Here is a 60948-nt window from a genome sequence, read left to right as displayed (position 1 = left end):
GAAGCGGTAGTGACTTCAGACACTATCTTCAGATGGCCCGCCCACTGAAAACAAGGTGCCTGTGTGCATGATTGATGGTGCTGTTTTCATGTGATGCGACCAACACGTGAGAGGAAGCAGTCATCTCACCGCTGACGCGCCAATACTGGAGGTGCTGACGGATTCGGCACATAAAAAAAAACACATGATAATGAATAATGTGGTGGCAGAATGGGAAGTGATGTACGATCACATCATTATAGTCACGGTCATGTGGCTGGGCAGAGAAGATCACATGGACAGCAGTCATATGATCAGTTCTTCACAATACAGATGGACAATGACCCAAACATAGTGCGAAAGCAACTCTGGAGTTTTTTACTGTAAAGCAGTGAAATATTCTGTGATGGCGCAATGGTCACGTCAGTAACCAGATCTCGACCCCATCGAGCTGCATTTCACAGGCTGAAGACAAAACATAAGGGAGAAAGACCCACAAACAACCAACAACTGAAGTCACTGCAGTAAAGGCGGCAAAGCCTCACAAAGGAGGAAACCCAGCGTTTAGTGACGTCCATGGCTTCCAGACTTCAGGCCGTCACAGCTGCAAAGGATTCTCTACAAAGTATTAATGAGCATTTTATTTATGGTAAAGTTAATTTCTCCAATTACTTTTCAGCCCCTGAAATGAGGAGGCTTCGTAGAAAAATGGTCGTAATTCCTAAACGTTTCACAGGAGATTTTTGTTTAATCCTTTTAATTAAACCTGAAAGTCTCCGCTTCAATTACATCTCAGTTGTTTCATTTTAAAATCCAAATTAGTGGCCTGCAGAGCTGAAATCACAAAGATTCACTGTCCAAATATTTCTGGACCGAACTGTATTCATATATTTACACTATATGGACAAATATTGCATCTCTTGCCCCCAAAACAAAACCCAAAATGTTCTCCTGCCCCTTTTCCTAACTCCTAATCCCCAAATAGACAAGGACATTCGGAGTTTCCAATCCTCCCTCTTTGGCCACGGCCCCACTATCAGTATTCGGTCAGTATTTTTTCTCAGGAGTGGGAGCCAAAACCAGGTGAGGAACAATCAGAGAAAAGGTATAATAGAAACAAGTCACCAATTCTGCATTTATCACCCACTCCTGAGAAAAAATACTGACCAAATACTGATAGTGGGGCCTTTTGTAGCTAAAGCATCTTCAGCCTCGGCTCTTTACCTCCTACAGACAAAATGGTGGGAAAACGAAACACTTTTTATTAATCCGTTATATTTTATTACAGGGAAATTACAATAAAATGTCCCCAATCCCTTTTCCCTTCTCCCGATCCATAATGCTGGGGTAAGATTATCTCTACAGAGACCCCTGTACAGGAATATTAGGGCTCCAGCGACATCACATCTATTATACAGAGAATAGCGCTATCTCCATAGCTCTGTACACAAGGACATAGAGATCAGACAAGGTCCTCATATTCAGGCAGCTTCTATTTTACTCCAACCCTCTTTATAAGAACAAGATCAGAGTCTCATTATACCGAGCAGAGAAGCTCCAGGGACAAAGACCCCGTCTGCTCCTAACACGCTGGGGGTCCGGAGTATCCAGCCACGGGGCCCGGATTCTCTCATTTGTGGCTCCAGCGTTTCTTGTAGAATAAATCCCTTTCTCATCCAGTCCTGTAGTAATGACTTTGTTATCAGGTTTTGTAGGAGGGTTCGTCTGACTCCATCTTATGTTATCAATATCTGTGCGAGAAACAAGAGACGTCCGAGCGCAGTTTTACCGAGTGTCCAGTGTCAGTTCTTCTACAGTCTGATAAAGAGCCGCGGTGTCTGCAACCGAACTTGGGGAGTATACAGCTGTATACAGCGTACACACACGGCTCTGTACACACACGGCACTGTACACACACGGCTCCGTACACACATGGCTCCGTACACACACGGCTCCGTACACCTCGTACACGCGCGACTCCGCCCCGTACACCTCGAACGAGCGGCTCCGCTCCGTACGCCTCGTACACGCGTGGCTCCGCTCCGTACGCCTCGTACACGCGCGGCTCCGTACGCCTCGTACACGCGCGGCTCCGCTCCGTACGCCTCGTACACGCGCGGCTCCGCTCCGTACGCCTCGTACACGCGCGGCTCCGCTCCGTACGCCTCGTACACGCGCGGCTCCGCTCCGCACGCCTCGTACACGCGCGGCTCCGCTCCGTACGCCTCGTACACGCGCGGCTCCGCACGCCTCGTACACGCGCGGCTCCGCTCCGTACACCTCGTACACGCGCGGCTCCGCTCCGTACACGCGCGGCTCCGCTCCGTACGCCTCGTACACGCGCGGCTCCGCTCCGTACGCCTCGTACACGCGCGGCTCCGCTCCGTACGCCTCGTACACGCGCGGCTCCGCTCCGCACGCCTCGTACACGCGCGGCTCCGCTCCGCACGCCTCGTACACGCGCGGCTCCGCTCCGTACGCCTCGTACACGCGCGGCTCCGCACGCCTCGTACACGCGCGGCTCCGCTCCGTACACCTCGTACACGCGCGGCTCCGCTCCGTACACCTCGTACACACGCGGCTCTGCTCCGTACACCTCGTACACATGCGGCTCTGCTCCGTACACCTCGTACACACGCGGCTCTGCTCCGTACACCTCGTACACACACGGCTCTGCTCCGTACACCTCGTACACACGCGGCTCTGCTATATCCACACTGTAAACCCCTCCTGACCCCACACATAAACTTCAGCTCATCCAGCACCATGACAACCAGCACAGCAGAGTCCTGCATCCACTGAGGCCCCTGATCATGTGACCCCTGACTCCTCCCCTCCTGTGACCTCATCACAGCTCCTGTGCGCACAGAGCAGCCATATATGTTGTGGCGGCTCTGCAGGTGGAGGTATGTGGAGACCCCCATTACTGGGCGCAGGGGGCATTAACCCCTTCAGCACGGAGACTCTTTTGGGGTCTTGTGTTGCCCCTTTATAAGAATCATAAGGTTTCTGTTCTGTTTCCTGTAATAGATACATACGACCCAACTATGGAGACAGGAAGGGAGGAAACGTATTGTTCTCATAGTACAGGACCCCTTTACTGCCCCACAGTGTAATGCCCCCATTATGCCCCTTATGCAGGATGTATGATGCCCCCACACAGTGTAATGCCCCCATTATGACCCTTATGCAGGATGTATGATGCCCCCCCACAGTGTAATGCCCCCATTATGCCCCTTATGCAGGATGTATGATGCCCCCCACAGTGTAATGCCCCTTATGCAGGATGTATGATGCCCCCACACAGTGTAATGCCCCCATTATGCCCCTTATGCAGGATGTATGATGCCCCCACACAGTGTAATGCCCCCGTTATGCCCCTTATGCAGGATGTATGATGCCCCCACACAGTGTAATGCCCCCGTTATGCCCCTTATGCAGGATGTATGATGCCCCCATACAGTGTAATGCCCCCATTATGCCCCTTATGCAGGATGTATGATGCCCCCACACAGTGTAATGCCCCCATTATGCCCCTTATGCAGGATGTATGATGCCCCCACACAGTGTAATGCCCCCATTATGCCCCTTATGCAGGATATATGATGCCCCCACAGTGTAATGCCCCCATTATGCCCCTTATGCAGGATGTATGATGCCCCCACACAGTGTAATGCCCCCATTATGCCCCTTATGCAGGATGTATGATGCCCCCACACAGTGTAATGCCCCCATTATGCCCTGTAATCAGGTGACTGGATACAACGCACAGACATACACAATGTGGGAGTAACAAATATAATTATTTATGTCCCTGATATGGGGGAATTGTGATAACTATAGCAACAGTGAATAATGCAGAACAGGGAGATTACAAGGTGAAATCTAGAATATCAGATATACAATGAAATCTCCGGCTCACTCTAACTGTAAACGCAGCCTCTGACCGTATGTTACTTTAGCTATTGACAAGGGTGATGGTCCCGACAAATATATATATATATATATATATATATATATATATATATATATTTACACACACACACTGGGTATGGAAAGTATTCAGACCCCTTTAAATTTTTCTTTCTTTGTTTTATTGCAGCCATTTGGTAAATTCTAAAAAGTTCATTTTTTCTCATTAAAGTACACTCTGCACCCCATCTTGACTGAAAAAAAGACAGAAATGTAGAAATTTTTGCAAATTTATTAAAAAAGAAAAACTGAAATATCACATGGTCATAAGTATTCAGACCCTTTTCTCAGTATTGAGTAGAAGCACCCTTTTGAGCTAGTACAGCCATGACTCTTCTTGGGATTGATGCAACAAGTTTTTCACACCTGGATTTGGGGATCCTCGGCCATTCTTCCTTACAGATCCTCTCCAGTTCCGTCAGGTTGGATGGTGAACATTGGTGGACATCCATTTTCAGGTCTCTCCAGAGATGCTCGATTGGGTTTAGGTCAGGGCTCTGGCTGGGCCAGTCAAGAATGGTCGCAGAGTTGTTCTGAAGCCACTGCTTTGTTGTTTTAGCTGTGTGCTTAGGGTCATTGTCTTGTTGGAAAGTGAACCTTCGGCTAAGTCTGAGGTCCAGAGCACTCTGGAAGAGGTTTTCATCCAGGATATCTCTGTACTTGACTGCATTCATGTTTCCTTCAATTGCAACCAGCTATCCTGTCCCTGCAGCTGAAAAACACCCCCATAGCATGATGCTGCCACCACCATGTTTCACTGTTGGGATTGTATTGGGCAGGTGATGAGCAGTGCCTGGTTTTCTCCACACATACCTCTTAGAATTTTCACCAAAAAGTTCTATCTTCGTCTCAGACCAGAGAATCTTATTTCTCATAGTCTGGGAGTCCTTCATGTGTTTTTGAGCAAACTCTATGCGGGCTTTCATATGTCTTACACTGAGGAGAGGATCCGTCGGGCCACTCTGCCATAAAGGCCCTACTGGTGGAGGGCTGCATTGATAGACTTTGTGGAACTTTTTCCCATCTCCCTACTGCATCCCTGAAACTCAGCACAGTGATCTTGGGGTTCTTCTTTACCTCTCTCACCAAGGCTCAGTTTGGCTGGATGGCAAGGTCTAGGAAGACTTCTGGTGGTCCCAAACTTCTTCCATTTAAGGAATATGGAGGCCACTGTTTTCTTAGGAACCTTGAGTATTGCATAAATTCTTTTGTAACCTTGGCCAGGTCTGTGCCTTGCCACAATTCTGTCTCTGAGCTCCTTGGGCAGTTCCTTTGAGCTCATGATTCTCATTTGGTCTGACATGCACTGTGAGGTCTTATATAGACAGGTGTGTGCCTTTCCAAATCAAGTCCTATCAGTTTAATTAAACACATTTGGACTCCATTGAAGGAGTAGAACCATCTCAAGGAGGATCACAAGGAAATGGACAGCATGTGACTTAAATATGATTGTCTGAGCAAAGGGTCTGAATACTTATGACCATGTCATATTTCAGTTTTTCTTTTTTAATAAATTTGCAAAAATTTCTACATTTTTTTTTTTTCAGTCAAGATGGGGTGAAGAGTGTACTTTATTCAGAAAAAAAATAAACTTTTTTAGAATTTACCAAATAGCTGCAATGAAACAAAGAGTGAAAAATTTAAAGGGGTCTGAATACTTTCTGTACCCACTGTATATAATATTTTCCCTAGCGGGGGTTTCCGGTTCTTCCCCGTAGGATGCAAGTCCTCCTGACAAAGTTTATCAAGGCTCGCTGGGCCGCCATCACTTCAACCAGCCTTGCCCTGCTTGTTGTAGTAGCCTGGACCAACCCCTGTAGCATACGTCAGTGCTGGAAGCAGCAGCCTGGCTCACTTGCGCCTCCCACTCTTAACTGTAGCCGTATACTCCCGAGAGGAATCTCCTCGCGGATCTTCAGTGCTTATCCAACTGTGGGCATTTCTCATACCCGAAGTACTGGGGTCTAGTTCTCTGGCCTTGACTGGCGTAGCTGCGACTTCGGCTCTTGACCGGCGCAGGTCTGGTTCTTGGGCTTTAGCTAGCATAGACTGGATTCTGGGACTCATCTGGCACCGGCCGGGTTCTGCTTCCCGGCGCACCACAACGCGCTGCCTTGGGTTTTACCACGGCCTGGTTCCTCGGCTTCAGATTCCCCTGCACATATCGTGCTCGATTCTTTGCTTGGCAACAAATCTGCTCCCATTTTGGGGAGCTGGCCTTTTATGTCAAGAAACTGTGTCATCAAAGTCACCTTACCCGGTGAACCATCTAGACTCCTTCCTGAAACTCGACCTCTTCCCATTGGTTCTGGAGGGTTCCGCTTGGACGACAGATGGCAATCTTCTTATACAAATGCTGCACAACACTGAGGATTTTCTCTTTTTATGGCGCACAATCTTACACTCCTTATGCAGTATGTATGATGCCCCTCACACAGTATAATGTTCCTACAGTACTGCCATCTCTCATACAAAAGATAATATTTCCATAGTTCCACCATCCGCCCCACACACAGTATAATGTTTCCACTGTACCACCATCCCTCACACACATTATAATATTCCCACTGTACCACCATTCCCACCACACACAGTATAATGTTCCCACAGTACTAGCATTCCCCTAGCACAAAGTTTAATGTTCCCACAATACCACCATCCTTCCATGCACATTATAATGTTTCCAGAGGACTGCCATCCCCCACTAACAGTATAATGTTCCCACAGTACCACCATTCCCACCACACACAGTATAATGTTCCCACAGTACCACCATCCTTCCATGCACATTATAATGTTTCCAGAGGACTGCCATCCCCCACTAACAGTGTAATGTTCCCACAGTACTGCCACCTCCCCACACACAGTAAAATTTTCCCACAGTACTGCCTCCTACATACACAATATGGTACTATCTACCCCACGGCTAATTAATAAATACTTACTTAGCCCCATTCTTGGTGCAAATGCTAATAAACCCAGGACCTATGAGATATTTGCGTATTACCAAATTACTGTAGGGGTAAATAAACCCTAAATAAAGGATTAAAAGCATTAAAACATGATTTATCTTTAAAAGTGGTAGATCAATTTAAAATTTCGCCATATCTCCACTATGACTGCAGGAAGAAAGAGCAATAAGCTGTTAAGATTTTGGACATAGAAGTGGCCAATTTATTGGTACCTATTGGACCTATGGTGCTAAAGCAAAGGCTTTAAAAGGTAAGTGACTCCATTTTTTATTGCATTATAACTAGTGTTGAGCGATACCTTCCTATATCGGGAAATATCGGATCGGATTGGATCGGACCGATACCCAAAAAGTATCGGATATCGCCGATTCCGATACCGGAAACCAATGCAAGTCAATGGGACAGAAATATCGGAATGAAAAGAAAACCCTTTCTTTCCTTGTAGGTTAATTCTACATGAAGGAAAACAACTAAGAATAATGTAGAATGTATTGGGGGAGGTGGGGGAGACAATAAAGGCATAGAGGTTTAGCCCAATCAAATGGAATAGCAGGAATTAATATATTTTTTAAGACGTTCTGAGTTACGAAATATTGACTATGTTAAGTATTTTTAAATTTTGTCAGATATTTATGTTTCATTACTTCCATGCTCTTCACCTTCTTTTTTAGTTCTCCCACACTCTCTCCTTCATCATCCTCAGCATCAGCATCTTTTTCATCTTCTTCTTCTTCACCTTCTTCATCTTCTTCTTCTTCACCTTCTTTTTATTATTCTTTTTTTTTACATTCTTCATATTCTTCTTATTCAACTATTAATCTTCTTCATATTCTACTTCTTCATCTTCATCATATTCTTATTTGTGACAGGCATTCCTGTAGTTGTTATCTATAAAAGTTTGAACATTACACCTTTCGTTCTGCTTGTCACAAAAGATTTACAACAGGATTTGTCTGCGTTCAGTTTGGCCTGCAGCAGCAGGTCTTTTCCAGGGGCACCACGAGGAGGAACGGACTCACCCCCATACACTGCTTAGTCATCTTCTGCTTATAATTTAGATATTATCTTTTGCTCTGATTTTTTGTCTTATGCTTAATGTTCTTCCGCTTTTTGTTCTGCAGCTTCTTGTACTTCTGCTTCTTGGTTTTCTGTCTCTTGTTCTTCTGTATCTTGGTGGTTGTCTTCTTCTTCTTTATCCTCTTGGTCAACTTCTTCAGGGTCATCTTCTTGGTCTTCTTCGGAGTGGTCTTCAGGGTCGTCGTCTTCGGGATCCTCGTCTTCAGGGTCGTCGTCTTCGGGGTCCTCGTCTTCTTCGGGTTGGTCTTCAGGGTCCTCGTGTTCAGGGTTGTCGTCTTCGGGGTCCTCGTCTTCTTCGGGGTCGTCTTCAGGATCCTCGTCTTCAGGGTTGTCGTCTTCGGGGTCCTCGTCTTCTTCGGGTTGGTCTTCAGGGTCCTCGTCTTCAGGGTCCTCGTCTTCAGGGTCCTCGTCTTCAGGGTCCTCGTCTTCAGGGTCCTCGTCTTCAGGGTCCTCGTCTTCTTCGGGTTGGTCTTCAAGGTCCTCGTCTTCGGGGTCCTCGTCTTCTTCGGGTTGGTCTTCAGGGTCCTCGTTTTCAGGGTCCTTGTCTTCGGGGTCCTCGTCTTCTTCGGGGTGGTCTTCAGGGTCCTCATCTTCAGGGTCCTCGTCAGGGAGATCCAGAGTGATTACCAAGAACCATTTCAAAAAGCTTGAACTTGGAAATGTAGCAGAAGGTACAGCTACCGAGGACCAGCTGACGGTACTGGAATTCAGTTACTAAGCAGGAGGTACCTGTGCCAGAAAGCACTACCAAGGGCCAGCAGACGTTGGTGGAACTTGGATACCGAGAAGGAGGCACCTAAGCCAAAGGCACTGCCGAGAACCAGCTGACGGTACTGGAACCCGGATGGGTAGTAGAAGGTACAAGAGCAAATGGAACTAACGAGGACCAGCTGACGGTACTGGAACCCGGATGGGTAGCAGAAGGTACAAGAGCCAATGGAACTACCGAAGACCAGCTGACGGTACTGGAACTCGGTTACTAAGCAGGAGGTACCTGTGCCAGAAAGCAGTACCAAGGACCAGCAGACGTTGGTGGAACTTGGATACCGAGAAGGAGGCACCTAAGCCAAAGGCACTGCCAAGAACCAGCTGACGGTACTGGAACCCGGAGGGGTAGCAGAAGGTACCCATGTAAAAAAAAGTTTCAAGGCCGCAAGCCGGCCGCAGTTACCAAAACCCACAGTCCTACAGGGGGTGCTTGTCCTATTGGCACTATGGAACCAGCCTTCATTGCCAGATCCCGCAGCCCACATAGGAGTCACCTAAACTGCAGGCACCATAGAGTCGGCTAACCCGACCGCAACACGACAGGACAATGCATTGGAGGCAAAGTGACGTTGACACTACCCGGAAACAGCTGGCGTGCTGGAACCAGGCTGGGCAGGAGGGAGTACCCGTGCCAAAGACACTGCTGGGAAACAGCTGGAACCCAGGGTAAATAATAAAAACAGAGTGGAGCCAGAGGCGTAATTGGAGCAACTTTAAAATCTGTAGTAGCGTGAATGTGGACCGAGCAGGAGAAATTGCCGGACACACAGCTGGGGATCAGCTGACGTTACTGAACCCCAATAACACTGGAGCAAGCGTTGACTGTGCAGACGGCACTTCTGAGCAGCAACTAGCGGTATTGGAGCCCAGGGTAAATACTAAAAACAGAGGAGCCAAAGGTGTAATTGGAGCTAGTTTTAAATCAGTAGTACAGTGGATGTGGACAAAGCAGGAGAATTTGCCGGACACACAGCTGGGGATCAGCTGAAGTTACTGAACCCCCAATAACACTGGAGCAAGCGTTGACTGTGCAGACGGCACTTCGGAGCAGCAACTAGCGGTATTGGAGCCCAGGGTAAATACTAAAAACAGAGGAGCCAGAGGTGTAATTGGAGCTAGTTTTAAATCAGTAGTACAGTGGATGTGGACAAAGCAGGAGAATTTGCCGGACACACAGCTGGGGATCAGCTGACGTTACTGAACCCCAATAACACTGGAGCAAGTGTTGACTGTGCATACGGCACTTCTGAGCAGCAACTAGCGGTATTGGAGCCCAGGGTAAATACTAAAAACAGAGGAGCCAGAGGTGTAATTGGAGCAAGTTTTAAATCAGTAGTAGAGTGGATGTGGACAAAGCAGGAGAATTTGCCGGACACACAGCTGGGGATCAGCTGACGTTACTGAACCCCAATAACACTGGAGCAAGCGTTGACTGTGCAGACGGCACTTCTGAGCAGCAACTAGCGGTATTGGAGCCCAGGGTAAATACTAAAAACAGAGGAGCCAGAGGTGTAATTGGAGCAAGTTTTAAATCAGTAGTACAGTGGATGTGGACAAAGCAGGAGAATTTGCCGGACACACAGCAGGGGAACAGCTGACGTTACTGAACCCCAATAACACGGCAGCAAGTGTTGACTGTGCAGACAGCACTTCCGAGCGCCAACTGGCAGTGTTGGAGCTCAGGGATAATACTGAAAACAGAGGAGCCAGAGGTGTAATTGGAGCAACTTTAAAATTTGTAGTAGTGTGAATGAGGACAGAGCAGGAGAAATTGCCGTCCGCACAGCAGGGGTACAGCTGACGTTACTGAACCCCAATAACCCGGCAGCAAGTGTTGACTGTGCAGACGGCACTTCTGAGCGCCAACTGGCGGTGTTGGAGCTCAGGGATTACAGTTCAGGTGGTAGAAACATGAACACAACAGGAGACCTGGATACTGTTGCCAACCAATTACTTATTCTGGAAGAGGACTGGCAAATTCATGAGAGATCCAGGCCTTGTTCATTTTGAGAAAAGTAAGCCGGTCAACGTTATCGGAGGATAGTCGCATACGACGGTCTGTTAGTACACCACCTGCGGCACTAAAGACGCGTTCCGATAATACACTAGCAGCAGGGCAAGCTAGCACCTCCAATGCATACTGACTAAGCTCTGGCCATGTATCCAGCTTACAGACCCAAAACTTGAAGGGAGAAGAGCCGTCTGGGAGTACACTGAGAGGGCAAGACATGTAGTCTGTCACCATCTGACGAAAACGTTGCCTCCTGCTGACTGGAGCCGTCTGTGATGGTGTAGACATTTGTGGCGGTGGGGACACAAAACTTTGCCACATTTGGGCCATACTGGTCTTGCCTTGTGCTGAGGCTCTGCTTCTGCTCCCTCTTTGTGCAGAGCTTCCTCCACTGCCTCGATGCACTGAGCTGCTTTGTAAAGCACTAGCAGCACTGCTCTCGGTTGAAATGGAGAACATGATGGAATGCACCAGTGCGTCTTGGTACTCCCGCATTTTACGCTCCCGGTTCAGTGGTGTTATGAGGCTTTGTAAGTTGTCCCGGTAGCGAGGATCTAGGAGGGTGGACACCCAATAATCAGCCGTGTTGAGAATGTGGGCGATGCGGCGGTCGTTTCTCAGGCACTGCAGCATGAAATCAACCATGTGCTGCAGACTGCCAACTGGCCAAGAAACGCTGTCCCCTGCTTGAGGCGTGATCTCTGCCTGCTCTGCATCACCCCACCCTCGCTCTAGATACTGACTACTAGAGCATTGTGTACCTCCCTCCTCTGGACAGATGTCTTCCTCATCCATTGACTCCTCCTCATCCTCCTCACAAAGTGTCCCCTGCCTAGGTCTTTGTGAGGAACCACGTTGCGCAGACTGTAGAGAATCAGATGGCATTTGTGACTCCTCATCCTCCACCTCTTCCAAAACCTTGTCCCTTAGTGCTTGCAGTGTTTTTTCAAGCAGGCAGATAAGGGGGATAGTCATGCTGACTAGTGCATCATCTGCACTCGCCATCCTTTTGGAATAATCGAAGGCATGCAAAACGTGGCAAATGTCCTTCATAGAGGCCCACTCAGTGGTGGTGAAGTGTGAACGGCGCGCACTGCGACTTTTTTGCGCCTGCTGCAGCTGGTACTCCATTACTGCTGCCTGCTGCTCACACAACCTCTCCAACATATGTAACGTTGAATTCCACCTGGTGGGTAGGTCACATATGATGCGATGTTCCGGAAGACGTAATCGGCGCTGCAGAGCTGCAATGCGTGATCTTGCGTTGCTGGAATGCCGCAAGTGAGCGCACTCTATGCGGACCTTGTGAAGCAGTGCATCAAGATCCGGATAGTCCCTCAAAAAACTCTGCACAACCAAGTTGAGCACATGTGCCCGACATGGGATGTGAGAGAAGTTGCCTAGGCCCAGAGCTGCCACCAGATTTCGGCCATTGTCACACGCTACCATGCCTGGCTGGAGATTCGCTGGCACAAACCACACGTCGCTCTACTGCTTGATGGCATTCCAGAGCTCCTGCGCTGTGTGGCTTCGATTCCCCAAAGAAATTAATTTTAATACGGCCTGTTGACGTTTGGCCACGGCTGTGCTCATATCGGTCATCATAACAGGTAACCGTTCACGGGTCGATGTGGAGGTAGACCGTGACGGCTCCTGCAGCGCTGATTCAGAGGAACTGGAGTATGAGGAGGAGTCAATGTGTACAGACTGGATTCCTGCAGTCCTTGGAGTTGGCAGAACACGTACAGCGCCACTCTCAAGATCTGTACCCGGCTCCACAACATTTACCCAATGGGCAGTGAGGGAAAGGTATCGTCCCTGTCCATGCTTACTGGTCCACGCATCGGTGGTCAGGTGGACCTTGCTACTGACGGCGTTTTGTAGCGCATGTTTAATTTTTCCCTCCACATGATGTTGCAGGGCAGGGACGGCTTGCCTGCTGAAATAAAAGCGGCTGGGCACGTTGTATTGTGGGACTGCCAATGCCATAAAGTTACGGAAGGTGTCAGTCTCCACCAGCCTGAATGATAGCATTTCAATGGCCAGTAGTTTAGCAATGCCAGCATTCAGAGCCTGTGCTCGGGGTTGGTTTGCCGAGTATGGGCGCCTTTTCTCCCATGCCTGTGCTAACGATGGCTGTAGACTGGCCTGGGAGTGTGAGGATGACTGGGAAAGTGGTGCTGTGGGTGGAATTACACTGTGTCTCTGTACAACAGTGCCAGAGATTCTTCCATGGCGATCCTGTGAGGAAGCCGAACCAGCTGTGTGTGAGCTGGAGGAAGAGGCTACAACACGAGCTGAAGAGGTGTTAGGTGGCGCTGTAGGTTGGCCTAGGTCTTCAGTGTGTTTTTGTAACTCCACCACGTGCTTGGTCCGCACATGTTTCCACATATTTGTGGTATTGAGGTTACTGACACTTTTCCCTCTTTTCACCTTCTGATTACACTGCTTGCATTTGACAAAGCAAATGTCATCTGCAACTGTGTCAAAAAAGGACCAGGCACTGCAAGTCTTGGGAGCGTCCGCTTTGGATTTTGGAAGAGCCATGCTCCTAATGGGTGCCTAAGTGGAGGCTACAGGCAACCAAGTCTGCCCCCTCCCTATCCCTCCTTTTTGGGCTGTTTGGGGAATCTCTTCCTCAGAGCTGCTCCCACCACCTTCCTGTCCCTCACACCATGATGGGTCAAGGACCTCATCATCTACACCACCCTCTTCAAACAACTGCTTCTCCTGGGTAGTCTCGACAGCACAGTACGCACCAGAAAGAGGCACCTGAGTCTCATCATCAGATGCATACTGAGGTGTGCTGCTGACCATAGGCACTGGCCCACCCGCCTCTTCAGATTCAGAGAGACAAAACGGTTGCGCATCACTGCATACTACCTCTTCTTCAAATTCTCGAATTCTGCTTGGCTGACCCCCTCTTTCCAAGCCAAGAGATTCAGAGAACAGAAGTAGAGCTGGCTCCTGTCCAGGGCTCTCTGACTGCCTGGGCAATTTGGCAGGTGGTGAAGAGACAGATGGGTGCTCTTCAGTGCTCTGGACCTGAGAGGATCTGGAACTAATTGAAGTCGATGCGTTAGCTGCAATCCATCCGACAACGGCTTCAATTTGGTCCTCTCGCAGTAGTGGGGTACGGCTAGCTCCTACAAAGCTGCGCATAAAGGACTGTTCCCTGGTAAAACTGGGGGATGCTGAGTCACTGGTGCCCGCAGCAGGCACAGAATCCCCACGTCCTCTCCCTGCAGGCACAGAATCCTCACGTCCTCTCCCTGCAGAAACTCCACGACCACGACCACATGCCTTACTCCCTGCCTACTTCATCTTGGTAGTCTGATAAAGATAGGCAGAAAAGTACTAAGGCCTTAGTATGCTTATTCCTGAACAGCTGCTAACATGTATAAGAAACACTAATTTTATAAAGTATGGACTAGACTTTAATATGAGCTAATGTGGCCTACACAACTGTAAAGTGGAGTGTTTGGTGAACTTTATTTACGTTTTTTTGTCACAAAAAGACACTGGATGTGCCCAAAGATGTAATACCGATAGTATCACAAACTTTTTGTAGCTATTACAATGTAGGAAGGTAACCTACAATGCAATAGATGAGGCTACAAAAAATAGGCTAATACTAATCTGGCTGGGGCTGCAGGGCGCAATGCTGCAGAAAGGCTCCTCTAACTACTCCTATATAGTGTGTTTGGAACCAATTTAGCTGAATACGGATGGAACCACCACACTAATAGGAGATATCTGGAAAAATTATGAATTGTCAAAAAAGGACAATGTATGAGGCAGTGACACACACTGAGTGCACTACAACCAGACGTGGCTGAAGCACACACTGCAGGGTGAGCTGCACTCACACACACACAGACCTTGCAGACAGCCGTGAACAGCGCAGAGAACTGTGCACTAGCGCTGCAAGGCACAGCGATTTATAAAGTAGCTTGGGTAAAGCAGAATAGACCAAATAGGTAGCTAAAACTGTCCCTCAGAACAGCAGCGTCCTATGCCTAACTGAATTCACAGCAGAGTGAGCTCAAAATGGCGGCGGCGGCTTTTATAGTGCATCATGACATCATTTCAGCAGCCAATCACAGCCATGCCATTAGTTAAGATGCCTACATGCCTAACAGGATGTGCCCACACTTCTTAGGATCCTCATTGGCTGAATAAAATGAAACTGGCTCATTGCATTATGGGAACTTCCGATTCCGGTATACGATATTGTAAAAGTATCGGAATTAAGTATCGGAATTCCGATACCGCGAATATCGGCCGATACCCGATATTTCAGTATCGGAATGCTCAACACTAATTATAACCCCAGCCCCTGAGGAAGCCAGTCATCGAATGGACATAGAGAGTACTACTAAGAAGTTGTACCGATGGACCTCAGCCAGTGAGGTCCTCACAAATCAACTGGGAGCTTAGAGTAGCTCTCAGGGGCCGTAGTGACACAGGGGATGATGGGCCTTCCCATAATGGTTTGCTGGACTGTTGTGGCTTGTAACAAAAGTTATGTACTGCTACATGTAACCAGAAAGTTCCAGACTGCTTCTTCTGCATTATGCATTCATACGCTGCATTCAATCACGCAGTTAAATCTGCATGTGTTCATTGAACAATGCGGATTTACCACATCTAATACATTCTATTGTGGAAATTTCTGTTTGCGGAGACTAGTGTCTCCACAACAGAAATTAACATGCTGTGGCTCGTAAACCCGCACCACCGGTGAGTTTATGCAACGTCAAATAGAAGCACAGTGGGCATGGGATTTCTATAAATCCCATCTACTGTGCTTGTAATGTGGAATGTATCAAAATGCAGCAACGGGGATAATAGAAACAACTACACAAAAGTAGATATAGATACCAGCAGGTGTAGTTCTATAGAAACTTAAAACTTAACGTTTAATACCATTAGATAAAATATATGCCAAATGCAAGGACCTAAAAACACACAGTTTGACTGCCTGTGGTATATAATAACCAAGAGAACTTCCATATTTTGTTACTTCCAGAGATATAGATATATGTCATATAAGCATATTATATCTCTAACACAAGCCAAGGAAGGAATGGCAAATAGGAAAAAAGATAATGAAGCCCACAGTACACTATATCAACTTATTGTACCCCAATATGTGGGAACATGAAGACATTCACCCTGAGATATGGGAACATGAAAACACTCGCCCCATCAATGGTGACCATTTAACTCTGCTATATAGAAATGGAACATCCTCACCAATTTTGATGACTGTCCATGCTCTCGGATCCCAGAGGGGGCTCCATATGATGGTGGTGAACCGAAATTCATAAGGTCACCAACCAAATACCGCTCCCCAGATGCCGCTCCCGACGCGTTTCTTAGCCTTAGCTATTCATCAGGGGAAAGAAAAAAGAGGACATGCGGTATGCACGCTGCCCAAAGTCGCGCAGCTCATTCACCAGACAGCGCTACTTCATGCTCTATTAGATCCTCTTTTGAATCCTAATCGCGCTCTGTTCATAATCGTGTCACTTCCGGTTCCGGTCACCTGACATCCGGTATGTGGAACGCAGATGCCGGCCGTGACACGCAGACGTCCCTTCCGGTATGCGCGTCATAGACAAGGAAAAATCGCACATAACGGAGCGATAGCTAGGGGACACGCAGGATCACCAGCCGGCATCCTGCTTTGGATGTCACCATAAAAGGGGTCTCATCCATGAATATCCCAAGCCATGGAAAGTGTCCAGAACATATAATAACTGGCACTTATCCTGGCAACATACCATATGTACCGCGGTATATATAAAACACGCGTTCATTTTACCCCAGTGGTTAGAAAGCTGGAAATGCTTCATAGGTCCAGAATCGCACAGTGAAGCTACGGCCCAGCCCCAGGAGCGCACTTTAAACCCAAAATAGTGATGAAAGAAAAATGACAAAAACAGAAACAAAAAAATATATAAAAATAGGAAGGAGAGGGGTATGAAGGGATATGAGGGAACATAAGGGAAGAATGGAGAGGGACCGCACCTCATAGAGTTGGAGAGTTAGAGGAATGTATGTAGGGAACCAGGGGACCTATAAACATCCCTATTCAGCACCTGAAGTAATATCCCTACCTGACAGTGGAGGTTGGCACCCTATAAACCTGCGCAAATGGCGCCCCCACTCCTCGACGGCTGTCCCTACACTCCTCTCCCTAATTCACCCTATATCTATAGGAACGGCCTTCTGCAGACTCATCACTACTTTCACTAATCAGTCGTATACAGTCCGTAGGATATTACAAAAACATTGGCCGATTCTATTAATGGACGAGGATATTGGTAACATGGTCGACTCAAGACCTATGATTACATATAAAAAGGGCAGATCCCTTAGGGACAGATTGGTCCACAGTCACTATATGGGCCATATGGGGAACAAAAAGCTGAAAAGCTCCATAACTGGCTGTTTTAGATGTAGTGGATGCGTATCATGTAAAGTTATTACGCAAGGGAAAAACTTCATAAGTAATGTCACCGGAAAAACATTTGTTGTCAAACATTTCATTAATTGTAGATCGAAGGGAATTATCTATATGGCTAAATGTGTCTGCGGAATGGAATATATAGGGAAGACAAAGAGAGAATTGAGAAGAAGAGTAGGAGAGCACCAAAGAGATATCGCCCTGAAAAGAGATACCCCCCTGGCAAAACACGTGAATAACGTACATCCGAACAGTAGGGATATAATACGCTACATGGGAATTGACAAAGTTACGGCCCCACCAAGAGGGGGCGACTGGGACAACTCTCCAACTCTATGAGGTGCGGTCCCTCTCCATTCTTCCCTTATGTTCCCTCATATCCCTTCATACCCCTCTCCTTCCTATTTTTATATATTTTTTTGTTTCTGTTTTTGTCATTTTTCTTTCATCACTATTTTGGGTTTAAAGTGCGCTCCTGGGGCTGGGCCGTAGCTTCACTGTGCGATTCTGGACCTATGAAGCATTTCCAGCTTTCTAACCACTGGGGTAAAATGAACGCGTGTTTTATATATACCGCGGTACATATGGTATGTTGCCAGGATAAGTGCCAGTTATTATATGTTCTGGACACTTTCCATGGCTTGGGATATTCATGGATGAGACCCCTTTTATGGTGACATCCAAAGCAGGATGCCGGCTGGTGATCCTGCGTGTCCCCTAGCTATCGCTCCGTTATGTGCGATTTTTCCTTGTCTATGACGCGCATACCGGAAGTGACGTCTGCGTGTCACGGCCGGCATCTGCGTTCCACATACCGGATGTCAGGTGACCGGAACCGGAAGTGACACGATTATGAACAGAGCGCGATTAGGATTCAAAAGAGGATCTAATAGAGCATGAAGTAGCGCTGTCTGGTGAATGAGCTGCGCGACTTTGGGCAGCGTGCATACCGCATGTCCTCTTTTTTCTTTCCCCTGATGAATAGCTAAGGCTAAGAAACGCGTCGGGAGCGGCATCTGGGGAGCGGTATTTGGTTGGTGACCTTATGAATTTCGGTTCACCACCATCATATGGAGCCCCCTCTGGGATCCGAGAGCATGGACAGTCATCAAAATTGGTGAGGATGTTCCATTTCTATATAGCAGAGTTAAATGGTCACCATTGATGGGGCGAGTGTTTTCATGTTCCCATATCTCAGGGTGAATGTCTTCATGTTCCCACATATTGGGGTACAATAAGTTGATATAGTGTACTGTGGGCTTCATTATCTTTTTTCCTATTTGCCATTCCTTCCTTGGTTTGTGTTAGAGATGTAATATGCTTATATGACATATATCTATATCTCTGGAAGTAACAATATATGGAAGTTCTCTTGGTTATTATATACCACAGGCAGTCAAACTGTGTGTTTTTAGGTCCTTGCATTTGGCATATATTTTATCTAATGGTATTAAACGTTAAGTTTTAAGTTTCTATAGAACTACACCTGCTGGTACCTAATGTGGAATGTAGCGTTTTATACGCAGCGCAGATGAGCTGCATCCAAAACTCTGCTATTCCTGATCGTGGGCACGTACCCTTGGACATTGTTCTTCCTCATTCATCTCCACATCATCTGGTCCAGGCTTGCAGAGTCAGGAGATATGAGTTCTCTCTATATATATATATATATATATATATATATATATATATATATATATTTTTTTTTTTTTTTTTTCCTTTTGAGGTTGGGGGGTCCACTTATAGCTATTGTTGTTATGGACGTGACTTACCTAACATTGCGCAGTGAATCTGTTTTCACTATAGTGACTGATATTTCTTGTTGATAAAACTGTAATATTTTTTTCACTTTAAACCTTTTTTTAAACAACACTGATTAGTGCGATCATACAACATGCAAGACTCTGATTGCTCAGTGATGCACTGTACTACTGTAGTGCCGTGTATTATCCCTGCCTGTTAGTGTAATACTAACGACTCCATACACATGAGATAAGTGTTGGCAGACGGCTATCTCTCCCGACTCCCCCATACACACAAATATTCCATCTTTCCTGTGGTCTGTATGAGAGAGTCACCTCCGGACTCCTATAGCGGAGGATTATCTACAGGAAGAACAAACGGAATAGCCTCTGAAATTCAGGATGCCAGATCCTTCTCTGCCCTGACATTATATGTCGGTAGGCCCCAAATACATTGTATAGTCGACTAAACCCCACTGAAATCAGTGCTTTAATGCAACTTTAGTCTAATGTGTTTGGGGGTGTTAAAAGGTAACTTATTACTATTGAGTACTTGGGTGAGGAGGGGAATTGAGCCAAACTTTGTCAAACCTTCATAGATGCCATGTTTCCTTTTGACAGCAGCAAGTGGTTAAACTGCCAAGGTTTCTGTTGCAGCCGCACTTGTGCCATCCCTGCGGTGTACATCTATGTTCTGGTGCCCAAAAGAGTTATTTTTTTAAAAAAACAAATGTTTAACTTCTTAAGAAATAACAATGGGCCTAATACGTTTTGCAATTTCTTTCTTTTTACAAGAATTGTTGGTGCCAGTTTTCTTTTGAAACATTTTAATATCTGATTTTTTTTCTGGTGTATTTCTTGTAATATAGGAAAGCCTAAGGCCATAAATAAACCCCATAAAAAACTGTATATGGAGACTTTGGTATCAAATAATTTCTGTCTGCGGTGTTTGTGCAAACAAAAAAGCTTTTATAAAAGCCTCAAACTTCTGTGTGTGAATCAGTGATGAGATCCAACATGGTAGAGCCCGGGGAAGACGGGAAACATTCATATAGACGGCTGGTGGTGATGTAGTCAGTGACAGACTTTGGCCAAAAATGTTTCTAGAGCTGTAGTAGAAATGAATATGTCGTCCTCACCATGAAGTAATTATTTCTCATGTCACGTGTAATGAATATCTCCTGCAGTATTACTAATGCTGATTCCAGTGTCGGTAAATGAGACGACAATTAGTGTTATGGAAGATGAGTCTATGAGAAACATATTCAACTGGAGAGGAAGAAACTGCTTGTTTTCTGTGGCATAAAATATATACAGTAGGTTTTATTAGTAGATGTGAAGAAGAAAACTGAATACTGTAAAATAATAAATCTCCTCATATGTTTCCCTTATTATCTCCAGTAATTGTATTATTACACAGGATTTTTATGTTACATTGTCTCATCTTCTTATTCAGGTTTCTACAATATCGGATCCTCTCAGTGAAGATCTTCTAGATAAGAGAATTTTCCTGATTTACCCATCAAAGATGGATATGGACAGAGACAAGATGGCGGAGAGGATATTACACCTCACCCTAGACATCCTCTTCCGTCTTACTGGAGAGGTGAGAGATTCTGATGACGTCACATTACATCATTCTTATCTATGGGAATAACAGATGGACAGAACTGGATAGGTGAGGACTCTGGAAATGTCTGTAGTGAGATTTATTAATGAGTTTCTCCATTACCAGGATTACATAGTAGTGAAGACCTCTAGTGAGCGCTGTCAGGACCCTGTGTCTGAGGGATGGGGAAGACCCCTGAGCCCAATCACAGGGCCTCCACCTTACACCCTGATGCATGAGGACATCAATGACCAGAAGATCCTAGAACTCACCTACAAGATGATTGAGCTGCTGACTGGAGAGGTGACACTGCTGGGAATTCTGGGACATTATACAGTAATGCTATGAAGGGATCGGGGGGGTGACGGTATCATTGTATGTGTCAGGTTCCTATAAGGTGTCAGAATGTCGCTGTCTATTTCTCCATGGAGGAGTGGGAGTATTTAGAAGGACACAAAGATCTGTACAAGGACGTCATGATGGAGGTTCCCCAGTGCCTCACATCGCCAGGTAATAAACAGGACTAAATACACATGGCCTATAATTATCTGTATATAAAGGATGAATTCAGTCCCTGTATGTGTTTCCTCCAGATCGATCCAGTAAGAGGACAACACCAGAGAGATGTCCCCATCCTCTTCTTTCACAAGACTGTAAACAGGAAGACCCCAATGTTCCTCAGGATCATCAGGTAGATGGAGAGAAGGTGTCATGAGATCTCCCCTATGATGTGTAGACGGCTGTGAAGGTCTTGTGCTCAGTCTTGTTTTATCCACCAGGATTATATGTTTTATAATGAGAACGGTTGAGATGGCAGGATTAAAGCTGATCATAGATGGGACTTCTCCATCTGTCTGTGACTTTTACAATATTTGTTTCAGGGTGAAGATCTGACCCATATTAATACTACAGAGACATATGTGAGGGGTGATGAGCGGTGTAAAGAGGAGATTCCTACAGATAACCATCCAGGTGAGTAGTAACCACTAAATGCAGAGAAGTCACAGAGTCTTCTCAGTCACCAGCTGTGGCTGCTCTATTGGTAGTGCAGTCCGGTAGTATCACAATCGTGTGATCACCATTTTGCCGCTAGAGCATAACATTCTCCTCCATCCGAAAATGTTCAAATTACTTTGTGAATTGGGAAAGACCTTTTCTAGAGAACTTACAACCTGGAGGATCCACCTACCTCCTGGGATTAGGAGACTCTGTCCGTTACCTGCCCAGATCTGTAACAAAGCCAAATGACCGCGTACGTAGAATGTGCTGACACGTTAGAAAATCACTTGAAGAAAAATATTATGCTGGGCCTGTAAGAGAAAGCGGAGGGTAATGATGGTGTTGGCTTCCTAGATCCCTGATATCTTATTGGATGAATCTACCTTCTCTCCCTTCTGTGCTGCTGAATGTGCTCATATGGTTCCTACAAGACCAGGTCCAGTCTTTCTGGACAAACTTCGCTTTTATGATCAACATTAAATGTGCATTGAGGCCAAGTGTGAATTTCTGTACAATAACAACAGAGTTTCCCTTTATCTTGACTTTTCAAACCAATTAACTTCAAACAGGATCGTGATAAACTACATAAAAACATTACACCTGTGCCATGATATATCTCTAAGCTGTGCTTGGCTGAAGGCTGTAATATACATATATTCACGCCTGCAGAAGATGTGTTGGCATGGCTCGAGCCCTGGTTTCATGGATTCACTCCACATCATAAATTCCATTATGTTTTCAATCCTAGGGAATTCAGATTACTGCACAATCTCTCCTGAAATGGGGAGCTGTCACGAAAACACCAATTGGTCAGACCTTGCAGCTCTCTGGTGCCCCCTTATCCTGCTGATCAAACACGGTATTGACCGAGGATAAGCACGGGCGCAGCTGCTCTAATTTATGTCGACTATTGCGGCACGTGATGTAACAGGACGTATATATATACCACCAGTTCCTTCCAGGAATGTATATATACCTCCGACCAGCCACCCTCAAACCACATTATCACATAAATACTGGTATACTGCCACCACCAATCGCTTAACAGGTGGATCGGGTACCCATTAGGTAACGTGAATTAGCGGGTGCTCGACATAGGACAAGAAGAACGAAGCTGGTAAATAATAATGATTTACTCCCGAAAGTGGGCAGTATTTACAAAAGATATTATAAAAGAGACAATGTACATATATGCATAAACAGTTATTAAAATAAAAGGGATAAGTAATAGCAAAACCTGTGCCACGTGGTGATGGTCTCAGATTCTGTGGGGGGGACGGGTCCCCGGAAATTAGATGCGATTCTTCAACGCAGCGTGGTGTGCATGCATCTGACGTCCCGGGGCAAGAATGACTTAAAAAATGGCCGTTCTGGTTTTTAGTAAAGGGGCCAAAACATTAGGAGACACCCATGGTGCTTACCTCACACGGGGGCTCGGCTTTGTGAACCCACCCAGCTGCAGAAGACCTAAAACTCCTTCAGATTTCATATCTTGGTGTGGGGGGGTCCCACATCCAAGATGGAGACATCATGTTTGCCCTCAACACTATTCATGAAGATGGATATCAAATATGAAATCTCTATGATGCTCAGAACCCATTTCCCGGGCTTCCGGTGGTCTCCTAGTTGAGATAGTCTCCAAGTTGACGATCTCAAAAATGTGGTCCCTGTGTTTGTGACAGTCATGTGCATTATTAAAATCGACATTAAACGTTTGTACAGCTAAACAATAGGATTGGAGGGAAAAATCCAGGGTATACCAGTGCTTTTTCTGAGCTGAGGCTTTATGACGCTCTTAAAAATTCCTGAGGTTTGGGGGAAAAGCAACAGTGACTTCTATGTAAAACTCTTACAAATGGACAGGGGGGGTGGAGATTTGAGACAGCTCTCATTTTTTAAAACTATGACCAAAAATACATTTTGCCTGACAGGAGCACCAATACTTTCTCTACTCTTCTCATCAGGACTCATAGTAGCTCCAATGGTCCACCATAAATGACTGCAATTCCGGTTTAGTGTTGTAGTTCTCCCCTGATACATATATTGTTGTTGGGGATGTAACATATCTTTTATTGTGTCTTTTTTTACAGGTTCATTTTGTATGATAGTTTGAGTGTAGTGGAATCGGCCTGACTCACTTATGTGACTCTGTAACTCCCTCGTTGTCTTTAAAAGAAGGTCTCCATTATGTCTTCCCAATGCCCGAGGTCTAAATTTAAGACACCTCAGCTCTGCACTATTATGAAAAGTTCTCTTTAAATGTCTAATATTTCTTCTTGAAACTCATCTGACAGAAAATATTGTCCCTTACGATAGTTTAGATTGCTAAGAGCCACCGAGCCCCATACTCTTAATTACCCCAGAGAGGTTTCACCACTAGTTACTCGTTTTTAACTGATGGAGACTGTTGAGTTTGATCATTTCAGTAGATGTGTTATTGTCTATAGTCACAGTTTTTGACTTCAGTGATCCTCTGATTTAACCTCTTCCTGCAGCCAGTTTTATGTTTCTAGTCAGGCTCCATTTTCAAATCTGACATGTGTCACTTTATGTGGAGATAACTTTGGAATTCTTCACAAAGGATAATAGGAAACAAATGGACCTTACAAATTATTTTCCAACTTCTCTTGAATTTGACAATACCCTATATACAGCTGTACACTACTGTCTGGGCACATGGCAGGTTAAGAAGGGAAGGAGCGACATTTAGCTATTAGGAATGCAGATCTTGCTGGAATAGTTCCCAGACACAATGTATTGGGGGCACTGTATGAACTGTATGGTCACCTGGCAGTTCAAAAGATGGCCACCACGAACAGGCTTGGTGCTATATAATCCATTTATCACCAGAGGAGATGGGACACACCATTTACAGATGCCTTAATATAATAAAATGACAGAAAACCAGAGCAGTAGAAATCACCATAAAGTAACTTCATTTTGAAAATTATAACCCTCAGTGAATTAACTATTGGTGCAGTGAATATTTTGACTCCACAATCACTTTCCAGAAATTAACACGCAGTGGATGTTGGAGAGTGAAAATTACGCATTTGCCATTTTATTACCCAACACATAGTGCCCAGATTGTGCTCCAGGAGACACACACTGTAGATTAAGTGGGTTCTTCTCACTATAGTAATGCCAAATACATGGTTGCTAAATATTGTTTAGGCACACTTCAAGGCTTAGAAGGAAGGGGGAGATTTGACTTTGGGAGACCGGATTTTGCTGCATTGGTTTATGGATGAGAAGACGTTTTTATTGATATTATTTTTGTCTACATAACATTGTTTAGTGGCTTCTTATTCCATATTTTGGAGACAGAATGAACAAACAGTTCAACACCACGCTCTACTGGTTCATCCTGTGAGGTTTTCACGTTTCACTGTCATTCTGTCAATAACTTGCCATTTCTACAGACATTTAAGTAGAAATGTTCAAAAATATAAATTCAAGGATATTTCATTCAAAATTATTAATTGTTTTTTTTCTTGGCAGATGACTGTACCAGGAGATCGGAGGGACAGGAGATTTTTAAATTGAATGATCTTGAGATCTTACAGGATACAATTGAAGTGAATGCCATTTCTCCGGATATACCATCATCCCTTCAAAGCAAAGATCTATCATCTAAGCCTATGGAACAGGTCCTGTCTTCTGATTCATTACCGACTATGAAGGAAAAAAATCAAAATAAAAAAATAAGCATTAAAAAACGAACTGCTCCTAAAGGAAAGAGGTCATTTTCACGTTCAGAAAATGGAAATAGTTTTACCCTCGAAAAATCTATTCTTAAGCATCAAAAAATACACACAGCAGACAATAGATTGCTTTGTTCCAAATGTGGCAGAAGTTTTAACCAGAAATCAGATTTTGTTGCGCACCAGCGAACTCACACAGCGGAGAAGCGTTTTTCATGTTCAGAATGTGGGAAATGTTTTAACCGGAAATCACTTCTTAATATCCACAAGAGAACTCACACGGGGGAGAAGCCTTTTTCATGTTCAGAATGTGGGAAATGTTTTAACTGGAAATCAGCTTTTGTTAGACACCAGAGAACTCACAGTAAGGAGAAGCCTTTTTCCTGTTCAGAATGTGGGAAATATTTCAACCAGAAATCACTTCTTAATATCCACAAGAGAACTCACACGGGGGAGAAGCCTTTTTCATGTTCAGAATGTGGCAAATGTTTTAACCAGAAATCAGATTTGATTAAGCACCAGAGAACCCACACAGGGGAGAAGCCTTTTTCATGTTCAGAATGTGGGAAATGTTTTAACCGGAAATCCACTTTGGTTGATCACCAGAGAACTCACACAGGAGAGAAGCCTTTTTCATGTTCAGAATGTGGCAAATGTTTTAACCAGAAATCAGCTTTGATTAAGCACCAGAGAACCCACACAGGGGAGAAGCCTTTTTCGTGTTCAGAATGTGGGAAATGTTTTAACCATAAATCAGATTTTGTTAGTCACCAGAGAACTCACACAGGGGAGAAGCCTTTTTCGTGTTCAGAATGTGGGAAATGTTTTAACCATAAATCAGCTTTGATTAAGCACCAGAGAACCCACACAGGGGAGAAGCCTTTTTCGTGTTCAGAATGTGGGAAAGGTTTTAACCAGAAATCAGCTTTGGATAGACACATGAGAACTCACACAGGGGAGAAGCCTTTTTCCTAATCTTTTTTTTTTTAATCCAATAAATTTTTATAGTTATTTTTTTATTAGATTTTTTCTACAAACCAAGAAACCAGTACATACAGTAATAAAATAACATACCATAGGGATGACATACATGCATCTCTCCTATATATCCTTTCAGCTTGCCCATTACCGTCTGATAACTTGCAGTCACTATATCTTACAATTAACATTCCACATTCTTGAAATTTCTTATATAACCATAATATTGTAAAACACATTATAATCCTATACACTTCTAGGTGTGCTATATTACTGTTAAATATGAATTATGGATATTCATTTTTTAATCTGAATTCTATATAGATCAGCCTCGAGCTAGGTTTTGCTGACAAGACATTCAGGCTATTCTTGTCTTTTTAGCTCAGTGTAAGTTAGTGCCATAAGCAGAAGAACAGGTGCTGTGAGGGGCCAATATAACCCATACAGGGTGGGAGGCTCGGGGTCTCTTTTCCATTCTACATTACATGGCTCAGTGCTAGGATCTAAGAGCTGAAGAGGCAGCTGACATGTAGGCCCTGACACACGTGCTGGACACAGACAGACGCAACCTACCATTCAGGATCCCAGGAAAAGATGGGTGAATCTCAACTAATAGGCTAATTATGGACAAATGGAAAATCATTTTGTAACTATTTCACCTATTTTATGTAACTGCTGGAATTATTATTTTTAATGGACAACCCAAAAATAAAAAATATATTCTTTGAACAATCGCATCTGATAAACAGTCCTATCTACCGTATATTCCGGCGTATAAGACGACCTGGTGTATAAGACGACCCCCCCTACTTTCCTGTTAAAATATAGAGTTTAGGATATATTCACCGTATAAGACTACCCCTTTTCCAACGCATACCAAACACCGGTAAAAATTAAAAAAAAACAGATTTGAATTTAACATGGTCCTTTTTTTAATTTAAATTCTTATGACATGCAGGTATATAGCAGGAAAACTGTCACTCATAAACATATTAAAATAGGGGGGACCCCACGTCATTTTTTGGGGGGGTCCCCCATTCTAATAGCTAGTAAAGGCTAGGTATTCAGCTGGGGGCTGATATTAGTAGCCTGGGAAGCTCCGTGGGTATTACCCCCTTCCCAGGCTTCAAACATCTGCCCCAGCCGTCTGCTTAACCTCCGCTAGAGACTATAATGATGGTGGATCCCACGCCAATTTTCTTTTTAAAAAATCCTTTATTTTAACACTAAATGACAATTGAGGGGTTAATAAAGATGCAGTCCCTAAATTATTATTAATTTTGTAATTAATTTTTCCCAAAAATGTTGACGTGGGCTTCGCCATATTTTTGTGTCCAGCCAGGTACAGCAGGCAGGAACGGGCTGCCCCCAACCACCAGCTGCCTATTTGTACCTGGCCGGACACAACAATATAGGGAAGCCCTTTTTTTTTAAATTATTTCATGAAATAATTAAAAAAAAAAAGACGTGGGGCTTCGCCCTATTTTTGTGTCCAGCCAGGTACAACTAGGCAGCTGGGGGCTGGAATCTGCAGCGCAGGGAGGCCCAAGCTTTCTGGGCCCCCCCGCTGCAAATTGCAGTCCGCAGCCACCCCGGAAAATGGCGCGTTCATAGAAGCGCCATCTTCTGGCGCTGTACCCAACTCATCCAGGGCCCTGGTGCGGTGGCTCACTGGGTAATAAAGGGGTTAAGGCCAGCTTGGCATTATCAGCTGGCCCTAAGCCCGAAATTCATGGGGTCACGCCAATATTAGACATGACCGCCATGAATTTCTAGTAAAGTAATTAAAAAAAACACAAACACCCAGAATAAAGTCCTTTAATTGAAATAAAGACACAATTTTTTAATGTTCTAAATTAAACCATACTTACCGTCACGCCCATTCCAGCTGAAGCCAACGATCTCCTGCAATAAAAGTAAAATAATAAAGCAACCTCATCCTTACCTCTCCATGGTTCCCAGGACCGGTCCAGCTCTGCTACATTCACATGACAGGCTGGACCGCAGCAGAACGCTGCCGTTCAGCTTGCCATGCGGCAGACACTGAGAAGCGCAGGCATGCTTGTGCTCCTCAGTGTCTGACTGTGACGGCATCCAGATGAGCCGAGATCATGTCCAATGAACTCGGCTCACCTCATGCACGTCACTGACAGCGTGGGAAAATTCTCCTGCTCCCCGCATGCGCAGTAGAAGTTTCCCACGCTGTCAGTGACGGACGTCCAGGAGGTGAGCTGAGTTCATTGTCGGCTCATCTGGATGCCGTCACAGCCAGACACTGCAGAGCGCAAGCATGCCTGCGCTTCTCAGTGTCTGCGGGATGACAGGCTGGATGGCAGCGTTCTGCTGCGGTCCAGCCTGTCATGTGAATGTAGCAGAGCTGGATCGGTCCTGGGAACCATGGAGAGGTAAGGATGAGGTTGCTTTATTATTTTACTTTTATTGCAGGAGATCGTTGGCTTCAGCTGGAATGGGCGTGATGGTAAGTATGGTTTAATTTAGAACAATAAAGAATTGTGTGTTTATTTCAATTAAAGGACTTTATTCTGTGTGTTTGTGTTTTTTTTAACTTTGACTATGGGGTTAGTAATGGGGGTGTCTTATAGACGCCTCTCCATTACTAACCTGGGCTTGATGTCAGCTGGCATTATAAGCTGACATCAACCCCAGCCCTATTACCCCCTGCCACCGCACCAGGGCAGCGTGGAAGAGCGAGGCTAAGTGCCAGAATTGGCGCATCCTATGAATGCGCCATTTCTGGGGCGGCTGACGGCTGGTGTTTCTAGCCTGGGAGGGGGCCAATATTCATGGCTCCCTTCCTGGGCTATTAATATCAGCCCCCAGCTGTCTGCCTAGCCTTTGCTAGCTATTAAATTAGGGGGGACCCCACGTCATTTTTTTGGGGGGGTCCCCCATTTTAATAGCTAGTAAAGGCTAGGTATTCAGCTGGGGGCTGATATTAGTAGCCTGGGAAGCTCCGTGGGTATTACCCCCTTCCCAGGCTTCAAACATCTGCCCCAGCTGTCTGCTTAACCTCCGCTAGAGACTAAAATTACGGGGAACCCCACGCCAATTTTTTTTTAAATAAATCCGTTTTTTTAACACTAGATGACAAGTACAGTAACCAGCACTGTCACTGTACTTCATATATATGTGACTGACATGTTTCTATCTATCTAATCTATGTGTGATGCTCTATCTTTCTGTTATAAATTGTCGGGTACAGATGCTGAATTGCCGGCCGGCTTTTTTAAAGAGACGGTGCATGAAAACACTAATATTTGTTTTAATAAATCCTTTACACTAAATGACAAGTACAGTAAGCAATACTGTCACTGTACTTCATATATATGTGACTGACATGTTTCTATCTATCTAATCTATGTGTGATGCTCTATTCTTTCTATTCTAAATTGTCGGGTGCCGGCTTATGCCGCTGCTGAATTGCCGGCTTTTCATATATTGTCACAGAAGCGATGCGAACTTCCCTGCTCCGGACACAGCGCAGCGCTTCTGTGACAAGTGAAAGCTGTCGGCACAGAAGTCCTGCGCTGTGTCCGGAGCTGGGAATACGCAGCGATGTGTCAGTTTCAGCACAGAAGCGCTGACTGTCTGGACCTACCGCCGCCGTATTTTAACTCCCTCCACCTTATATTAACTCCGACATGGCAGGGATACGGCCACGGCAGCTTATTAACACCCCCAGAGTATCTCCGCATGTCAATTTCTGAAAGTTCAAAAGCATTACCGGCGTATAAGACGACCCCAGACTAGACAGAAGATTTTTCAGTCTTCAAAAGTCGTCTTATACGCCGGAATATACGGTATATATAAATATATGAAAATAAGTATATTTAACATTTTGGCGAGCCCCCATTCCTGATTTTTTTGTGCTTTCAAGTGGCTTCCTTCTCCTTGAACAAGGTGGGGGAGAGGAGGAAAGCTTTTGCTGAACACCTGTTGTCCAAGTGTCGGGAAATCCACTAACTTTGTCACAAGAATCAGAAAGAACCTACAGAAGATTGAGGACTGATATATTCTCAAGATGGATTGACAGGCACCAGAAGTACTACAAGGATCAGACGTACACTGATGACCAAACCCCAGTGTTAAGGAGAATCTGAGAAATCTGAAGTTAAGGAAAAATATGGATATTATTTCTTCTTTTCTAAGCAAAGTAAACTAAAATTTAAGGCTACTGACGAGACTGACTTAGACGTTTTTGTGGCTTAGCTTATGCGCAGAATGTGAAATGGAGAATTTAAAAATAGATTCTAAGCTGGTGTCCTTTTATAGAGACAAAGAAGTTGAAAAATATTTTACAATTCATTGACGTATTTCACAAACTTGTGTCAGAAAAGTCTAAGCATGACTGTAATAGTGTCAGAAAAGTCTAAGCATGACTGTGTAATAGTGTCAGAAAAGTCTAAGCATGACTGTGTAATAGTGTCAGAGGATACTAATGATGTTACTGATTCTGACTGTAATGTGGAAATTGAACAAGATGACAGCTACTGAAGGTGACCTTGTGTCTATTGACAAAGAGACTGACATGGGAACGGATGAACGAGAAACTGACATAATAAGTGATGTAGGAGACATGATAATTGACTTAAGTAATGTAGGAGGAGCTTATGTACAAAGACCATTAAAATTAGAAGAAAACTTAAAAGCTACACATTAAAGTTTGGAAAAATTTGTTAAAATGATAAAAAATCATTCCAAAAATCCATGTCTGTAGAAATTCCGAGATATTTGAGAGCTTTGGTGATAAGTTTAATTTAACTAATGAGGAGAGGAATCAATTATTTAAAATGTGGATTCCTGTGACATTTTCCAGACGTCTGGTGTTAATGTTCTGTGAACATGACTCTCCTAATCAATGGATAAATGATTCGGACAAATTAAAATATTTGATTTACTGTTCAACCAAGAGTTTCCCAGACATAGATGATCTTCAAAAATTAAGGATTGGTAGGAAAGAATGTAAGTTTACATTCATGTCCATATTTAAATGGTTGTACAATACTCATCAAAAATGGAAAATGACAACAAATGCTAACAAATTTTGTACAAAAATTCAAATTCTTAAATCCAGCATCTCGAGTTATTGCTTCACAATAAGAATCTTTATTTAACCCTGCTGTTCTGTTCGGTCAAAAATGACCAAAGTTGAAATTTGATATTTTTTAAAATATTCATTATGCGGTTCTGAAACTTGTGGTTAATTGACGTTTCCTCATTTGAGGGGTTTCTTACTGTGGGTAGTAGGTTTTTTTTTTTTTTTTTTACTTCTTGCTCCAGGTTTTTTTTTACACTTGTACTGTTTGGTCAAAAATGGCCGATAGCCTTTTATACTAATCTTCAGCCATTTTTTGAGTAAAATAAAGGAGTTATAATCTCATTTTGGACTATATGTATATTGCATCTACTACTGTTTATCGACTTATCTAGGTCCTTTTGGTCCATGCTGATTTACACGTACATACATTTTCAAATTACGATACAGCAGATGGATTCGCTTCCAGTATAGTTATGTGCAAAATTTTTGCTGTATCTTATTTATGGGTAGAGATTCTACCAACATTTTATAATACTGGTGAAAATGTGACTGTAGATGAACAACTGGTGTCATTCAGAGGTAGGTGCCCATTCACACAGTATATTCCAAGTAAGCCTGCAAAGTACGGCATCAAAATATGGACTCTGTGCGACAGCAAAAGTTCATACGCTCTAAACTCTCAGGTATACATAGGGAAAAACACTGGAGAAAGAGCTGAAAAAAATCAAGGCATGCGAGTAGTTTTGGATTTGACACACGGACTCAAAGGACAAAATGTTATATTTTTTCACATCATATCAACTGGGGGAGATGTTGCTGAACAGAAAAATGACCATGCTGGGTACTGTTAGAAAAAATAAGCCAGAACTGCCACAAGGTATCCTCAGTAAGAGAGACATTTATAGTTCTATGTGTTATTTTTACTAACGATACCACAGTAGATTCTTACGTTCCCAAAAAACACAAACAGTCATTCTGATGAGCACGATGCACCATGATAGTGCAATCAGTAATCGAGAGGACAGAAAGCCGGACATGATTTTACATTACAATGCCACAAAAGGGGCAGTTGATACTCTAGATCAGGGGTCTCAAACACGCAGCCCGAGGGCCCGCAAGCATTGGAGCACCAGTAATGACTGCGGCCTAGTCCTGAGGGCAGCCGAAGTCAGTGATTCTTTTCAGTTGAATGTTCTGCAAGTTAGGGACCAGCATTGGCCACTACTACAAGATGGGTTACCAGGATAGAGGACATTACTACTATATGGGGACCAGGATGGGGAACATTACTACAAGATGGGGACCAGGATGGAGAACATTATTACAAGATGGGGACATTACTACAAGATGGGGATCAGGATGGGGGGACATTACTACAAGATGTGGACCAGGATGGGCACATTACTACAAGATGAGGACAAGGATGGGCACATTACTACAAGATGGGGACCAGGATGGGCACATTACTACAAGATGGGGCCCTGAAGGGCACATTACTACAAGATGGGGACCAGGATGGAGAACATTACTGAAAGATGGGGACCAGGATGGATAAAATTACTACAAGAGGCGGACCAGGATGGAGAACATTACTACAAGATGGGAACATTACTCTAAGAAGTTGATCAGAATTACTATATGGTGCTAATTGTAAGAAGAAAAAAAATCACTGTATGTCGCCAATTAGTGGACACAAAAAGGAAATAAAAATTGTAAAAAAAATTCAAAACTGTACCATAGCCCATAAAATGAGTGTCATTGTAAAGAATAAAATAAAACAGCCAAAAATGTTGAAAAAATTATCCAAAATGTGTATAGAAAAAAACAATATGGTATCATTAAAAATATCATATCCTGCAAAGAATGTGGCCCTTCAAATTTGCATTCTTTCTATGTGCGGCTCATATACTTAGCCGAGTTTGAGACCCCTGCTCTAGATCAACTCATAGGCACTTACACCTGTAAACGCAAAACAAATAGGTGGCCAAGAGTTGTCTTTTACAACATTCTTGATGTGTCGGCATACAATGCATTCGTGTTATGGCGTGAAATACACCCAAATTGGAACAAAAATAGACTATATAAAAGAAGAATTTTTATAGAGGAGTTGGGAGAATCACTGGTTAGCCCATATATCGAAGAAAGAAAAGTAACACCGAGAAATGATGGAGCAGTAGCCATTGTCCACAGGATCCAACAGCATGCTAAGAAAAGTGAACCAACAGCTTCCACTGGCACTGCTACGATACCCACGGCCTCAACCAGCCTAAAACTGAAACAATGCGCCTTCTGACCAACATCAAGTAATCACAAAACAAATGTGATATGTTGCAGTTGTGCAAAGTACTTATGCAAAAGACTTGTAAATTATACTTGTGACGAATGCAAACCGTAAATTCAGCACCGTGAACCTTATTTACCATTTTATATAGAAAAAAATGAACTTATTTTTTAATTTTTAAAAAAATATATATACAGTACAGATCAAAAGTTTGGACACACCTTCTCATTTAAAGATTTTTCTGCATTTTCTTGACTATGAAAATTGTACATTCACACTGAAGGCATCAAAACTATGAATTAACACATGTGGAATTATATACTTAACAAAAAAGTGTGAGACGACTGAAAATATGTGTTATATTCTAGGTTCTTCAAAGTAGCCACCTTTTGCTTTGATGACTGCTTTGCACACTCTTGGCATTCTCTTGATGAGCTTCAAAAGGAGGCACCAGAACTGGTCTTCCAACAATCTTGAAGGAGTTCCCAGAGATGCTTAGCACTTGATGGCCCTTTTGCCTTCACTTCACTACAGCTCACCCCAAACCATCTCGATTGGGTTCAGGTCTGGTGACTATGGAGGCCAGGTCATCTGGCGTAGCACCCCATCACTCTCCATCTTGGTCAAATAGCCCTTACACAGCCTGGAGGTGTGTTTGGGGTCATTTTCCTGTTGAAAAATAAATGATGGTTCAACTAAATGCAAACCAGATGGAATAGCATGCCGCTGCAAGATGCTGTGGTAGCCATGCTGGTTCAGTATGCCTTCAATTTTGAATAAATCCCCAACAGTGTCACCAGCAAAGTACCCCCACACCATCACACCTCCTCCATGCTTCACGGTGGGAACCAGGCATGTAGAGTCCATCCGTTCACCTTTTCTGCGTTGCACAAAGACACGGTGGTTGGAACCAAAGATCTCAAATTTGGACTCATCAGACCAAAGCACAGATTTCCACTGGTCTAATGTCCATTCCTTGCATTCTTTAGCCCAAACAAGTCTCTTCTGCGTATTGCCTGTCCTTAGCAGTGGTTTCCTAGCAGCTATTTTACCATGAAGGCCTGCTGCACAAAGTCTCCTCTTAACAGTTGTTGAAGAGATGTGTCTGCTGCTAGAACTCTGTGTGGCATTGACCTGGTCTCTAATCTGAGCTGCTGTTAACCTGCGATTTCTGAGGCTGGTGACTCAGATAAACTTATCCTCACAAGCATAGGGGACTCTTGGTCTTCCTTTCCTGGGGCGGTCCTTATGTGAGCCAGTTTCTTTGTAGCGCTTGATGGTTTTTGCAACTGCACTTGGGGACACTTTCAAAGTTTTCCCAATTTTTCGGACTGACTGACCTTCATTTCTTAAAGTAATGATGGCCACTCGTTTTTATTTACTTAGCTGCTTTTTCTTGCCATAATACAAATTCTAGTCTATCAGCTGTGTATCCACCAGACTTCTGCACAACAGAACTGATGGTCCCAACCCCATTTATAAGGCTATAAATCCCACTTTTTAAACCTGACAGGGCACACCTGTGAAGTGAAAACCATTTCCGGTGACTACCTCTTGAAGCTCAGCAAGAGAATGCCAAGAGTGTGCAAAGCAGTCATCAAAGCAAAAGGTGGCTACTTTGAAAATTGTACATTCACACTGAAGGCATCAAAACTATGAATTAACACATGTGGAATTATATACTTAACAAAAAAGTGTGAAACAACTGAAAATATGTCTTATATTCTAGGTTCTTCAAAGTAGCCACCTTTTGCTTTGATGACTGCTTTGCACACTCTTGGCATTCTCTTGATGAGCTTCAAGAGGTAGTCACCAGAAATGGTCTTCCAACAATCTTGAAGGAGTTCCCAGAGATGCTTAGCACTTGTTGGCCCTTTTGCCTTCACTCTGCGGTCCAGCTCACCCCAAACCATCTCGATTGGGTTCATGTCTGGTGACTGTGGAGGCCTGGTCATCTGGCGTAGCACCCCATCACTCTCCTTCTTGGTCAAATAGCCCTTACACAGTCTGGAGGTGTGTTTGGGGTCATTGTCCTGTTGAAAAAGAAATGATGGTCCAACTAAACGCAAACCGGATGGAATAGCATGCCGCTGCAAGATGCTGTGGTAGCCATGTTGGTTCAGTATGCCTTCAATTTTGAATAAATCCCCAACAGTGTCACCAGCAAAGCACCTCCACACCATCACACTTCCTCCTCCATGCTTCACGGTGAGAACCAGGCATGTAGAGTCCATCCGTTCACCTTTTCTGCGTCGCACAAAGACACGGTGGTTGGAACAAAAGATCTCAAATTTGGACTCGTCAGACCAAAGCACAGATTTCCACTGGACTAATGTCCATTCCTAGTGTTCTTTAGCCCAAACAAGTCTCTTCTGCTTGTTACCTGTCTTTAGCAGTGGTTTCCTAGCAGCTTTTTTACCATGAAGGCCTGCTGCACAAAGTCTCCTCTTAAATGTTGTTGTAGAGATGTGTCTGCTGCTAGAACTCTGTGTGGCATTGACCTGGTCTCTAATCTGAGCTGCTGTTAACCTGCGATTTCTGAGGCTGGTGACTCAGATAAACTTATCCTCAGAAGCATAGGTGACTCTTGGTCTTCCTTTCCTGGGGTGGTCCTTATGTGACCCAGTTTCTTTGTAGCGCTTGATGGTTTTTGCAACTGCACTTGGGGAAACTTTCAAAGTTTGCCCAATTTTTCGGACTGACTGACCTTCATTTCTTAAAGTAATGATGGCCACTCGTTTTTATTTACTTAGCTGATTCAGTAGGACTATCAGCTGTGTATCCACCAGACTTCTGTACAACACAACTGATGGTCCCAACCCCATTTATAAGGCTATAAATCCCACTTTTTAAACCTGACAGGGCACACCTGTGAAGTGAAAACCATTTCCGGTGACTACCTCTTGAAGCTCAGCAAGAGAATGCCAAGAGTGTGCAAAGCAGTCATCAAAGCAAAAGGTGGCTACTTTGAAGAACCTAGAATATAAGACATATTTTCAGTTGTTTCACACTTTTTTGTTAAGTATATAATTCGACATGTGTTAATTCATAGTTTTGATGCCTTCAGTGTGAATGTACAATTTTCATAGTCATGAAAATACAGAAAAATCTTTAAATGAGAAGGTGTGTCCAAACTTTTGGTCTGTACTGTATATATATATATATATATATATATATATATATATATATATATATATATATGTGTGTGTTTGTGTGTATATATATATATATACATACACTACTCAAAAAAATAAAGGGAACACTTAAACAACAGAGTATAACTCCAAGTAGATCAAACTTCTGTGAAATCAAACTGTCCACTTAGGAAGCAACACTGATTGACAATCAATTTCACATGCTGTTGTGCAAATCGAATAGACAATAGATGGAAATTATTGGCAACTCTCAAGACACCCTCAATAAAGAAGTGGTTCTGCAGGTGGGGACCACAGACCACATCTCAGTACCAATGCTTTCTGGCTGATGTTTTGGTCACTTTTGAATGTTGGTTGTGCTTTCACACTCGTGGTAGAATGAGACGGACTCTACAACCCACAGAAGTTGCTCAGGTTGTGCAGCTTATCCAGGATGGCACATCAATGCGAGCTGTGGCAAGAAGGTTTGCTGTGTCCGTCAGCGTAGTGTCCAGAGGCTGGAGGCGCTACCAGGAGACAGGCCAGTACACCAGGAGACGTGGAGGGGGCTGTAGGAGGGCAACAACTCCAGCAGCAGGACCGCTACCTCGGCCTTTGTGCAAGGAGGAACAGGACAAGCACTGCCAGAGCCCTGCAAAATGACCTCCAGCAGGCCACAAATGTGCATGTGTCTGCACAAATGGTTAGAGACTGACTCCATGAGGGTGGTATGAGGGCCCGACATCCACAGATGGGGGTTGTGCTCACAGCCCAACACCATGCAGGAGGCTTGGCATTTGCCACAGAACACCAGGATTGGCAAAGTCGCCACTGGCACCCTGTGCTCTTCACAGATGAAAGCAGGTTCACACTGAGCACATGTGACAGACGTGACAGAGTCTGGAGACGCCGTGGAGAGCGATCTGCTGCCTGCAACATCCTTCAGCATGACCGGTTTGGCAGTGGGTCAGTAATGGTGTGGGGTGGCATTTCTTTGGAGGGCCGCATAACCCTCCATGTGTTCGCCAGAGGTAGCCTGACTACCATTAGGTACCGAAATAAGATCATCAGACCCTTTGTGAGACCATATGCTGGTGCGGTTGGCCCTGGGTTCTTCCTAATGCAGTACAATGCCAGACCTCATGTGGCTGGAGTGTGTCAGCAGTTCCTGCAAGATGAAGGCATTGAAGCTATAGACTGGCCCGCCCATTCCCCAGACCTGAATCCGATTGAGCACATCTGGGACATCATGTCTCGCTCCATCCACCAACGTCACGTTGCCCCACAGACTATCCAGGAGTTGGCGGATGCTTTAGTCCAGGTCTAGGAGGAGATCCCACAGGAGACCACCCGCAACCTCGTCAGGAGCATGCCCAGGCGTTGTAGGGAGGTCATACAGGCACGTGGAGGCCACACACAATACTGAGCCTCATTTTGACTTGTTTTAAGGACATTACATCAAATTTACATCAGCCTGTAGTGTGTTTTTCCACGTTAATTTTGGTGGTGACTCCAAATCCAGGCCTCCATTGGTTAATAAATTTGATTTCGATTGATGATTTTTGTGTGATTTTGTTGTCAGCACATTCAACTTTGTACAGAACAAAGTATTCAATGAGAATATTTCATTCATTCAGATCTAGGATGTGTTATTTGAGTGTTCCCTTTATTTTTTTGAGCAGTGTATATATACAGTTTTGCTCAAAAGTTTACATACCCCGGAAGAATTTTTCCTTTCTCGGCCTTGTTTCAGAGAATATGAATGATAACAAAAAAACTGTTTCTCCACTCATGGTTATTGGTTGGGTGAAGCCATTTATTGTCAAACTACTGTGTTTTCTCTTTTTAAATCTTAATGACAACCAAAAACATCCAAATGACCCTAATCAAAAGTTTACATACCCCATTTCTTAATACCGTGTATGGCCCCCTCTAGCATCAATGACAGCTTGAAGTCTTTTGTGGTAGTTGTGGATGAGGTTCTTTAATTTCTCAGATGGTAAAGCTGCCCATTTTTCTTGGCAAAAAGTTTTCAGTTCCTGTAAATTCCTGGGCTGTCTAGCATGAACTGTGCGCTTGAGAACTCCCCAAAGTGGCTCAATGACATTGAGGTCAGGAGACTGAGATTGGCACTCCAGAACCTTCACTTTGTTGTGCTGTAGCCAATGACAGGTCGACTTGGCTTTTAGTTTTGGATCGTGGTCATGTTGGAACGTCCAAGTACGTCCCATGTGCCGCTTCCGGGCTGATGAGTGCAAATTTGCCTCCAGTATTTGCTGAAAACGTGCTGCTTTATTTATTTATTTATTTTACTCACTTATATAGCGCCATTAATTCCACAGGGCTTCACAGACAATATCGGCACTGTCCCCATCGGGGCTCACAATCTAGATTCCCTATCAGTATGTCTTTGGAGTGTGGGAGGAAACCGGAGAACCCGTAGGAAAACACACAAACACAAGGAGAACATACAAACTACTTGCAGATGTTGTCCTTGGTGGAATTTGAACCCAGGACCCCAGCGCTGCAAGGCTGCAGTGCTAACCACTGAGCCACCGTGCTGCATTCATCTTTCCTTCAACCCTTACAAAGTTTTCTGGGCCTTTGTAGCTCACACATCCCTAAAACATCAGCGATCCACCTCCGTGCTTTACTGTAGGAATGGTGTTCCTTTCATCATAGGCCTTGTTGACCTCTCTCCAAATTTAAAGTTTATGGTTGTGGCCAAAAAGTTCAATTTTGGTCTCATCACTCCAAATTACCTTGTACCAGAAGTTTTGAGGCTTGTCTCTGTGCTGTTTGGCGTATTTTAGGCGAGATACGTTGTGGCATTTGCGCAGTAATGGCTTTCTTCTGGCGACTCGACCATGTTAGAACCCTCCTGTTTGTTTTTTCCATCTTGTGTTTTGCGGTCACGTGACCATCTGCCTTTATATTCCTGTTCCGCCCTTCTGGCTGTGCTGGACTTCAGTGTTTGACTGTTTCTCTAGCCTGGTGCTTCGGTGCCTTTCTCTGTCAGTTCACTTAGTCCTTCTGGGACCTCTAGTACCTTTTGTCAGTTTGTCTTTTTGTGTTCTGTAACAACTTCTCTGTTTAGGAGGTGTCCCATTTTTGTCCCAGTTCTTAGGTCTTTTAGGGACCCCTCCCTTAATGCTATAGGTCTTCGTTCAGACTAGCCGAGGACTAAGGTTGATCTGTTCGCTAGGAACAGGCAGCCCGCTACATCGTAGGGATTCAGCTTAGTCTTACTGTAGTGACAGCTTTCCCCTATCTTTCCTTAGTACATGTTGCAGATCATAACAGTAAGTCCAGCCCAAAAAACTAAAAGGAAAGAAATTCGGGGATCAGTATGGTTTCCGTCCAGGATTTGGCTCAACGCCTGCAGGGATTGTCTCTGGAGGTGGCCGAGCTTCAGCAACACGGGAGTAGCTGTTCTGGAGCGCATTTTGTCAAACCCAAGGTAGGACTGCCTGATGTTTTTTATGGTAAACAGCAAGATTTTTTTTCCTTTAAAAATGCTTATTGGTTATATTTTCGTTTGAGACCAAGGTCCTCTGGGAATGAATCACAGCGCATTGGTTTTATTATGTCACTTTTGCGCAATGAACCACAGGGGTGTGCCTTTTCTCTCCAACCTAATGGTCCGTGTTTAAGGTCTGTTGAAGATTTTTTTTTCTGCTATGGGGCCATTATATGTTGATCCTGATCGAATCTGATCTGCTGAAGCAGAGCTCAGGCGTTTGAATCAGGAGTCAGATGATGTTGAAAATTATTGCACACACTTCAGGAGATGGGCTTCAGAAGTTAAATGGAATGATCCTGCGCTGAGATGTCTATTTCTTGCTGGTCTGAGTGAAAGAGTTAAGGATTTTCTAATTGCATTCCCTGCACCTGAGACTCTGCAGGATGCCATGCAGTTAGCTGTTCGTGTAGACAGGAGACTGAGGTGCAGGCTTAATGAGGGAAAGACTCCTGTAATGTCTGTTCCTAGTCCCCAGAAAATCTGCTCTGACGACGGAGAACCGATGGAGGTTGGGGCGATGCCACTCCGCTCTCAGGAAAGAGACCGGAAGTTTTCCGAAGGATTGTGTCTTTATTGTGGTAAAGCTGACCATTTGATTAAGTATTGTGAGTGTCGTTTAAGTAAAGAAAAAAAAAGGTCAGTTAGGCCCGTATAGCTTGTTTACACTCTGCAGGAGTATTTCTTTATGGGAGTACTACTTTGCAGGAAGATTTAATTGAATTTCAGGTATTTGTGGATTGTGGTTCAACACTTAGTGTGATTGATAAAGGGTTTTTGGAAAAACTTAAATTGAAATCCAAACCTTTGTCATCACCTATTTCTGTGGTTGCAATTGATAACACTCCCTTGAAATATATTACTCACAAGATTGCTGCATTTCCCCTCACTATCAATGGAGTTCACAAAGAAATTTTGGACTTGGTTGTTTTAGATAATTTACCCTCTCGGGTTGTTCTAGGATTGCCTTGGTTAAAAAGGCACAATCCTTTATTGGACTGATCTACTAATGTGATTAAGTCTTGGAGTCCGAAGTGCTATGATAAATGTTGTAATGGTCGCATTGCGTCTGTGGAAAAAGGGGAATTACCTGTACCTATTCAAGATTTTTGGAGGGTTTTTTAAGAGGAGGAGTCACAAATTTTACCTCCTCATAGGGATTATGATTGCGCCATTAAGGTCGTTTTGTTTAATCTGACTATCCCTGAAAGAAAGGCCTTGGAGGAGTACATACACACTAGCCTGGCTGCTGGTCACATTAGACCTTCTAAGTCGCCTGTGGCAGTTGGATTTTTCTTTGTTAAAAAAAGGATGGGGGTTTACATCTATGTCTGGATTTTCGTGAAATTAATAAGATTACCGTACGCAATTCCTACCCATTGCCGTTAATTCCTGACTTGTTTAACCAGTTAATTGGGGGCTAAGAGGTTCTTCAAAATTGATCTCCGGGGGACATACAAGTTGTTACGAGTGAAAGAGGGTGACGAATGGAAAACTGCTTTTTACACCCCGGTAGGTCATTTTGAGAATCTGGTGATGCCTTTTGATCTTACCAATGCACCTGCATTTTTTTAAGAACTTTATTAATGACATCCTGAGTCCTTTGATTGGTAAGAATGTGGTTGTGTATACTGTTATGATCTGCAACATGTACTAAGGAAAGATAGGGGAAAGCTGTCCCTACAGTAAGACTAAGCTGAATCCCTACGATGTAGCGGGCTGCCTGTGCCTTGCGAACAGACCCGCTTTAGTCCTCTGCTAGTCTGAACGAAGACCTATAGCATTAAGAAAGGTCCCTAAAAGAACTAAGGACTGGGACAAAAGTGGGACACCTCCTAAACAGAGTAGTAGTTACAGAAACACAAAAATACAAACTGACAAAAATGTACTAGAGATCCCAGAAGGACCAAGCGAACTGACAGAGAAAGGCACAGAAGCACCTGGCTAGAGAAACAGTCAAACACTGAAGTCCAGCACAGCCATAAGGGCGGAGCTGGAATATAAATGCAGATGGTCACGTGACCGCAAAACACAAGATGGAAAAAACAAACAGGAGGGTTCTAACACAAACAAGTCTCTTCTGCTTGTTGCCTGTCCTTAGCAGTGATTTCCTAGCAGCTATTTTACCATGAAGGCCTGCTGCACAAAGTCTCCTCTTAACAGTTGTTGAAGAGATGTGTCTGCTGCTAGAACTCTGTGGCATTGACCTGGTCTCTAATCTGAGCTGCTGTTAACCTGCGATTTCTGAGGCTGGTGACTCGGAGAAACTTATCCTCAGAAGCAGAGGTGACTCTTGGTCTTCCTTTCCTGGGGCGGTCCTCATGTGAGCCACTTTTTTTTGTAGCTCTTGATGGTTTCTGCAACTGCACTTGGGGACACTTTCAAAGTTTGCCCAATTTTTCGGACTGACTGACCTTCATTTCTTAAAGTAATGATGGCCACTCGTTTTTCTTTACTTAGAATTTGTATTATGTCAAGAAAAAAGCTGCTAACAGTCTATTCAGTAGGACTATCAGCTGTGTATCCACTTGACTTCTGCACAACACAACTGATGGTCCCAACTCCATTTATAAGGCAAGAAATCCCACTTATTAAACCTGACAGGGCACACCTGTGAAGTGAAAACTATTTCCGGTGACTACCTCTTAAAGCTCATCAAGAGAATGCCAAGAGTGTGCAAAGCAGTCATCAAAGCAAAAGGTGGCTACTTTGAAGAACCTAGAATATATGACATATTTTCAGTTGTTTCACACTTTTTTGTTAAGTATATAATTCCACATGTGTTAATTCATAGTTTTGATGCCTTAAGTGTGAATGTACAATTTTCATAGTCATGAAAATACAGAAAAATGTGTGTCCAAACTTTTGGTCTGTACTGTATATACATATATATATACATATATATATATATATATCTACTACATAAGTATGCTATATATATATATATATATATATATATATATATATATATATATATATATATATCTACTACATAAGTATGCTATATATATATATATATATATATATATACACATACACACACACACCAAAAGTTTGGACACACCTCATTTAAAGATTTTTCTGTATTTTCATGACTGTGAAAATTGTACATTCACACTGAAGGCATCAAAACTATGAATTAACACATGTGGAATTATATACTTAACACGAAAGTGTGAAACAACTGAAAATATGTCTTATATTCTAGGTTCTTCAAAGTAGCCACCTTTTGCTTTGATGACTGCTTTGCACACTCTTGGCATTCTCTTGATGAGCTTCAAGAGGTAGTCACCAGAAATGGTCTTCCAACAATCTTGAAGGAGTTCCCAGAGATGCTTAGCACTTGTTGGCCCTTTTGCCTTCACTCTGCGGTCCAGCTCACCCCAAACCATCTCGATTGGGTTCAGGTCTGGTGACTGTGGAGGCCAGGTCATCTGGCGTAGCACCCTATCACTCTCCTTCTTGGTCAAATAGCCCTTACACAGTCTGGAGGTGTGTTTGGGGTCATTGTCCTGTTGAAAAAGAAATGATGGTCCAACTAAACGCAAACCGGATGGAATAGCATGCCGCTGCAAGATGGTGTGGTAGCCATGTTGGTTCAGTATGCCTTCAATTTTGAATAAATCCCCAACAGTGTCACCAGCAAAGCACCTCCACACCATCACATCTCCTCCTCCATGCTTCACGGTGAGAACCAGGCATGTAGAGTCCATCCGTTCACCTTTTCTGCGTCGCACAAAGACACGGTGGTTGGAACAAAAGATCTCAAATTTGGACTCATCAGACCAAAGCACAGATTTCCACTGGTCTAATGTCCATTCCTTGTGTTCTTTAGCCCAAACAAGTCTCTTCTGCTTGTTGCCTGTCGTTAGCAGTGGTTTCCTAGCAGCTATTTTACCATGAAGGCCTGCTGCACAGTCTCCTCTTAAATGTTGTTGTAGAGATGTGTCTGCTGCTAGAACTCTGTGTGGCATTGACCTGGTCTCTAATCTGAGCTGCTGTTAACCTGTGATTTCTGAGGCTGGTGACTTGGATAAACTTATCCTCAGAAGCAGAGGTAACTCTTGGTCTTCCTTTCCTGGGGCGGTCCTCATGTGAGACAGTTTCTTTGTAGCGCTTGATGGTTTTTGCAACTGCACTTGGGGACTCTTTCAAAGTTTGCCCAATTTTTCACACTGACTGACCTTCATTTCTTAAAGTAATGATGGCCACTCCTTTTTCTTTACTTAGCTGCTTTTTTCTTGCCATAATACAAATTCTAACAGTCTATTCAGTAGCACTATCAGCTGTGTATCCACCAGACTACTGCACAACACAACTGATGGTCCCAACCCCATTTATAAGGCAAGAAATCCCACTTTTTAAACCTGACAGGGCACACCTGTGAAGTGAAAACCATTTCCGATGACTACCTCTTGAAGCTCATCAAGAGAATGCCAAGAGTGTGCAAAGCAGTCATCAAAGCACTGTAACGGGTCTGGGAGGTGGAACCTCTGAGCAACAATACAAGGGGGCAGTCCTTGTAAGGAAGCGGGTGGCTCCCAGGGAAGGTGGGCAGGTAGTCACGGCTAGTGACGGGGACAGTCTCTGGGTAAGCGGGCAAGTGGTCACGGCAGGTGACGGGGACAGTCTCTGGGAAGATAGGCAGGTGGTCACGGCAAGTGACCGGGACAGTCTCCGGGTAGATGGGCAGGTGGTCACGGCAAGTGACCGGGGCAGTCTCTGGGTAGATGGGCAGGTGGTCACGGCAAGTGACCGGGCAGTCTCTGGGTAGATAGGCATGTGGTCACGGCAAGTGACCGGGGCTGTCTCTGGGTAGACAGGCGAGGCGGGTACCTGACAGGTAGCTGGCGGGCGCTCCCAGGTGAGCGGGCTGACGGAGACAGCAGGTAACAGGCAGGTAACTGGTGGATGCTCCCAGGTGAGCAGTCAGCAGACAAGGCAGTTAACAGGCAGGTAACTGGTGGACGCTCCCAGGTGAGCAGTCTGACAGACGAGGCAGGAGACAGGCAGGTGACTGGTGGACGCTCCCAGGTGAGCAGTCTGACAGACGAGGCAGGAGACAGGCAGATGACTGAAGGACGCTCCCAGGTGAGCGGACTGGCAGGCAAGGCAGGTAAGTAGGAGACGCTCCCAGGTGAGCGATCTGACGGACAAGGCAAGTAACAGGCTGGCAGGCAGGATGAGAAGTCAGGCTAGCAGCGGGACCTGAGGGCTGAAGCACAGGTGAGACACAGTGCAAACAACATTGCTCGGGCACCTCCATTTTGGAGGAGGTGCCTTAAATATGGGAGGTCCTCCGGCAATTGGCCGGGGACTCCTTAGGACGGCGCGCGCGGTCCCTTTAAGAGAGGGGGAGCGCGCGCGCGCCCTAAGCACACTGCCGGGGAAGGAGCGCGTGCCGGAAGCAGCGGGGAGAGAAGCGCTGGAGGACGCCGCGCCAGGAGTGGGGAGGTGAGTGGGACGGCGTCTCTGCCTAGTACGGTGCAGAGACGCCGATGCTACAAGCAAAAGGTGGCTACTTTGAAGAACCTAGAATATAAGACATATTTTCAGTTGTTTCACACTTTTTTGTTAAGTATATAATTCCACATGTGTTAATTCATAGTTTTGATGCCTTCAGTGTGAATGTACAATTTTCAAAGTCATGAAAATACAGAAAAATCTTTAAATGAGAAGGTGTGTCCAAACTTTTGGTCTGTACTGTATATACACTACGAAAAAAAGGATACAACTTTGCCAATTACGTGCTGTTTATATGGAACATTTTTTTAAAGGAAAAAAACAATGATGTGGATATACGTATTGTGTCTTATGATGTAAGAAAATGCAGGTTATGCAGACATAATGTTTTCAGGTTTGTCATTAAACTCATCTCCTCTCCATCATGTCAGGTTCCCCAGGCTTCCTAAACTACCACAGTTATGATTCAGAGACTTATGTACACATTACCTATCAGTTTTTTTCGGTGAATTAAATAAACAATTGGTGTGTGGGGACTTTACTAAGACCCTCATGTAATGTTCACTATTGTTATCACAATGCTGCTTGAATGCAGCACAATTAGGACGGCAGTTTCCAAGCCACACGCTTTTTATTATACAATTGTTGTGGTATCAATGTAGCAAGCTTGATTGTGTTATTGTATCAACATAACGAGTATGGATCTGTTATTATTTCTACGCAGTAAGTTTTTGCTGATCCCATATATATACAGTAACCTTCCTTTGTAAATGTATATCAGCAGTAATCTAGGTTCTGTTACAGTCTGCTTCTAATAGGCATGGTTCTGTTCCTGTAGCTATGTAGTAACCTAGGTTCTATTCCTGTAGATGTGTAGTAAGCTTGGTTCTGGTACTGTATCAAAGTAGTACACTTGGTCCTGGTACCGGATCTAGATACTATGCTTGGTCCTGGTACCGGATCTATTTAGTACGCTGGGCTGTCATATATTTATTCAGTAGACGTTTTTTAACCATGTCTGTGTAGTCTGTTCAATCTTGGGTTTGTGACTACATTACAAATACAATCCCAACATGAACACACAACCCCTGCTCCTTCTTTAATCCTTTAAGGGCCAGATGACATTTTGTTTTTACCTATCTGTTTTTTTCCTCCCCTTATTCCAAGACCCAGAATTATTTTATTTTCCATCCACATAAGCATGTGAGGGCTTGTTTTTTGTGGGACGAGTTGTACTTTTGAATGACACCATCCAATTAATCATGTGATACTGGACAGTGGGAAAAAAATTTCAAGTGTGGGGAAATAGCAAAAGAGCACAATTCTGTAATTGTTTTTTACTTAGAGTGTTAATTTTATGGTAAAAATTACCTGACAGCATGATTTTCCAGGTCAGTACGATTATGCAGATACCAAACATGCATAGTTTTTGTTTTATTTAAGTGGTGAAAAAAAAAATCAGAAATTTGTAAAAAAAAATTAGCTTGTGATGTAATTTTCCAAGAGTCGTAGCGTTTTCAATTTTCGGGATATGGAGCTGTGTGAGGGCTTATTTTTTTGCACCCCTAGCCAATTTTTTTATTGATATAATTTTGGGTAAATACTATGTTTTAATCGCCCATTATTAAATTTTTGGGTTGTTGTAGTGGCCAAAAAAAATGGAATTCTTGCGGTTTGATTTTTTTCGTTACATAGTTTACCGAGCTGATTAATTTATTTTACATTGTCAGGAACGACAACAGCGGGACTATACAATATCCTACCGCTTCCACCAATTTGTCAGGGATTCGGCACACGCACGATTCCGATTACTCATTCCGTAATTAGCGACAAGTGAGCGTATGGCGTACACACCTCCGAATTCCAATGCATGGAATATGTGTATATGCCTCCGTATGATCACTGCCAGCTTCACGATAGCCCAATTAAGATTATTCACTGTCACCACCGATCAGATACAGGCCTAATTGGGCGCCTGCTTTCTGGTAGCGTATATGCCTTCGGGGGAGGGACAATTACAGAGCACAAGAAACAGAACTATTAAATTTTATATTTAATCCAAAAAGGAGGCAGTGTTTATGAAAAATATATAAAGATTTTACTAAGGGGGGCAATACAATATAGAATATACAGTTACACAAAATAAAAGGGATTAATGGAAGAACTTACTAGACGATTCAGTTGAGCTGGAAAGGAGGCGCTCCAATGGACCATTATCGAACGGGACCCCTGTTTATAGAATATATACCTCCCGGCATGAGTATGGACCCATCTTCAGCTGGATCTTTTATGCTAAATGGGGGCCCTGCCCACACACTCCCCTGGGATGACCTCACGTGGTCTCGGCTCCACCCTTCATGTTTTTATTAAAATCTCTAACTTGTGCGATAACTTCTCGCTGGTTGATCGCAGAAGTTAGCAAGCGACGCCATATTTTTTATTGCGAATATACCTTTCTGTAGAGACCAGACATTACATGGCTGCTGTCTGTTATTTTTGTACTTTTGCGCTATAGCTCCCCGGAAGGGCTCATAGATCCGGAAAAATGTGCACATTGTTCCTTAGCTAGACCCTCTGCTAAAAATGTGGGTCCTATCATTATCGGAATTATAGAACTTCCAATATTCCATATTTTGTGTCAGTGCCTACGAGACTGGTGAGCAAAAGGAGTTTGCAAATGAGGATGACCCTGCTATTATATGGAATGTGATAGAATTTCTTTGTAGCTTAAACGAGCAGTTTCCTCTTTACCCAGATGCCTATCATCACCCATGTGTCTCTGTTTGGTATGATAATTAGCCTAGATTATTGAGTTTGAGGTTTCTTTTGTCCCCTGCCATTTGCATAAAGGCAGCTGTCTAGATTGCAAGCTCCGCTTCATTTGACAAATGGTATAGGAGAGGGGGAAGAAAGGCTTGGGGGGGGGGGGGGGAGAGAAATTCTTAATATTTTCTATGACATATCTTGATCATATTTTAAGAACTTAGCGATATCAAGCAAATATGTGTATTTTTTATTTCCTAATTTTTAATAGGCAAAAAGGGGTGTGATTTTAATATATAAATATATATATATATATATATATATATACAGTACAGACCAAAAGTTTGGACACACCTTCTCATTTAAAGATTTTTCTGTATTTTCATGACTATGAGAATTGTACATTCACACTGAAAGCATCAAAACTATGAATTAACACATGTGGAATTATATTCTTAACAAAAAAGTGTGAAACAACTGAAAATATGTCTTATATTCTATGTTCTTCAAAGTAGCCACCTTTTGCTTTGAAAACTGCTTTGCACACTCTTGGCATTCTCTTGATGAGTTTCAAGAGGTAGTCACCAGAAATGGTCTTCCAACAATTTTGGAGTTCCCAGAGATGCTTAGCACTTGTTGGCCCTTTTGCCTTCACTCTGCGGTCCAGCTCACGCCAAACCATCTCGAATGGGTTCAGGTCTGGTGACTGTGGAGGCCAGGTCATCTGGCGTAGCACCCCATCACTCTCCTTCTTGGTCAAATAGCCCTTACACAGCCTGGAGGTGTGTTTGGGGTCATTGTCCTGTTGAAAAAGAAATGATGGTCCAACTAAACACAAACCGGATGGAATAGCATGCTGCTGCAAGATGCTGTGGTAGCCATGCTGGTTCAGTATGCCTTCAATTTTGAATAAATCCCCAACAGTGTCACCAGCAAAACACCCCCACACCATCACACCTCCTCCTCCATGCTTCCCGGTGGGAACCAGGCATGTAGAGTCCATCCGTTCACCTTTTCTGTGTCGCACAAAGACACGGTGGTTGGGACCAAAGATCTCAAATTTGGACTCATCAGACCAAAGCACAGATTTCCACTGGTCTAATGTCCATTCCTTGTGTTCGTTAGCCCAAACAAGTCTCTTCTGCTTGTTGCCTGTCCTTAGCAGTGGTTTCCTAGCAGCTATTTTACCATGAAGGCCTGCTGCACAAAGTCTCCTCTTAACAGTTGTTGTAGAGATGTGTCTGCTGCTAGAACTCTGTGTGGCATTGACCTGGTCTCTAATCTGAGCTGCTGTTAACCTGCGATTTCTGAGTCTGGTGACTCTGATAAACTTATCCTCAGAAGCAGAGGTGACTCTTGGTCTTCCTTTACTGGGGCGGTCCTCATGTGAGACAGTTTCTTTGTAGCGCTTGATGGTTTTTGCAACTGCACTTGGGGACACTTTCAAAGTTTTCCCAATTTTTCCCACTGACTGACCTTAATTTCTTAAAGTAATGATGGCCGCTCGTTTTTCTTTACTTAGAATTTGTATTGTGGCAAGAAAAAAGCAGCTAACAGTCTATTCAGTAGGACTATCAGCTGTGTATCCACCTGACTTCTGCACAACACAACTGATGGTCCCAACCCCATTTATAAGGCAAGAAATCACACTTATTAAACCTGACAGGGCACACCTGTGAAGTGAAAACCATTTCTGCTGACTACCTCTTGAAGCTCATCAAGAGAATGCCAAGAGTGTGCAAAGCAGTCATCAAAGCAAAAGGTGGCTACTTTGAAGAACCTAGAATATAAGACATATTTTCAGTTGTTTCACACTTTTTTGTTAAGTATATAATTCCACATGTGGTAATTCATAGTTTTGATGCCTTCAGTGTGAATGTACAATTTTCATAGTCATGAAAATACAGAAAAATCTTTAAATGAGAAGGTGTGTCCAAACTTTTGGTCTGTACTGTATATATATATATATATATATATATTTATTTATTTTTTATTTTATTTTTTTGTATATTTAACACTTTTTAGTCCCTTTAGGGGACTTGAACCTGCGATCATCTGATCGCTTGTGCTATATACAGCAGTGCCACAATATTGCTGTGTATAGCAAAAAACATAGTCTATCAATGCCAGGCATGGGTTGGCTTATGACAGGCACAGGGTTTTCAACAAATCCCTAGCTGTCACGAAGACCCATCAGTGTCCCACGCATTGGGGGAGCTCCGATGAGCAGTTAGAACAGCGCGCCCCCTGCTGATGCATTGCAAATGCCGCTGTCACAGATTAAAAGCGGCATTTAACAGCAAGTCAGATGATCACAGCCATCATCTGCTGACAAAGACACAGGCTTTTTTTACGAGCCTGCATTAAAGTCAGGAAGCTAGCATTTGACATACCTAGTGCATCATATTTCATCAGGGGGTTAAAAGTGTCTACTTTAAAGCCTAATAACTCAGTTACCTTTATAAGGCAGCCAAAGGAAAATAGACAAAGCCCCCATAGACATCAGATACATCCAAAATCTATCTTCCTTGAATCCCCCATTGTCATAGAAAATATTAAGAACCTCTCTCCCCCCTGAAATCCCTCTCACTGTCCCCCCTCCCCTATACCACATGTCAAAGCAGAAGAGCTCACAATCTAGAGAGCTGTCTCTACGCAAATGGCAGTACAAACAAGAGGTGGCAAACTCAATTATCCAGGCTAATTACCATACCAAATGGAGAGACATGGATGATGAATAGACACCTGAGTAAATAGGAATATCTCGTCAAGGCTTCAAAGGGAATCTACCACACTCCTCACAATAGCCGGGGCATTCTCATTTGCACATGTGTTGAATCTGCAGACTTGTAGGCACCGAAATAAAATATGGAATATCAGGAGTTCGATAATTCTGATTGGTATGGGACATATTTTTAGCGGCGGCGCTAGCTAAGGAACAATATGCATATTTTTCCGGATCTGTGCGCCCTCCCATTGAGCTGTAACACAAGAACACAAAAATAATGGACAGCAGTCATGTCATGTGTGGTCTCTAGGTAAAGGTAAAATCAAAATAAAAAAGATGGCATCACTTGCTAACTTCTGCGATCAACCAGCGAGGAGTTATTGCAGAAGTTAGAAATTTAATAAAAACAATGAAGGATGGAGACCAGCTCACGTGAGGTCATCACAGGGAAGTGTGTGGGCAGTGCCCCCCTTCAGCTTAAAAGATCAAGCTGCATATTGATCTATACTCATGTCGGGAGATACATATTTGTGTAAGTAGTGGTCCCGTTCCATAGAATCATAGAATGGTAGAGTTGGAAGGGACCTCCTGGGTCACCTGGCCCAACCCCCTGCTCAAAGCAGGATTCACTAAATCATCTCAGACAGATGTCTGTCCAGCCTCTGTTTGAAGACGTCCATTGAAGGAGAACTCACCACCTCTTGTGGCAGCCTGTTCCACTCCTTGATCACCCTAACTGTCAAAAAAATGTTTCTAATATCTAATCTGTGTCTCCTCCCATTCAGTTTCATCCCATTGCTTCTAGTCTTTCCTTGTGTAAATGAGACTAAAAATGATCCTTCTACAATGTGACAGCCCTTGAGATATTTGTAGACAGCTATTAAGTCTCCTCTCAGTCTTCTTTTTTGCAAGCTAAACATTCCCAAATCCTGTAACCGTTTCTCATAGGACATGGTTTGCAGACCGGTCACCATTCTGGTCGCTCTTCTCTGAACTTGCTCCAGTTTGTCAATGTCTTTTTTAAAATGTGGTGCCCAAAACTGGACACAGCATTCCACATGAGGTCTGACCAAAGAGGAGTAAAGTCCGATAATGACTTCACGTGATCTAGACTGTATGTTTCTGTTAATACATCCCAGAATTGTATTTGCCTTTTTTGCTGCTGCATCACACTGTTGACTCATGTTCAGTCTATGATCTATTAGTATATCTAAGTCTTTTTCACATGTACTGTTGCTTAGCTCTATTCCTCCCATTCTGTATATGCTTTTTTTATTTTTATTGCCCAGATGTAGTACTTTGCATTTTCCCTGTTAAAAACCATTCTGTTAGTTGCTGCCCACTGCTCCAGTTTATTTAGGTCTTTTTTAATCCTCTCTCTCTCTTCTCTAGTATTAGCTATCCCTCCTAGCTTTGTGTCATCAGCAAATTTAATCAGTTTACCCTCAATTCCTTCATCTAAATCATTGATAAAGATGTTGAACAATACAGGTCCCAGGACAGAGCCCTGTGGTACCCCACTTGAGACATTCATCCAACTGGATGTGAAGCCATTTATGACCACTCTTTGAGTCCGATCACTAAGCTAGTTATGAATCCACCTAACAGTTGCCTTGTCCATTCCATACTTGGTCATTTTTTCAATAAGGATGGTGTGAGATACTTTGTCAAATGCTTTGCTGAAGTCAAGATATACTATATCTACAGCATTTCCCTGATCCACCCAGTGATTCTGTCATAGAAGGAAATTAAGTTAGTCTGACATGACTTGTTAGTTACAAACCCATGCTGACTCTGGTTAATCACTTCATTCTTATCCAGGTACTTACATACATGTTGTTTAATAATTTGTTCAAAGATCTTTCCTGGTATAGGTGTCAGACTCACCGGCCTATAGTTCCCTGGGTCCAACTTCTTCCCCCTTTTGAAGATAGGAACAACATTTGCTCTTCTCCAGTCTTCTGGGACTTCTCCTGTTCTCCAAGAATTTTCAAAGATTATGGAGAGTGGTTCTAAAATTTCTTCTACGATCTCCTTCAGTACTCTGGGGTGTAATTCATCTGGACCTGGAGACTTGAACTCATTCATGTTAGCTAAATATTCCCTCACAATCTCTCTGTTTACAGATAACCTGGATTCTTCTATTCCTTGATGTTACATTTTCTTTCTGAGAGAAAAGAGATGCAAAATAGGAATTAAAAAGTTCGGCCTTCTCAACATCCTTTCTTACCATTTCACCATTTTCATCCTGTAAAAATCCTATAGCATCTTTGACTTTTCTTTTACTTTTGACATACCCCCCAAATCCTTTTTTATTGCTTTTGACATCTCTTTCAAGCCTTAATTCATTGTCAGCTTTAGCTAACCTGATACGTGCCCTGCAGGATCTGCAGACTGCATTATAATCTTCTTTAGATATGCCTCCCTCTTTCCATTTGATAAACATTTTTTTCTTTCTTTTTAGCATGTGTTTAAGTTCTGTGTTCATCCATCCTGGTTTCCTTAAATGCTTCCCATTCTTCCTACTTTTCGGGATTGTTAACGATTGTGCTTTGAGAATCTAATTTTTAAAAATTTCCCATCTTTCCTGGACATTTTTGTCCTTAAGGACATCCAGCCATTGGATCCCTCCTATTCTCTTTCTGAGTCGCTTAAAATTTGCCTTTTTGAAATCTAACCTTGAAGTTTGAGTCTTCACATGTCTTCCTCCTCTAGTTATCCAAAATTCTATAATAGCATGATCGCTGCCTCCTAGGGTCCCAACCACTTTTACCTCCTTAACCATTTCCTCCCTGTTTATAAGGATTAGATCCAAAGTAGCAGATCCCCTTGTTTTCTCTCCTACCTTTTGGAAGATAAAGTTGTCAGCAAGAGAGGATAAGAATTTGCTTGACCTGTTAGTTTTACTTGAGAGAGATTCCCAACAAATGTCTGGATAGTTGAAATATCCCATGACCACTACGTCATATTTTTTGGAGAACTTGGTCATTTGATACATAAAGAGTTCATCCATATCATCCATAACGGCCAGAATTGGATTGCTTCCCTCCAGCTAAACTGAATCGTCTCCGCGATCAGTCTAGTAAGTTTTTTCTGTTAATCCCTTTTATTTTGTGTAATTGTATGTGTTGTATCCTCTTGTCCCCCTTTGTAGAATGTTTGTATATTTTTTCATAAACACTGCCTCCCTTTTGGATTAAATATAAAATGTAATAGTCCTGTTTCTTTTGCTCTGTAATAGTTCCTCCCCCGAAGACATATACACTACCAGAAAGCAGGTGTCTAATCAGACCTGTATTGAATATTTAAAACTGATTGGTGGTGGCAGCGAATAATCTTAATTGGATTATCGTGAAGCTGGCAGTGACCATACGGGGGCATATACACATATTCCAATCACTGGAATTCGTAGGTGTGTATGCCATACGCTCACTGCTCGCTTGCCGATAGTTACGTAATGCGTAATCAGGATTGTGCGTGTGCATAATCCCTGACAAATTGGGGGCAACGGTGGGATATTGTATGATCTCGCTGGTGTCGTCCCTGACAACTTCATGGCAACGGTGGGATATTACAGAACATCAGTGGCTGGATTGAGCAATCATTTCTGTCACTGAACACTTGCACGGTTCTTGCGAGAATTCTGTGCAAAGTTTTAAGGAATCAGACTCAGTGTTTTAATATATTTTATCTGGGACATTACTGTACGTGCAGCAGTTGCACCCCCCTTCTCTTGTTTTTCTGTTCTATCTCTTGTTTGGCAATGATGGTTATGCGTGGAGAGCCCTGGTATCACCAGCAGTCTAAGGACACTATCACTGCCCTCTGTGAGCTGGGACAGATTGACCCCACAGGCAAAACCAAGGCCCAAATGATTGCTGAACTGTTGCAAGGTGCCACAGAGCCAGTCCGCCAGCAGAACCCTGATGATGGGGCAGCCAACCAAGGCCTAGACGGGGCTGTTGCAGGGGTCCCACCTGTGATTGACAGTCATACCCGCAGCCAGGGTAGTGTGGACCCCCACCTGCAGATGGCCTGGGAGCAGCTCGCAGCAGACGATTGTGATGGACGACAACAGCTGATCATGAAATTCTGAGAGGCTGAGAGAGCTGAGTGACAGGCCCAAGCTGACCGAGAGGCTGCTGAGCGACAAGCCCAAGCTGACCGAGAGGCTGCTGAGCGACAGGCCCAAGGTAACTGAGAGGCTGTTGAGCGACAGGCCCAAGCTGACGGAGAGGCTGCTGAGCGACACGCCCAAAACGAGCGTCTGTCCTCACTGGAGCTAGCCTGGATTCAGAAGGAGCCATCCCCCATACATACCCATGAGTGCAACAGTGCCAACAGCTTTAAACCCCATCCCGAGCATATTCCTGTAATGGAAAAGAACAGGGACTTGGACATATTTCTGCAGAGATTTGAAAAAGCCTGCAGACAGTACCAGCTGCTCGAGGACCAGTGGACCAGATATAACTCCAGGGCTCAGAGGAAAAGCTCTGGAAGTGTTTGCTTCTCTCCCTCAAGCCCAAGATGGAGACTATGAGGCCATCAAGCAGGCCCTGATTAAAAAGTACCAGCTGACTCCGGAGGCATACCGAAAAAAGTTCAGAGCCCTATAGAGTGGACCACATGACAGCTACAGTGATGTGGGTCCAAGGACTGTCAGTCATCACTTTTGAGGACCTGAAAGATCTGATGGTGAAGGACCAGTTTCTTCATCTTTGCCCTGAGGAAGTGCGACAGTTTGTGCTGGACCGAGAGCCAAAGGAAGCCGCCAAAGCAGCGGTGTTGATTAACACAGACTATTGTTTGAATATTCCTGAATGTTAACAATTGAGTTAAGATGTATTGCAACTTATTGTCTGCAAATCTTAAAAATATAGGGTCATGGAGCATGGTCATACTGTTTGATAACATGCTGATTACATATTTGTTAATTTGCTGAGCAATGGAGGACAAACTATGCAAGTTGATTAAATGCTCAAACAATGAGTCATGAGCTCTTTCCACCTTCAACCCTGACCCTTGACCTGTGAATAATGGCTGCAAGGACAATTGTGATCTATAAAAAGGGGGTCTCTGCCTCTATTCGGTGTCATTCTACAGCATGTCAGCTTAGGGGACTACAGCCCCGGCTGGAGGAATACAGATCGGCTCCATTGACCATTGCGGAACCCTCAGAGACGTCTTGAGCCCTGGTCAATGCGGTCTTTCTAAAGACAGCCGGGCCGGTGGACAAGAGCACCCACTGATCTTCACACCGCTCATTCACACTGAACATTTAAAGAAGTGTTAAAAAAATTGTGGAATTTTTTTTTCCTTTTGTCAGTACATTTTAAAGTGAATTTTGTTCTAAAGCACAAAAACTTTCAATCGCCCGACGCCAAAAAGTTAAATATTCCTAAAAATGTATGAAAAACATCATTACACAGATGGAGAAGGTGGCAAATGGTGAATGTGAACACATGTGAAGAAAGAGGAGAGAGTGAGGCCCGATGGGGACGGTGATAATAATGTGTGTACAGCGCTGCGGAGTATGGAGGCGCCATAGAATGAAGAGGAAGAAATAATAGAGAATAACAGGGAATCTCCACAAACCTCCACCTGCAGAGCCGCCACCACATATATGGCTGCTCTGTGCGCACAGGAGCTGTGATGAGGTCACAGGAGGGGAGGAGTCAGGGGTCACATGATCAGGGGCCTCAGTGGATGCAGGACTCTGCTGTGCTGGTTGTCATGGTGCTGGATGAGCTGAAGTTTATGTGTGGGGTCAGGAGGGGTTTACAGTGTGGATGTAGCAGAGCCGCGCGTGTACGAGGCGTACGGAGCGGAGCCGCGTGTGTACGAGGCGTACGGAGCAGAGCCGCGTGTGTACGAGGCGTACGGAGCAGAGCCGCGTGTGTACGAGGCGTACGGAGCAGAGCCGCGTGTGTACGAGGCGTACGGAGCGGAGCCGCGTGTGTACGAGGCGTACGGAGCGGAGCCGCGTGTGTACGAGGCGTACGGAGCGGAGCCGCGTGTGTACGAGGCGTACGGAGCGGAGCCGCGTGTGTACGAGGCGTACGGAGCGGAGCCGCGTGTGTACGAGGCGTACGGAGCGGAGCCGCGTGTGTACGAGGCGTACGGAGCGGAGCCGCGTGTGTACGAGGCGTACGGAGCGGAGCCGCGTGTGTACGAGGCGTACGGAGCGGAGCCGCGTGTGTACGAGGCGTACGGAGCGGAGCCGCGTGTGTACGAGGCGTACGGAGCGGAGCCGCGTGTGTACGAGGCGTACGGAGCGGAGCCGCGTGTGTACGAGGCGTACGGAGCGGAGCCGCGTGTGTACGAGGCGTACGGAGCGGAGCCGCGTGTGTACGAGGCGTACGGAGCGGAGCCGCGTGTGTACGAGGCGTACGGAGCGGAGCCGCGTGTGTACGAGGCGTACGGAGCGGAGCCGCGTGTGTACGAGGCGTACGGAGCGGAGCCGCGTGTGTACGAGGCGTGCGGAGCCGCGTGTGTACGAGGCGTGCGGAGCCGCGTGTGTACGAGGCGTACGGAGCGGAGCCGCGTGTGTACGAGGCGTACGGAGCGGAGCCGCGTGTGTACGAGGCGTACGGAGCGGAGCCGCGTGTGTACGAGGCGTACGGAGCGGAGCCGCGTGTGTACGAGGCGTACGGAGCGGAGCCGCGTGTGTACGAGGCGTACGGAGCGGAGCCGCGTGTGTACGAGGCGTACGGAGCGGAGCCGCGTGTGTACGAGGCGTACGGAGCGGAGCCGCGTGTGTACGAGGCGTACGGAGCGGAGCCGCGTGTGTACGAGGCGTACGGAGCGGAGCCGCGTGTGTACGAGGCGTACGGAGCGGAGCCGCGTGTGTACGAGGCGTACGGAGCGGAGCCGCGTGTGTACGAGGCGTACGGAGCGGAGCCGCGTGTGTACGAGGCGTACGGAGCGGAGCCGCGTGTGTACGAGGCGTACGGAGCGGAGCCGCGTGTGTACGAGGCGTACGGAGCGGAGCCGCGTGTGTACGAGGCGTACGGAGCGGAGCCGCGTGTGTACGAGGCGTACGGAGCGGAGCCGCGTGTGTACGAGGCGTACGGAGCGGAGCCGCGTGTGTACGAGGCGTACGGAGCGGAGCCGCGTGTGTACGAGGTGTACGGAGCGGAGCCGCGTGTGTACGGAGCGGAGCCGCGTGTGTACGAGGTGTACGGAGCGGAGCCGCGCGTGTACGAGGCGTACGGAGCGGAGCCGCGCGTGTACGAGGCGTACGGAGCGGAGCCGCGCGTGTACAGGGTGTACGGAGTGGAGGCGCGTTTGTACAAGGTGTGCAGAGCGGAGGTGCGTGTGTACAAGGTGTACAGAGCGGAGCCGTGTGTGTACGAGGTGTACGGAGCGGAGCCGTGTGTGTACGAGGTGTACGGAGCGGAGCCGCGTGGGTACAAAGTGTGCGGAGCGGAGGTGCGCGTGTACGAGGCGTACGGAGCGGAGCCGCGTGTGTACAGGGTGTACGGAGTGGAGGCGCGTTTGTACAAGGTGTGCAGAGCGGAGGTGCGTGTGTACAAGGTGTACAGAGCGGAGCCGTGTGTGTACGAGGTGTACGGAGCGGAGCCGTGTGTGTACGAGGTGTACGGAGCGGAGCCGCGTGGGTACAAAGTGTGCGGAGCGGAGGTGCGTGTGTACGAGGTGTACGGAGCGGAGCCGTGTGTACGAGGTATACGGAGCAGAGCCGCGTGTATACGAGGTATACAGAGCAGAGCCGTTTGTGTATGAGGCATACGGAGCGGAGCCGCGTGTGCAAGAGGCGTACGGAGCGGAGCTGTGTGTGCATACCTGGATGGGGGGCCATATATATCAATATGGGAATCATATATGTCTGGATAGGGACATATATATATATCAGGATGGGGGATATTAGTATAGAATTGGGGTACATTAACCCTATAACAGTGTCAGCAGCAGACCTCCCCCATAACAGGGCATCATATGGTATATCTCAGAGGCACACAGACAATTAATGGATGACTCCACATATGTTCCTTTGCCGGATGATCCAACTAATAAATATAAAAATCAACTCCGTACATTTTTGAGAAAAAGGTTGAAAAATACTGGCACTATGTACTCAAAGTGCAAAAATCCTTAACCTCACCTCCTGGCAGTCCGATAATCTCGGGGATTGGTTCTGTAATGGAACCACTGTCAAAATATCTCGACTGGCTGCTGAGACCATTGTTAACAAATGTTCCATCATATCTAAAAGAATCTGGTGAATTCCTGAAGACTTTCTATGACATTGAATGGCAGGAGGATTTTATTTTAACATCGATAGATGTAGAAAGCCTTTGTACAAGAATTCCCCAAAAAACGGCAATTGAATGTATATTAAAACCCCTCTCTGACATTGTCAGCAATAGTACGTCCCTGTGTCCTGAGCCTATTGGACTACTACCATTACGCACAATGTGATCACTCCCGCACACAAGCTGTGCAGGGAGATCGCCGCCGGTGCTATGTGCCAGGAGCGGTGCCACCCCGCTCCTGGCACATTAACCTCCGAAATGCTGCGATTGAAGCCGATCATGGCATTCCAGGAGCAAGGGAAGGTAAGCAAGCCCCTCTTATCTTCTCTCAGGCATCTCGCGCTGTCTGTGCTGGGTCCCGGTAGATGCTATGGGGACCTGATGTCGTCATGACGACATCCGGGTCACCAGGCATCAGGAACGTACTTTGATCATGCGCACAGCTCAATCAAAGTAACTTCTGCATGTAGGCTGAAAGCCTGTATAGCATAAAGATGCAGGTGCTGCATCTCTATGTTATACTAGTGATCAGCCTGCAAAAAAGTGAAAGTCCCATAGTGGGATAAAGTGTAAAAGTAAAAGAAAGTGTCAAAAAGTGGGAAAAAAAGAAGTAAAAAAAATTGTAAAAAAATATATATATATATATATATATATATATATATATATATATATATAGAAAAAATAATCAAAAATATATATATATATATATATATATATATATATATATATATATATATATATATATATATATATATATATATATATATATATATATATATATATATATATATATATATATATATACACACTGCACCCTTAAATTAAATATTATTATGAAAAAAAACAAAAACAACAATAAAAGTACACATATTTGGAATCGCCGTGTCCGGAACAACCTGAGCTATAAAATTGTCCCACAAGTTAACCCCTTTAGTAAACACGGGAAAAAAAATAAAAATAAACGAAGCAAAAACAATGCGTTATCATCATTCCGCCAAACAAAAAATAGAATAACGCGCGATAAAAAGACAAATGTAAATAATCCCACAAAAAAACAAGTTGCCATACAGCTTCATCAGCTGAAAAATAAAAAAGTTATAGCTCTCAGAATAAAGCGATGCAAAAAAAAATTTTTTTTTCTATATAATTATGTAAAGGCGCCAAAACATAAAAAAATATACAGTACAGACCAAAAGTTTGGACACACCTTCTCATTTAAAGATTTTTCTGTATTTTCATGACTATGAAAATTGTACATTCACACTGAAGGCATCAAAATTATGAATTAACACATGTGGAATTATATACTTAACAAAAAATTGTGAAACAACTGAAAATATGTCTTATATTCTAGGTTCTTCAAAGTAGCCACCTTTTGCTTTGATGATTGCTTTGCACACTCTTGGCATTCTCTTGATGAGCTTCAAGAGGTAGTCACCGG

At 44.4% G+C, this 60948-nt stretch overlaps 1 protein-coding gene across 1 annotated transcript; it reads left to right on the top strand.

The window, feature by feature from the left end:
* The first annotated feature begins 2805 nt into the window (after positions 1 to 2805).
* Positions 2806 to 27047, top strand: LOC141176048 (uncharacterized). The gene is made up of 8 exons (XM_073660027.1): positions 2806 to 2885; positions 7077 to 7173; positions 20453 to 20602; positions 20732 to 20908; positions 20992 to 21115; positions 21199 to 21296; positions 21487 to 21577; positions 25106 to 27047. Exons 3-8 carry the CDS (start codon positions 20525 to 20527, stop codon positions 26281 to 26283), a joined length of 1746 nt encoding a protein of 581 aa, XP_073516128.1. The 5' UTR covers positions 2806 to 2885; positions 7077 to 7173; positions 20453 to 20524; the 3' UTR covers positions 26284 to 27047.
* Positions 27048 to 60948: the final 33901 nt, after the last annotated feature.

Source organism: Phyllobates terribilis, unplaced genomic scaffold (assembly GCF_046119375.1).
Source record: "Phyllobates terribilis strain yellow unplaced genomic scaffold, ASM4611937v1 Scaffold_17__1_contigs__length_24005725, whole genome shotgun sequence".
NCBI classification, from domain to species: domain Eukaryota; kingdom Metazoa; phylum Chordata; class Amphibia; order Anura; family Dendrobatidae; genus Phyllobates; species Phyllobates terribilis.
The sequence above is the reverse complement of the archived record's forward strand: the minus strand, read 5'-3'. Positions and strand labels throughout refer to the sequence as shown.

Coding starts and splice junctions, on each gene's coding strand:
- LOC141176048 (XM_073660027.1), top strand. CDS start 20,525: ATGGATATGGACAGAGACAAGATGGCGGAGAGGATATTACACCTCACC. Junction 21,116..21,198: donor CCAGTGCCTCACATCGCCAG/GTAATAAACAGG, acceptor TGTTTCCTCCAG/ATCGATCCAGTAAGAGGACA. Junction 21,297..21,486: donor ATGTTCCTCAGGATCATCAG/GTAGATGGAGAG, acceptor TATTTGTTTCAG/GGTGAAGATCTGACCCATAT.